The 72,089-nt window shown below is 45.7% G+C and overlaps 1 long non-coding RNA gene across 2 annotated transcripts; it reads right to left on the bottom strand.

The window, feature by feature from the left end:
- Window positions 1-16,988: 16,988 nt before the first annotated feature.
- LOC116498206 lies at window positions 16,989-43,447 on the bottom strand. 2 transcript variants are annotated; one of them, XR_004254158.1, is made up of 6 exons: window positions 43,324-43,447; window positions 39,655-39,766; window positions 38,231-38,325; window positions 22,781-22,911; window positions 17,120-17,189; window positions 16,989-17,051 (listed from the first exon to the last, which is right to left on the bottom strand). It is a non-coding gene; the product is annotated as an uncharacterized LOC116498206 (long non-coding RNA). The 2 variants fall into 2 exon arrangements; XR_004254159.1 differs by lacking the exon at window positions 38,231-38,325.
- Window positions 43,448-72,089: the final 28,642 nt, after the last annotated feature.

Raw genomic sequence — 72,089 nt, 5'->3', positions numbered from 1 at the left:
AAGGGGCATGCATTCAGAGAACCACCTCCAAATATCCCACTCATTGCAGCTCTCCTGCCAAGCGGTTACTTTTATGTATTTACTTTGCTCATGAAACCTCATCGAGCCTTGTTCTTCTCTCTATCCATCATTCACACCAGACAGCCCATTGCTAGGCATTTGCTCAGCTGTGACCATTTCTCTCACAAAAAATGGAGGGCTTATTTATTATTTTGCTAACTGCCGTGATTGCTGTTTTCTCTCAGCCTCTCGAGACTGAACCCTTCCTCTCAAATTTGGTTTGCTTCGCTGACCTTCTGCTGCTACTGGCTCTCCATCATCCCTGCTGCCCAGGACCCTCTCAGCATGGCATGCACTCTCCCTAGCACTTCTGAGTCATGGCTGGATTTTTGGCAAGCACATCAAGCCAACAGCTCCCTAGGGCTGAGTGCCAGCTGTAGGCACTGTCGGCACCGGGCTGGAGACCACTTCAGGACCCACTTATGGGCTGTGCAATGTTCCAGCACACAAAGAAGAGGATAGCACCCTTGTTGTTGCTTCTGTTTTTTGTTTTGTTTTGTTTTGTTTGTTTGTTTGTTTGCACAAACAATTTGCTTTTAGATAGCTCTCAACAGGCATTCATTCCTCCCCCCTCATAACCTTTTTTAAAAAGGAATTTTAAAACCTTGAGCAGTTCCATCATGTTTTGGTGTGTGGGCAAATGCAGCAGCTCGCAGCACTGCCAGGCCGTTTATCTTTTTGGCAGACTGGCCTCTGGAGAGAAGAGACAGTAGTGGGACTTGGCTATTTGATAAATAAAATGTTAGAGGCAGTGGTGGGAAGGGATGTCTGGAGATCTCCTGTCCAGCTTATGGGACTCTTGCCAACTTGAGAAGGTCTTAGAAACCTCCAAGGACTCCTAAGCCCCTTCCTTCCTTGGATTTAAGCCTGGCTGTTCCATATCATTACAGAGGACAGAGAGGCTCCAACAGATACAGCCCGTACAATGGCCATGCAAACTGGGATTTCTTTTTGGCTTACAGCTCAGTGGAAGCTGCGTGGATGGTAAAGCCAAATCTTTAGTACAAAGGAGACTTTGCCTCCAAATTACAGGTTCCTTATCCAAATAGCAAGAGCTATTCAATGAATCATGGTAGGTATTTCTATAAAGCAGCAAGCCAATTTATTTTCCTCCAAATCCTTTCTCAGAGGTAGCCAATGTTACTTTGTACTTTTACTCCAATTTGTTTCCTGGTGCAAACAAATATCAAGCAAAATGTGAGCCCAAATGTTTCAGATTTTCTGGTGCTCTAACAAGTTATGCAAAGTGGGATCTCTTAATGAGAAGCATTCAGCAACCAAAGGGAAAGGCAGTGTTACCAGCTTCCACTGCCTTGCATGCTCACACAGAAGCTGAATGTGAGAAATGGAGCTGCTAATGACTGGAAGTGAGCAACAGATTCCTGTTGTTTTAGGAAATATTTCCATAATGGCCACAGTGCTGTCCCTGTGGGCAAAACCTAGAGGGAAAACATGGCTGCTGGTGAAGGAAAAAGTTGCTAATAATTCTTGCTGCTTGCAGGTGGTCTCTCTGTCTCTGTCTCTTCCGTTTGCCTCTCTTTAAAGCTCCATCTTTCTCCTTGTCTTGCATTTTCTGCCGGTGCCTTTAAATGTCTGTGTATTTGTGAAACTGTTTCTCCGGCCAACTCCCCTTGCCTGCTTTAATTAGCTCCCTAGTATTTCTGAAGGTATCTCCCAGGGCTCTCTAATCCCCTCAATGTGCTGACTAACCGAACCCCAGGAGATCCTTACAAGAGAAAAACTGCAGGATAAAAGCAAGTGATTTCAGGCCTCTAGTTTCTTAATTAGAAGCCTGTACACCAGAAGTCCACAGGAGTGGCTGTCTGACAGGGAGACTTTGCACTTGTACTCAGAAATGAGCTCTCTGTGCCTTTTTGCATCCCTTGGAAACTTTCCTTGTCCTTTTCTTGGTGTTAATTACCCACTGAGCGACCTGTTCAGCATCAGCAGGATGTGAGGAGGAGGTGATGGGTACCCTGGTGCCACCCATGCTTCCTGATCCCACCCAGGCCTTAAGGATGCTCTCCCACTCCTTTGAAACACAAACAAATAAACTAGAGCTGTTAGGGCTCTTAAAACTCTCACCATGTCCTCCCCATCCATAAATAAATACATAATGTGATGGATGAACAATTGGCTGACGGGTCGGGTCAAAGGGTTATAGTGAATGGGGTTACTTCAGACTGGTGGCAGTCACCTGTGGGGTTCCCCAGGGCTCCATTTTAGGACCAGTTTTCTTTCATGTTTTCATAAGTGACCTGGATGCAGGACTCAAACGTATACTAAGTCTGCAGATGACACTAAATTGGGAGGAGCTGTGGACTCCCTCAAGGGTGGAAAAGCCTTGCAGAGAGCTCTAGGCAAATAAGAGGGCTTGGATGTCACCAACCACATGAATTTTAACAAGAGCAAGTGCTGGACTTGGCACCTGGGAGAGGGCAACCCTGGCTGTATGTACAGACTGGGGAATGAGAGGCTGGAGAGCAGCCCCACAGAAAGGGAGCTGGGGTTGTGGTTGATGGCAAGTTGAATATGGGTTGGCAGTGTGCCCTGGCAGCCAAAAGGTGGTAGAGAGAGTCCAAAGGAGGGCAATAAAGATGGTGGGGGGTCTGGAGAGCAAAATGTGTGAGGAACAGCTGAGGCCCCTTGGTTTGTTCAGCCCTGAGCAGGGCAGGCTGAGGGGAGGCGTCATGGCGGCCTGCAGCTCCCTCATGAGGGGAGTGGAGGGGCAGGCACTGAGCTCTGCTCCCTGGGGACAGCGACAGGACCCAAGGGAATGGCATGGAGCTGGGATGGTCAGGCTGGGTGTTGGGGAAAGGTTCTTCACCGAGAGGGTGAAGAACTGCTGGAGACAGGAGCAGGGCCTGCAGGCTTTAATGCTAGCTGCTGCATCCAGCTATGAAATGTCCAGCACAGCTAGTAGCCAAGGTGCAATTCAGTTGTAGTGTCAGAAGCCATCCAACAGCATTTCATCTAGACATCCATACTGAGGCAACCATTTTCCCAATAGTTTAGCCATTCCCTCCCAGCAGCCTTCTCTTATGCAAATCATCTCTAAAAGCCTCCTTAGCCCCACTTTGCCTTATCTGCCACGTGCCTTCGGTGTGCTGTAAATGACACAGCCCGCCTGCTCATGAAAGCTGACATTTTCAAACCTGATTTTTAAATTGTAAAATACATGGCACGTGTCTTGCCAAAATCAGATGAAATCAAGTTAGTATCTAAAATGTTAAAATTACCATTTACATTTATATCAGGAATTAAAGCAGGAGGCTGCAGACTACATACTTTGCAAGGATGCTAGTAAAAAAGCCACAACTATTCTCACCCAAAAACACATCAGTCCTGCAAAGATATTATTTAAATGCTGTTCGCTTGGCATCTTAGCGAATTTGCAATATTAAAAGTGACATTAACATCACAGGAGTGAAAGGTTTCAAATCACTACCAACAGAACAGCAGTGAATACATATCCATGCAAGTACTTTATCTTCCTTTATTCTGTTAAGCAAGTAAGGCTATCCATAAAACAAAAAGACAATGCTAGTAACTCAGCATAAAGCTGATGTTTCAACTGGAAATTCAGCATCTTCATGCTGGGGGGGATGATAATTCTTCTTACAGTTTCATGTTAGGGCTTTGTTCTCATGTTAAGCTTTGCTTTAGTTTGGCACCCTCAGAAAATACATACATAAGGTTAGGTAACATAGATGCCTATGTCCTATTTCCAGAAGAGATGCAAACCTTTAGGGACACACATGCAAAGGTATCAAGGCACTTAACTCCTACACAGCATGGGGGATATCATATATAACTATACAGCATAATAACTATAAATCTCTTCAGTAACTGTAAAGAGTCTCTTCAGAAATAGCTACGAAAATACATTTAAATTTCAGATGATTGAAGAAATGTAAAACGAAGCCCCATACCAAGTGCCTGAATTCCCATTAAAATCATTTTGTGTTCAGGTGTCTTTGTAAGGTCAGATGCCTGCATACCCTTGCATCTGCAAGCCACATCTGGAAAGGAAATTGGATATCTAGGATGCAAATTAGTACTTCCAGACTTTGAAATGCTGACTAGTGCCTATCTGCTTCTTTTGGCATCAAAATACCTTGAAATATCTGCAGTGTATTTGGTTACTTCTAGACAGGGAATTTTAACAGGCAATTTAAGTCAATCTGTCATACTTTGCACCAAAATGGATGTCAGAGACAATGTCCCAGCTAAGGCAGCCGCAATTTGGAGCTGCGAGCAGGTAGCTTCTTAAATGGCTCAAAATATATTGCAAGCACTCATATGACAATGCCCTACTCTTACATCAAGCTTAGGTGAAGCCCACCAGATGGTTTGGAAAATTTCACGGTGTGCCCAGAACTGGGCACAGAATAACCAGTGCGGTTGCAAACAGCTTTATTTTACTTTAAAGAGGTGTTACACTGAAGTAGGCATCCAGATTGCCACTTTCATTAATATGGGTTAAAAACTGAGTAGTGCTTATTGGCCTGAGTGCAGATGCATGTGGTCCTGACAATCGGTATGTTTTATTTCAGAGCTGACTCTCATCTGCTATAAGCATGGGCAGAACTTTTCTGTATTTTTTTTTTCTTTTCAGAAGTCACTTAGACTTACTGTAAAGCTGAAGAAAAAGAAGCAGTTTAAAGTGATGGAAAGAAGCAGGTGCCCTCTCTGCTCTCTGTAGAGTTACCTCCAGTCAGAGCTAAGACAGCTTCTGCAGATGGCTGAGGATGGTCCTACGAGTTCATGAAGCAAGAGAATGAACTGAGCATCATCTGAGCCCTGCTGGTATAACAGACTGGATGAAATGAAACCTCTGTGATCCATCAAATACTCTGGAAAGCTCATAAAACTGGATTTTCCAAATGATTTGTACTTTTATCCAGAGCGAACATGCCATAAGAAGAACTTCTCTCAGCAGTCCCAAGCCAAAAAGAAAAACAAAAATATGCAGAAGAATGCGAATTACTAAGGCAGAAAGCCAGACAAGCTATTTCATACTACTAAAAGTTTCTGGGATGATACTTAGTTTGAATTTGGGGCCAAAAGGTTCAGATTACTGTGTACTTTGTCCCTTTTCAATACAAGGAGCTCTAGAAGTATTATAATGACTTGAAAGAACTCAAAAGCTGTTGACCCTCTTTGATAACCTAACATATCAGCTTTCCATTTGAGAATTGCTCTTTGATTGAGGTTTTCACTTTTTTATTATTATTATTTTTTTACAGATGTCAGATCAGCTACTCTGCTTAGTGACTATAGAAAATAAAAGATGATGGCAGATCCTGCACTTCCCAGCTAAGTGCTTTTGATCAGTGGTCAACATGGTGATGAATGTTTTTCCATCGCATCCTTCATCCCATGCATTTTCAGGGCTGGTTAGAGGTTGGAAGGCAAGACGAAAGAATGCTGCTATCCGACAGAATTCAATTTCCTGAAAAAAATAAATCATATTTTTTTTCCTTGTGACCTAAATGGAAAACATATTGTTCTGAAAGTGCTGTTCAAACAGAATTACCAAAACCTTTTATCAACAAAGAGACTGTCATATATCAGACATCTGGTGTGGATGTCAATTATAATAATTAATTAGACATCTCCCCAGATGCCTGACACTACATTCTGTCAGCAGATTTTTTGACTTCAATCAAAACTGCTGCTGCATTATGCATGAAACTCATGGAGTTGTTGGGAGTCGAGGAGATCAGCTACAAATCACAGCTAAACACACCAAAGGCCTCCTGGTTCTGATGGCTTTTACCACTTTTGAAGGCTGCCAAGTGAAGGTCACATACATTGATTTCTTTTCCTCCCTTAACAACATTTTCAAATGTTTTACATTTTTTCATGCAGACATTCAAACAAAAAGATGAGTGGGAAGGAATATCATGTATATATATATATATATATAAAAGGTAATGATTGCTGCTGTATCCTTGTGGTGAGAAAGAAAAAATGCATCTTAGGTTGCAATCTGAAGTGCAACCGCAGTGGAGCATTTTTATTTCTCCCATGTCTATGCCAGCAACACTCTCCAGAACTGATCCTCAAAGACCACAGAAGAAGACAGAAAAAGGTGACCTCACTTCATTATTTTTTTTTATTCTCCATTTTTTTTTCATAATTATATTGAAAATAAAGTAATTCCTGGGCCATTTAATTAATTCAAAGCACACAATATTTTTTTTTTTTTATTTTTTCAAAAACATTTTTGCATTTTCCAGGAAAAAACCAACTCAATTAATTCTACTTGATTTAGGAAATCACTCCAGTCAACCCCAATATACGTATATATACAGCTATACATATACTTAGGGAGGGAAATTTGAATAAACATATCACCAACTTTACCACTATTAGCAAGGGTAGAAAATACTTTATGTTTCAGACTAAGAGCTAATAACTGTCAAGTATATGGGCCGTTGTATTGCAATTTGGTCTTATCTCCTTGATGGGAATTTGCTTGTATTCAATGTGTGCACACTGATAGAAGCCTTAGTTTGGAAATATTTTGAAATGGACAGAATGAGATTCTGGTTTAAATCCCTGGGTTTTTCCTGTTTTCACTGGGGCAAAGATTTCTGCCTGTCTTTTATTTGTTCTATAAAGTATTTAGCACATGTTTGAACAGCATGAAATGATAAATGAATATGTAACTACCATACACTTGCCTCTCCGGAGCTGGCAAGTTTCTTTTATTTGAAGGATTTGCCAATGAAAAATAGAATTACAAACAGTATGTGCATTTTTAGAAGAAAAAATATTTGTAGTAATCCATGTGTTTCAATATTTCATAAAAGTGTCTGGGTTAGTCTCAGTTTCAATACAAACAGAAAGAAAATAGATTTAGATTGACATGGATTTGCTTTGCAATAAAGAATTGAAAGAGGAGCAAAGTCCCAACAAGCAGAGTATGAACAAATTGCAAGAGCCTGAGAGGTTGTACAGACCTCCAGGTATGCTCCCCTGCCCAACATTTGAAGTAGGTTTTGGAAGACTTCTTTTGGTTAACCTCCCCCCCCCCCACAAATTCTTGTTTTGCCTTTTGTGGAACAAACCCGACACCTCTGAAGGATTTTTATATTTAAGGCTCATCCCTGCAGGGGGTGCTCGGAAATTTAATCCACTGGTTAATAATTGCAATTAATTAAGGCTGGGGATTTAAAGTGGGTTAATGCAACTTCATTAAACCACTGTGTAAACACTTAGTTAGGAGCAGAGTCACCCAAAGTTTGCTTAATTGTCCTTGGGCTTGCTGATATGCAAAGAAGAGGAAGAGGAGAATTTACAACTTCCTTTCAATGTGGCTATTTCTGGTGTGTTTTAGAATAACTTTCTGGTGCTTACTCTACTTTGAACACACAAAACTTGGTAGTACTCTGGAGAGTCCCTACAGAGCAGGTAATGCCCTAGAAATTCATGCCATTTGCTGCAATTTCACAGTAAAAAGAAAACCTCTGGAACCAAAGTAGGCTACACTGATTTGTACCACTTCAGTTCTGAATAAAAGGGTTGAGCCAGAAGAGTTTAAAACAATTTAACTAGTGTATTTGGCAGGCAATGTAGTCATTTTCCTCCAGGTCTTTTTTACCTAAAGACCTGTAGTTTCAGATGCTGCTAGCTGTGTGGCACAAGGTGTTCACCTTGATGGGCAGTGGTACTGGTCTAATATTTCTATTTTCTTCTGAAAAACAGAGCCCATAGCATAGTGTAGAGCAGGATTTCTTGTTCAAGGATCAAAAGGATCATCTCTATTTGGGCAAATGATGCAGATCTCAAAGAAATACATCATGAAAGAAGAGAAGAGAACTCTGAAGAAACTCTGAAGAGTTTCTAGGATGCACATTTCTGCGGCTAAGAAAATAATAAGTAAATAAGCAAAGCTTTGTAAAGTCCTATGACTTTGGCCTGCATTTCTTTAGCAAAATAGGGTCAGTGTGATTCACAGCATTGCATGAATGGAGAGATTCCTCAAGCAGCAGTGCTGCTGTGACTCCTGAGCAGTTCCCAAGCCCGTAGGTGCACTTAAAAAAACAAATCAAATGAACCAACCAACCAAACAACAACAAAAAGAACAACAACAACAACAAGAAAAACAAACATCAATAATGAGTTTTTCACTAGCTTATTTCAGACCTGGTTCCCAAAGCATTTTCTAGCTTTGGCTGGATCTTGTCTGTTTCTGTGATGTGGCCAAGTGGAGGGCTTTGCAGCGTGTTGGTAGGGCAGGGGAAGGAGGCTGCTTCCACATGGACACCTGATTCCTTCGTGCACCTCACCTGATGAGCCCATACAAGCAATTTTTGAGATTAAATATGCTGCATTTATCTCCAGAGTTCTTAATTGCTGAGCATTTTTAATCTCGCTTCATATTCAGATGGAGAGCAAGAGCGTTACAGAAATGTCAAATATGTAAATAAAATAAAGCAGAAAAAGTGCAAGAAAGAATGATTACTTTGGATCCGCTGGAGTAGTGAATTAACACCAAACCTAGAATCATTTAATAACAGCAATCACCGTACACCACCAGTGCCATTGAGAATAGAAACAGATACATTTTTTTCTTTGCTTAAAGAAGACAATTTCCCCCTAACTTGTAGCCAAAATTTCACCAGTCAATTAACGACCTTTGCCTCCAACATCCCCCTTCCTGCAAGGTTTGCATGGCTATTATTTTCAGTACTTAATCTTTTAGAGTGATTTGTGTCTTCTAATAACTGACTGCTTGTTTTGCTATCAGTCAGTTCCAGGACTGCTACAGCGTCTCTCCAGCTTAAAGCTTGCTTCGTTCACCTTGTGACTTCAAATACCATTCTGTCTCAAGCGGGGAAAAAAAAAAGCCGCCCAAATCCCATATTGCTCCTTATAGTCTTATTACTCAGGAAACTAAAGAGAGAAAATAAAGGTCAGAAGAACTTTAAAACAACAGTAAAGTCAAGAGGACAGGAGAGTTTTAAAGGAAGTTACAAGCTTGAAATTACAGACATTTTTTTAGGATGTTCCAAGACATTTCCAAAAAAGCAGAAGCCCCTATGATTCCCTACTCGACCCTTACTTCTCATGGGAAATTACTCAGAATTATCTCTCTTAGCCTGTCAAGAGAAAGCAGCTTATGAAATGTCAGACATTTATATGGTGAGAAGGAGACTGTAACTGAGAACCCCACAAGTGTCTTGACTGGACATGGAAGGAGCTTTATAAGCCCTCGCTGTCCTGGGACCACCTTCCTAATCTCCCCATTTCTACACAGCAGCAAACTCTGCTGAGCATCTTTAGAGGAACCAAAACCCCTAAGTCTGTACACCTAAGCTCTGCAAAAACAAATGAACCACATCCTCCCAGTGCTGATGTACAGCCCTGCAGTGCCTTGCTGCTCCCAGTGCTCTGCACCCAGGTCCCCTGGGACATCCTCTCACCAGGTGTGGGATTTCTTTTGCTCCCACAGTCGATAGCAGAAGGAATCTCTGTATGAGGTGCTTTCTCCTGGGCACTGTCCCCATGCATAGGGGGAGGGACATCACCAACCCTGATTTAACAGGCTGTCTTCAGAGGAGAGCAAGAATAACTGGGATGAGTCCAAAGGAATGAGACATGCTTTTGGAACCTCTTTTGTTTTGTTTTGTTGTATTTATTTATTTATTTTCACAAGGGAGCTCTACTGAGATGCAAGGGATGTGTTATGCCTCTGCAAGGAATATAAAGCCCATCCATTGTGTTTGCCACACAAAGAGCACTGGGACAGCTTGGGGCCTGGCTGCCCACTGAGCTCCTGGGACAGCTAATTGTTGTGCTAGCGAGGGATGCCTCCTCTGGAAGCTTCTCTGTGGAGAAGCTCTCTGTGTTGGTAGAGCTGAAAGAGCTGAAGGGAATGGCAGGGAGTGTTTTCAAAAGCACCCCAGGGTCTTTGAGATAAGCACAACTGCAGAAATGCAATGCTTTGTCCTTAGCCTACCTAATGATTGATGTAGGACAGCCTTGAATGGCTCCTGTGCACATCCAGCGTTTATTGCTCTGCAAACAGACCTGGGCATCTTGATTTTGCAAAGCTACATTGTCAGGGTGCTTCTGGGCAAGATGCAGGCAGGCACCTTGAGGGAACTTCAAAGGTATCTAAGCAATCCAGGTGTCCAACACAGAGAGAAAGCAGAGCCCTGCACTCGGCCTTGTTTGAAAATCCCAGGCCTTGGGGCTGTGTAATTTTTGTAAGACCATTCATCAACAGGCAGAACAGGTAAGGGGAAGACTTTAAACAATTTTCTTGGAGCTCCTCCCATTGCTGCCTTAGTGCAGGTGGCCCATCCATCATGTCTCTACAGGTTCCTTCTCCTTCCCATCTGCCTTTCCACAGGGGGTCCTAGCACCAATGGTGATGAGATCTTTTGATCTCACTGCTCTCCAAATCCAATACAGCTACCTGAATAACTCCTCTGTGCTACTGCTAATACCATCAGCCAGCCTTCAGCATGAAACTGCTGACAGAATGCCAGCCCCAGCCAGTGAAATGTTTCATTAATTATCATAATTGATATCAATAGCAGATGTCAGCCTTAATGAATGAGAAAAGTCATTGCCAATAAGACACGCAAAGGAGGAGTCCTCCAGCCCCTGAGTTTTGACTTCCCGGAGGCATTTTTCTGTGGATGTGAATCTCTGCCCAACCTTCATCACCTGGGGAAGGCTGGTGGCTTGGAGGAAGGTGGCAGGGGAAGGGACAGAAGTGCCCATCCTGCAGGAGCAGGGAAAGGCTCTGCATTGTGCAGGACATAGTAACATCTGGGGAGTTTTACTTGTTGAACTTTTCATTCCTGGGGGAAGAGTACTGCTTTTAGGCATGAGCGAGCAGCACCATTGAGACCTCTGAGTTCTGACAACATTGTGCTCAAGCTCGTGAACCCCTCTGCAGTAAAAAATTAGCAGCTGAACCCCCTGCTCATCAGCAATACAGATCTGCTCACACCCACTGCCAAGAAGAAACCTGTTCCTAAACCCGGGAGAAAAAAAAAGCTTTGGTACAAAGTTTTCAACCTCTTGAGTTATACACAGTAGAGGGGAAAAAAAGATGTCTTGGTAGACTTCATTTCAACTTTCCTGAGAAAAAAAAATCATGTGATAAAAATAGCACTAGAAATGTTTTGGGTAAGTTTTGCACAACCCTGTGTTTTTCTTTGGGACAAATCTTTTGATACCAAATACTTCCTTGCTTTGTTTAGTTATTCTGTTTTTACTCATGGGATAAAAGTCTCTCCTGCACATCCCTCAAGGTTCTGACTTCTGCAGGAAGCACACACAATAACCCTTGAATGAGAAGGAGACGTATGTGCTGAAAATGTCATTAACAAAATTAATTCTAATCTAAAATCTTATCAGAGCTAGAACAACCGGGGCACTTGATCTTACGTTGCGGGCAGCTCTAAAGTCTTTCATTACTGGGCTCACTGGACCAGAGAGGCTACAAGCCTGTACATCTGAATATAGATGATGTACAATTTACGGGTCTGTGGCCTTCTCACTTAACCCAAGCTATTGGCCCATGGTGGGGTTTGCCAACCTTGCTGTTTCAGGCAGGAACAAACATTTTATATACCGACAATTTAGCAAATCTATTCCCCCGATTCCTTCCTCCCCCCTTCTACTGGTTGTGTTCATTAATCATCCCTTACTGTCTCCCTGGCACAATGTGTTAATTTTCATAGGGCTTGCTCAGCAAGTCTTAAACAGCAGTGTGTTCCCCAGGCAGTGGAGTGAGGCTACCTCGCTGAACTGCTAGGCCAAGGGAGGATTTGTCCAGGGGCAGGATCCTTCAGGGGTTAGGCATTGCTCTTGCTTCTAGAGGACTGAACAAGTACAGAAGACATTTGCTGACTGGGAGCCAATGGAGGCATCACATGGGTGGAAGCACTCTGGGACTCTCTTAGCTCATGGTCATGCTGGTAGAGCTTGCAGGTCTCTGGTACGGAAAGCGTTGCCGTAGCTCAATGAAATTTGGTGGCTTGTGGGTTTGCCTGTTGTCAGTGTGAAAAGAAATTCACACTGAATTCAAAGAAATTTTTCCTAATATTCAAACGAAACCTCACTGGGGCAGTCTGCTACATCTCTCTCTACTCCTGCTCCCATGACTTTATTTCAGAGATATTTCCTGAGGGTAACATGCCTTCAGGATATTTGTATGCTGATCCCATGGGAATAACACGTGATTATAGCAGGGTGAAAATGCTGCATAAGTGGGACTTCTTGCCCAGAATGACCCCAGGCCGGGAGCAGTGATGGTGGTGCAGGTACCTGGGTGCTGCTGTGCTTGGACAGGGCAGAGCTGCCTTCTCTAAAAATCACAGATCCTAGCAAAGCTGCAACATTCAGGATGGTGGAAAAGAACCTATAACTTTGCAGTTACTTGAGTAATCCTTACATTCATGTCATCTAAATGAAGGAAACTAAGAAAGGATGGGAGAAAGGGAGAGTCGATCGTGCTGTGTTATGGAAGGGTCTGGAGACGCAGAGGAGAGGAAGGCGATGGAAGACATAGCAAGGGAAGCCGTGGTTTCTGGGACAGCCAATGCAGTAGCCCCAAAACATTTCAATTTCCTGCAGCCACACTGAAATGCAAAGAACTGGCAAAAGAAATTTTCTTGAATGAAGACTACTGATAGGATTTGGAAAACAAGATCAACTGTTGTAATGCCAACCCATGTCAAAGCTGGCCAGCTAGGCTCTCTAGAGGAACCCAGATGTATCGGGGGCAGTTCAGCCACAACATCTTCAACACCTTTGTTAGGAAAGCATTGGTCACCTCCTGGTAAACTCATCTCTTGCTGCACTGACCACAAAGGGAACATGAAAACTTGATCTTGGCATAGCATGAACAGAAAGGTTTGGTGGGATTTTCTGGGGCTGAAGCACTTGTTTGATCTAGCTGGTGGGATGCACTGACAGCCCTTTACTTAGAAATGATCGAGTAGCCGGATTATGAGTCAGTGGAAGACTGAAGCCAAACTGGCAAAGCAATTGCAGGTCTCTGTGGGTGTGTGTGAGTGAGAGTGTGTGCAAGACAGTTAACTCTCCTTCCCTTGGTGACTTGGATTGATAGCCCTCTGCTATTCCCATCTTTGAAGAATCCACCGGTCGATACTTCACTCCTATGTGCCCAGCCATCCCATCATCTGCGTGTCTGGCACAGTTTCTTGTAGGTGTAAATAAGAGTCATTTCTCAGGCTGCCAGCCTTTCTGCCCGGAAGACACGAGGTTCATTTCAGCCCTTGACATTAAGCTGGATCCCTTCTCCCTTCTCTTGCAGCCCTTTGGTACTTACTCCTTTGCTGACCTTTTCCCTGCCACATTTGCATGTAACAGCAGGTCGCCGACCTGCAGAATAGATGCAGGATGGATGCAGTCTGCCCTTCAAATGCCTGGCTGGCAGCAGAGAAGTCAGCCTTCTTGTTAACATTTGAGTATGGTCTTTCCACGGGTCAGCAGGATGCTCCAACTCCCTTTTCACTATGAAGCCCTGTGTGCTTTTTCTGTCTGGTGAAGAGTTGTGTGGTTTTGCAGCTTACCTCTGTGAGACATATTCATACGCATTATTCCTCTATGTTCCCTTCAAAGACGTCAGCCCTTTTAGTGTGATATCCAAACCAAGGAATATCATTTTCTTCCTTGGCATCCTCTCAAGTGAATTGTGAGTTTGCTGGGTGGGGAAGTGTTGTGCACTGAACACAGGCCAGCTCCCCAAACCCAGCCCATGCTTCCGCTCCAGCTCCCAGCACCAGCAATGCAAAGACGCCTCTGCAGCTGCTCATGCAAGATTCAACCCTTCCTTTTGTGTACCTCCTCCAGCTGGGGAAGACAGAAGAGTCAGATCTCCTGCCTGTGTGGTCTGACAGACAGGGACCACAGGATGGGCCACGTTTATGCCATTTCTCCCAGACCAGGACATGGCAGGACTGCTACAGTTTCTGCACCTTCTGCAAATCACATTTCTATTTGCATTTTGTTGCTTTTCTTGTTTCTTTAGCTCTACCTCCGTGCTTTTCCAGAACACCTGGAAACTGCTGGGAATGTCAAACCAGCCACCTTTTGTGGCCCACACCCCATGCATTTTTCACAGCCTGCTGTGTGGCTTTTCTCTTCTACCCTACACCAGGCATGGACTGAGCTGGGCTACAGTGAGAAAGCACCAGCTGTGGGATGTTTGGTGGGGGCAAAGGAGGAGGAGGAGTGATGCACCGTGGTCACAGACATCCTGTTTCAGTGAACTTAAGAGAGTTGTGGAGGGTGCAGAAGGGGTGGGCTACTTTACCCAGAGCTAGGGGGAACCATCTCCATAGGGCAGGGAGAACGTTCGCGGAAATAGAGAAATAAACTCCCTGAGAAGCTGGTGGTGGCAGGGGAGCAGAGCTGAGGCTAGAGAAGTCAGGTTAATTGGGCTGGATGGTGATAGGCAACAAACACAATGATAGTTAGCACTTCCTGAGCACTGTCCACGCCACCCTGAGGGCCATGCACAGTACATCACCATTAATGTCTCAAGGGAAGGCATTCAACAAGCAGCAGGGCAAGCTTCTCAAGCACGTGTGCTCTGTGAGTGCAGTGTCTTAATGTAGCCACTTAACTCCATAATAATATTACTGTTATTATTACACTACTACTGTGCCTGTTACAGCACTGTAGCATTTGATTCCAATTGCTGCTGACATTTTGAAATGTGCTGATACAATGAAACCGCATCTCCCACAGCTCCATAGGAGAGCTGCTAAGGACTGCATCTCTCCCACAAAGCCTGGAGACTTGCCAAGAAGCTTCTTGTGCCCCCGCTCGGACTGCGGGGCAGCCTCCAGTGCTCATGCTTGTTTATTCCAGGCATGGATGGTGTTTTCTGAAGAACTGATCAAATCGTTCATTCTTGTGGTTTCTACCCTGCTCCCCTGCGTCTCACAAAATCACTGACCCTGATGCTGCTGCTTGCTGTAGCTCCGATCCTGACTTTCAGCTTCTGCAGAAGCTTCTAAAGTTTAATCCAGGCATGATGTACTGATGGAAAACCTGGCCTAAGCCACAGCCTACAGAGTCTGGGCAATGTGCTGAACAGGAAGGGCGTCTTGCTGCCCATGTTTAGGTTCTTGGAGCAGCCAGCTGTGGGAATGATCAGCACTGAAACCTCTACTGCCTTGAGCTGTGATTTCACACCGTAATGCCTGGCAGGCAGAGATCCTGGGAGCCAGGTGCACCGCATTGTCAAACAGATACTGGCAAAGCCAGGTGCAAAAACAAAGCCATCATCACGAATTTCAGTGACAGGGAAGGAGGGTTCGCATGGATAGGGTTGGTTCACTCCTCCAGAAACCCATTATAGACTCATGAGCTCACCGTGCAGCACGAGCAGCTGGAGAGAGGCAGCCCAGGCTGCACCTAGGGGTGCTGCCCTGTGCCTGTTCCCTTGCTGTCTGTGCCCTGAGATCTGGGGCTTGCCAGAGATGTCCTAGCATACAGGTGTCCTTACTAGGCTGGTCTGCCTTCCCTTCTGGCAGAAACAACTTGCCATGCAAGAAACCACAATCAGTGACAAGTGAATTTTCCATTTTGAGTCTCCAGATAACTCCTGGACTCCAGTGTGCTTGTGCTGTACAGATGCATGGTTAAGAACTATTGATATGAACAAGCTGGCAAAGCCTCTTGCTCAAGGCTATCCAGAACAGAATTGTTTTGTTCAAGAATAGGAGCCAAGTTTGACAATACGTTGTCTCCTAGACAACGTCAGATAATTCTGGAGCTTTGACTTGAAGAAAGCTCCCAGGAGACCCCAGGCAACAAACCCTTCTCATCCTTGCTCAGACAATGAGTCTCCAAAGATAGGGTTTGTTTGCCTTGTTGTCTTACTGTAGCCCTTCTTATCCTAGCCAGACCTCTACATGGACATCTCCTCTCCTGTTGGCAACATCACAACAAAGTACAGAGAACCAAAGCACCAAAAACAGGGCTGTGGTCAACATCCAGTGAAAAAATATAATGCCCTCCACAATCCAAACCTTCCCATTGGAAACAGGCAGTGAGATTGTTTCTTTGACAGCTCACACGACAAAGAAAACTTTAAACTATGCAGCATGCTATTTTGTGTCTGCCTACCTATGAGCTCCTCGTGGAACATCTCTGTTTTTTCTCACACTGTCATTACTTTGCCTAACCACTCGTCTAATGAAACAGCTCAGTGTATTTTTGTGCACTGCTCTGAATTTCGCTTTCTTTGTTATTCCTTTAGCAACCTTTTATCTTCCTTACATGCAATGTGCATGTTCTCCTTACCTATGATCCATATATCCACCCATTTTTATTAATCTAGTCTCTCTCTTCCTTAAGACGAATGCCATACTCTTCTATTTTGTCTCCAGAAAAAGGACCTTCAACAAATCAATCCCCAACAAACGCCCAGTCTAAAACACAGCTCCCTACAAACTGCTTCTTTGCAGATTTTTTATGCCTTTTACTTGATTATTTTACCAATCTCAAATATCACTGTTTTCTTCCCTTAAACATCCCAAAGCGTGTTGTGTGGGGGCGAGGGCTGCGTGAATATCTTTTGAAAATGAAAGCCACAAGCCATATTGTGGTAATAGCCTATTATATTTCTCCTCATATTTACTTCATTCAGCAATTTTTGACTTGATTTGACAATCAAAGTTAATGCTCTGATATATATATATGTATGCATCTATATGCTTTTTCTCTTTTATTTCTTGATTAGAACTGTGAAAATTTTCAAAGATTTAAATTGAGAAAAGTGACTAACCCGGATCTTTCTGCTGGCTGCAACATTAGCTTTAATTGTCTGCTAATAGCTCCAAGCATTTAGCTCAGTCTTCCAATGTGTAGACAAAAATGTCTTCCTAGGAGATTTTTGAACAATAATGGGCTCCTTACCGCCTGGTGCAGGACGCAGATGTGGTGGTGACAACCACTGTGCATCACTCCAAGATCCTCTCCTGCAAGATGATGGAGATCAGGGATCTTTGCCCAGCCTGGTCCCTTCGTGATGTTTGGCAACACTCACCTTTCCTTTCTTGTCCTCCAGCTCTGCCACTGGTTTCTGCTGGCCCACGTTGTCTCCTGTACTTGGGTCCCTGTGGCATAAAATGAAAACAGGGTGCGTCATTCCCCCAGTTACTCTGGACTCAGGTCAGCCCTCAAGTGCCAGTTTGTTGATGCAGCTCAGCGTTTAGTGTTGGTAGAGACACTTGAGGTGAACAGTTTTAACCAGAAAACACAGTTTTGCCACAATCTAAACACTTCATGGGGACACTTCACTCACGGTTATGTTTCTGATGTGCAAAATTTTGAAAGCGTTTGTTTCCATTTTCTCATTTAGTTTCAAAGATGTCAAAGGACTTCAATAAGAGAAGAATGGCTCATTGCAACTTCTGGTTTTGTTTCAGTTTCCGTTATAACTTTTATTCTCTAGAATCCCTTTATTGTTGGAAACTTAGAATTTCAGATGTGAAGTCTTCTGTTATAGTCTCAACACGAAGAGGTCTGACTTCATCAAAACAAAATGACTCAACAGGAGTAGAGAGCAGCTTCAATAACTTTGGAAGAATAGGGTCAGAATTTTCATTACTTTTGAAATCTTCTAGTTTGAGCTTTTTATTATTTTTGTAATCATATTTCTATAGTATTTGTATTATTTTTAGGTTATTTGGATGGCCAGGAAATAAATTAATACAGAATGTCAGAGTTTCCCATGGATCTCAAATCTTAAATCCCAAGTATTTCTACAGAGCTTACCCAGTCCTCTTGGGATGAATTTTATTGACATTTTTTAACATAAAACTGGCAGCTGCACGACCTAGGTTAAAAGTAGGCATACATATAATTTACTGTAGAAGTTGAGGGTCTAATAACCAAGACTAATAACCAAGATCTAGAGCTGATTCACATCTTCTCCAGGTCATCTGAACAGCTCTCAGCTCTCTGTTCTTTGCATTTCTATAGGGGGTTGGACTTCTGGGAGAGAGCCTTATCTCACATGCAGTTTCATAAGCCTTCCAGGTCAAACTGGGAATATATTTTTTTAGCTGAGAAAGCTCCTATCTTTGGTCACATTTTATTTATTTTTTCAATAGTTTGTGCCTGAGTTAGGAATGGGAAACAGAGAAAGAAGTTGTATGTTGAATAGTGATGCAAAATAACCTCAAAACCCAAACAAAAATCCTTCTCATGTCTGCAAAATGCTGAGAAGCTCAGTAGCAAGGTACAGCTACACTCCGCGCCCAGAGCAAGGGTGGGTAACCTCTATTTCTGTGTGTTTAACCTGCACTGCATTTTGTAGTGCGAACCGTACCCCAGAGCACACGAATTAAACAAAGCCTGTTACTCTCTGCTGGGCATTTTACAACACGCAGACATCTGCATTTATGGCAATTTTGAGAACCAAAATGACTATGTTTGAATCCATATTTAAGCCTCGGATATTTCAGGTGCTGACCGTTCAGTAAAATTACATTTGAAATTCTGATGCAATGGTTTCTCGCTCAGTCCGATAAACAGCAGGGAAGAGCTTATTTTCCAATAGCAGGGTTTGTCCAGAAGTCCTACTGAGCTGGGAAACATCAGCAACTTGAAGCCATGGGCAAAAACAGGGGCAGAAAGGGTCTTGGGAGGGTGCTGGGTCCTTTCCCTGCCCAAGGCAAGCAGTGCAGCCACAGCACTCCTGGCAGACGTCTGTGCAGCCTCCTGCAGCCTCGCAGCGGTGGCTGCTCTGCACCTTCCCCAGGCAATCGACGCTAGCACGTGTCACCACCAGATTCCAAGACAGACCTTCTAGTGCCTGACCTGAACCTTTCCTGCTTCAGTTTAAGCCTGTTTCCTCTTCATTTCCTCACCAGGGACATGAAGAGTGAAATTCTTATCTTATTCTTTGTCTTTTTCATGTTTGAAGACTTATCTTGCCATCTCTTCTTTAAACTGAACATTTTCACTGTAATCTGGGCCGTGTTTTGAGGGTTGCTGATTGGCCCTATTGCCATCCTCTGAATCTCCTCCCGCTGGTCCACAGTCTTCTTAAAATATGGAATTAAAAAACAGAAACACAACGAACTTTCTTGGTGAAAGGATCACCCATGCGCCTTGCAATTGATGTTGTTATTTAAACTTCCTCATGCATTTGCCTGTTTTTTTTTTTCTTCCCTTTTTTTTTTTTCCTTTTTTTTTTTTTTTTTTTTAAATTCCTATGCCTGGCATTGCTGAATTGTACATGGTTTGAAAACAACTACAAGTTCCCCATCCTTTCCTGTGCAACATCTGCCACGCCAGCTGTTCTCCATCCCACAGTTATGGATCACCCTGCCTAGGTGCAGATTTGACACTCATCCTTATTCAATCACATCTTCATTTTTTCAGCTTTGTTCTCCAATTTGTCATGTTTGCCTTGCACACAGACCATGTCCTCCAGCAGATTTGGATCTCTTCCCCTCATTATATAGCTCACAAGCTCCATAACCCTGATCTCCGTGCTGCTATCCATGCCACTAATGAACACATCAGATGGCATCAGATATGAAAGGGGTCCCAAGGCAGATGTGACTCACTCACCCTTTCGGTTTTGACATCTCTCTCTTTAGCCAAGAAGGCAAATGCCAGTGACTGGCACCCCTCTGCTTCTCTGCAAGTACATCACCTTGGTCAAAATTGCCTATTTTTGTGGAGTTGTGAGCCTACATCTTCGATCCCTCCTCGTTTCTATGCCTCCTGCTGCTCTCAGGACTCCTGCTGGGCAATGAGTTGATTTTTGCTACTTTATCCCATCTCTGTGGGTCCAGCAAAGGCTGCAAAGCTCCTCAGAAACATGTTGTGAGCAGCAAAGGGGCTTAGAAGTTTTGCACCATCTCTTTATCCATCCCTGCTCGCTAATAGCTGGCCACGAAGCAATGATTTGTTTCAGGCATCTGGTTTGTGAGATACCAAAATGCTGCTTTTTCTCCCCCGTCCACTTTCCATTTAAATGCTAACTACTATAAAGGGAAAGACTCTCTGAAAACAAGCAAGCAAGAAACAGCCTGCAAAGCAGCAAGTTAAAATCCTTCCAAATGTCAGCTGTGGCTGAAGAAGCCACTGTAGGACAGGATTAAGTGCAAAACTGGGTTGTAAAGCCTGAAATTGGGTGAACTATTCAAAAACATAAAAAACTCCTACATCCTTTGGAGTCCCCAGCACATTAGGTTTCAGAGCTCAAACTGGGACTCTGGAAGAACTTTCAAGACATGCTGGGTCCCAGTCCCTAATTACTTACCAGCTGAGTGACTTAAGCTTTATTAGGTGCAACTGTCAAGCAAATCTAGACTTTGCCCCTGACCAATGAGCCTTACAGCACCGACATCAGACCCCAGCCCTCATCCAGACCGTGATTCTGGTGCAGGCTTATCCCTCATTCCAAAGGAAACCCAGGCCTTCATTTATTTCTTTTTGGTTTTACTTCATGGAGTTTATATAATCCAGCTATCTCTTCCCCTTCCCCTAGGTGGTAAGGGTAAAGCTAAGGTCAGACTATTTTGCAAACAATGAAGATCTTGAATTTGTCAAAGAACAGTGGGAGCTTTACCCCAGTGCTTAGCTAAATTTTCTTTGGAAATGTCAGTAGCCCATCCAGGCACAGAACCAGAAGGTCTCTTTAAATTATGTATGCAACTTCTTGATAATTATGTACCCTAAGGAATATCATATTCAAAAACACAAAGGCTTGGAGGATTTAGGGAGGGAGGGTGCTAAGAAGAAGTTTGGAAAGATAACAGCTTGATTTACTGAAAAGAAAACACTCACATCACATCCAATTCAAGGGGGTTAGTTTTTTTTCTTCTTATTACAACAGAATCAGCTGCTATTATGTTCCCTGCCACACAGAGCATCTGATATAAAACTCTGCCATAAGTCGGGTATTAGGTGAATTACCCAGCTACGGAGGCATCTGCTGGGAAACCAAGTACTGCTATGGGGGAGTGCAGCAGGTAGGGTGGAAAGGAGAGCAGGGTGAGAGGGAGGATTTGGGCAAACACCTTTCAGTGAGTATGTTGGAGAAAGACATTGTCATGTGAAAATCAGCACTGTTCATCCTTCCAGCGGCACAAATGAGTGACAGGAGCTAGGGCTGCAGCCAAGCCAGCCCAGCTGCTCTGGGCTCACTGCAGAACATCGCTTCAGGGTGAGGGACATACACCATGGCCTCAGAGGCTCCACAAGGAGACAGAGCCCCTCGAGACATAGGCTGGGCAGGATTTGCAGAAAGCTTGAGCATTTCCTCGGAGAGCAAGAAAATCTATTCTTATAACTGCTGCCTAAAATGCTAAAAATGTGCCAGTGCTGGAAAACCACAAGGCTTAAGCCAGTCTTGGAGGAGATCAGCTCGCTCCCTGGGGCTCCTTGGGATTTAATCCCTTGTGCTCCTTGTGATTGGGCTGCAGGTGGATCGAGGCACCAGCATTACAGGGAGCAAGAAAACGCAGTCCAGCCTGTCAGCTCCCCAGGCCAGCTCTGGGTGGCAAAGGGGTTTTGCTTTTGGCTGGCCAGGTATTGCATACATATACAGAAAGCAGACTCATAACAACTAAGCATTTTCTCTACTTTTTTATCATACTAAATTCTGAATTAAATACGTTTTATGGTGAGCTAGGAAAGAGATATTCTGTTTTGCTTCCCAGTCTTTTGATGACAGATTAGGTAAATGTAAACCAATTTCTAAAAGGAAACTTGAAAAAGCGAAGTTCTGCTAAATGTTGAATCTGAGCTTTCTAAATGTTTCAGAATATTCTAAAATGGGAGATTCGGCAACATCCATATGGATTCAGCAAAAAAATTTGCTGTGACTAAATCTGCTTGTTTTGCAGAAAAAATAAAAATAAAAATCAGTGTTAAAGAATTCCCTGATGACTAGTCTGGCATCTGGTCCGGTTATTTCCACTGTGAGATGTTCCCAAACACAAGCACCTCCCTGAGCCTCCAGTAACCAGAAGGAAGAGGGCTGTCCTCAACCTCCTGCTCTGCGAGGCCATGCCGTGTCCCCAGCACTGCTGCTAAATGTTTGCCAGCACAAAATAATGTGGTCCCACCAAGGACAGGAGAGCTGATCCTCAGGTGTGATGAATCAACCCTTTATTTTGGAGTGTGACTCATACAACTCCCATCTCTACAACATGGTATTCCTCACCCCTCTCAACAGCAGACAAAAAACTTTCAGTCAAAGCTTGTGTTGCTCTACTTCAGAACTGTAGATTGGGATTGATCAAATAGACATTGAAATGTCCCTGAAAATTGGATGAAAAAGAAATTGAACAGAAAATAAAAAAGCTTTAAAAAAAAGTGCTCTGCTATTAATTTTTTCAACTTTTTGCTTCACTGGAAAAATTGAAATTTTTTTTCAATTCAGGTTAACTCAAAATGTATTTTTTTTTTTCCATTTGGCCATTGAACCAAAAATACGTAGTCTTTTAGCTCTTATTGGCACCCATTTTTGTTCAATTGTTTTGGTTCATTGCCCCTATTTTCAAGAGAGAGCTACAGCTTTCTAATTGTATCTGCTGTGCTCGTGAAGATATTGAGCAGAAGTCTCTGGCTATTCTGGCTGATTATAGGTTATTTTGTTTTACTGTAGGAAAAAAAGAATAATCATTGGTCCATGTTAGCTATAATTTGTGTCTCCTCTCTACGTTTGGATCCACGTACTCACATTTAATGCCATTATACAGGAATCCCAAGCTGAGTGCTCATTTTCTGAAAAAATGTTGTTCTGACAGAAAATGCCACTTTATGATGAGTGAGATGTTGCTCAGGAACATGTCAACTTCAATCACACTTTATCTGAAAAAAAAATAAAAACAGAGTGGAATTGTTTTGATTTTCCATTTTGAAGTGATTTTTCATTTTAGATTTTTTTTTTTTTTTTTTTTTTTTTTACCTATTGATATTATAATGACATTCAGTTTTAAAAAGTGAAAGAGGAAGGAGACATTTCTGTCATTAAAACCAAAATATAGGAGTGATCCCCAAAGCAATTGCATTTCCTTAGTATTTTATGTGAAATTTTTGGGGAAAACAGTCCCTTTCAGAATGAAAAAATAAAAAAGGAGAAATTAAACTATACAGGTTTAAAAACCCCCACTAGGAGAAAAGCCACCTGAGTCTGAAGTCAACATGAGGTTGGGTTTTTCAGCTTCCAGAAAGCACCGGGGAAGCTGCTTGCAGACAGCAGAGAGTGGGAGCTCGGTGCCACCCTTGCAACATGGGATGCTTCCAGCAACCCTCCCTGCCACCATGGGACCCCCATCCCTGTGCCATGGCACTGCATCGCTTCATATGCCAGCACCCAACCACTCCTCTTTCAGCCCCCAAATCGGGCTGGGCTTAGGAGTCCCCCAAGCACGAGGGAGAAAACCGCAGCTGGAGGTGAGCGGTGTGCAGCAGCTCCAGCTGCAAGGGTGCAACCCTCTGCAGGTCCCCACACTGAGCTGGCAAAGCAATGGCTTCAAGGGGAATGCAATGGGGGATTTTCCTTGGAGTCCTGCTTAGATCTCCTTGCTTTGCTGTAGACTGAAGCCCACCACCTTGGCTGCACCTCCTCAAAGAGCAAGAACAAGCCACCTGCAAAACTCACAGCTCCGATCTCACTGTGACTCCCTGCTCATTGCATCTCCTGCACAAGGATGCATCATTTTGTGATAATAAATACCCCGTTCCTCCCCTCCATGTCTTAGATCTCTGCCTTTCTCTCTCGCCTTCGGAGCTTTGACAGCCACTCTTCCCTCCGCCTTTTGTCAAAACACCAGCTCTGATTTGAGCCAAGGCAAATAAAAATTGACATGTGATTGACAGCAGCCCAAACAGATACACGGCTTGGCAGGCTGAGGTTACAGAGAATGAGCAAATAAATAGAGACACCAGAGCGGTCAAACGTGTTGCTGACATGTCTAGAATAACTAGCTGGAAGAGCTGCTTTGTATGGGCTGGGAATTTGAGGCTCCCCATTTGTACCCTCTGCTCATCAGCCAAGCGACTTGAGTAATTGTGCCTTGCAGGGCAAATTTTAAGTTCCTCATTTAAAAATGGTTTACAAGGCTTCCCTGCCCGCTAGCATTTCTTGTGGTTGATCTTAAAATTTGTCAAGCGCTTGGAGAACCTGTAGAAGAAAGATAGAGCAGAGCAGCTGCATGTTTGCTGCTCGGCACCAGCCCATGTTTGCCTCCTCTCATTAGGTAGGCTCAGTTTTCAAAGGCACTCTGCGCCTGCTAACGAAGACACAAATGAGTGTGTGCAAACATTTGTGGGTACAAATAAGGACTACTTCTGCAACGAAATGAATAAAAGCATTTGAAAGCTCCGTCTCCTCCTTCCTTCTTTAGAAAGTGAACTTCCAGACAGAGAAAAATAATTAGCCATTCCATCTTAATTACTGAGACTAGAATTCCTTCTTTTGATTCACAACATATTAAACCACTCAAACAATTCTCTGCAAATTACATGGTTGAACTCAACCTGAGCAACTCATCAAACAGAGACCACCAGCTAAACCTGGGGAGAAAAAAAGTCTTCTGACATGTCACTGTCTGGTGACCAGTTCCAGACGGGTCCGTTTTGAGGAAGAAGTGACATTTTTCATTCCAAGCATAGCTACCATTTAGTGATGCGCTAGGGTACGACTTCATTCAATCAAAGGATAACCTTTTCAAAAGCTCTTACTTAAAGCCCTCCTGTGTCAGGAAGTTGTGGTAGTTAATTCTAGCAGCACAGCTCGATGGTTATGAGCCCTGGTGTGCATGTGCTGCTCTGTCAGTCTATGCCTGGGAGAAACCTAGCTGGGATTTACACAGTTACACTGATTTACCTGCCTTTACACTGAGCTTGTGCCTGTGCCATTAACTGCAAATTAACTTCCAACTGATGCACTAACCTGCAGTTTGTGTGTTCTCAAGTATAAGGGGTAAGTCCTCAGGTTGGACCTTGCCTCTGCAATGGACAGAGGGTGGCCATGCTCAGCAGCCATACCATTCTGCAGCCCCCCAGCATCCCCAACCCCATTCTAGGACCTCAGCCATTGCCCTGATACCAGGAGAAAAATGATTTTTCAGTTGCATTTTCAGCATTGAGGCTTTCTCCTGTCAGAAACCTGCTCCTGGTGTGATGGTGGTTGGTGGTGGTGGCCCTAGGGTTCCCAGGGGTGCAGCAACACAGGGGCCACTGGCTTTTCATCATATCAGCTGCAGAGGTGAGAGCTTGGAAGTCCTGGGAAGCCCTATCTGTGCCAGACCCTGGGGATGCCCTGACTCTGTGCTGAATTTTTGGGGCACAAAGAGCCCCAGCAGGCTGCAGGACTCCTGCAGTCAGGGGACAGATGCACAGTGGGGGGCCTTATTCTCTAACCCAAATTTAGGATCTTACTTGGCTGCCTGTCACAAATGAGACCTGCAAGCTGCAGGAGCAATCTTGATCCATCACTTGTCCAATGTGACCCCAATCCTCTGTGCTGCAGAAAGGGAGGGTGCTCCCAGGCGAGGAGGAGCAGCCGGTGGGCACGTTCAGCTCGCTGCAAGCTCCTGACGATCGTCCTCACACATGCTTCTTTCTGGCTTGAAATAATTCATCAGATCACTTTCGCAAATAATTGTATGTGAATTGATTTACCACCTCCAGACACAAGTGGTTTTTTTTGTTGTTGTTGTCATTGCAGTTTTTTTAACAAGTCTAAGAAAGAAATTCAAGCTGTGCTGCTTAGTTCCAGAGACATGTAGGGCAAGCCAGTCCTCTGATTTCAGTAACTCCAACCCCACTTACTGTGAGTGCAATTTGCAGAGATGCTTTAAAGCCAGAAATCAATGTGTAGTTACTGTTTACCATGAAAATGAACATTTCAGCCTCTTACACTAAAAGGGAAAGAAATTTTCTAGTCACCTGCCATTTAAATAGCATCTCGCACGCAGTCACTAATTTAATGCAAATCTCATATGGCTTCCTTGTATTTGTCATTTCAGTGCATTTTTGTGCTTGTAGTTTTTATGCTAATGAGCCGGCTCCATTGCTAACTAGGTCTTTATACCTATCATTTCAACGATACTAGTAATTACACAGTTATGTGTGTATATAGGGGTGCCTGTTCCATGCACTCAGCTCTCTGTCACCTCTTCTTTATTGCTGCCTAAGAGAAGTGAGTTCTCACTGTCAGTGTGACAGTGGGGCTTTGTTTGCAGTGGCTTGCTGTAACTCAGAGGCTGATTAATATAAAAAAAAAAAATCAGCAAATGTTCCAGGCGACAATAAACAGAACCTGGTGAATTTGGGTAAAAACTGGAAAATGTGAAGATGGAAAATAAGGACACAAAGCCTCCCTCTGCTTTCAAAAGAAATGACTCTTCTGTAACCCATCAGTGCCAGGCACCTCTTCTACCAGCAGACCCCAACCAGGCCATGCCCAAGGATAAAGCCACTGAGACCTTCAGGGATTTGTTGCTCAGGATCCATTTAGCCAAGGAGAGAAATGGATGGATTTGTATGGATGGAAGGGGAAAAGAGGAGCAGAGTGGGGTCCTAATCCCCACTTACAAGTGGAGAAAGTAAGAGAAGAACAAGGGAACCACAGGAGGCAACTGAGATAATGCTTTACAGAGAGAGTGAATCCCAGTTCCAGTCCCAGTTTACACCGGTGTAGATGGAGACCAACCCAATTGCCTCGGCAAAGCACCTGGCCCTGTGATCACACACCGCAGCTATCGGATTGCCGCAGGAGGACTCTTTGCAAGGGGACTGAGTAAACTCACTGACAGCCTGAAATGAAACATGACACGCAATCATTTCCAAGCACGTTGAGAAGAGATTAACGTGCAGCCCTGAAAAAAAGAAAGTTTCATTTTGTCCTCAGTGCTCTTGACAGAAGAATCGTCTGCAACTTACTCAAACTCCGGTGAAAGCCGAGATGAGCAGCTGATGGCTTCAGCCTCCTTATGGATCAGGTCGCTGAAGAGCAGCTGGAATGAGGATGCCTCCCCTACCCTTCTGCTTTGATAGAGATAAGGCTGAAATATACTTCAGATTAGAAGGCATTCAGGCTCTGGAAGGTGACTGGAAATGCTGCAAAGGATGCGAGCACAAAATGTAAACAGCAACATGGGGAGAAAATAATTGAAAAGAGTCTGCCAGGCACTATGAGCGAGCCAGGAGAGGTCAGCCCTGTGCACTGGCTTCTGCTAGGGGTATGCAGAGAAACCTCAGGGATCCTGGCAATTAAAACACTGCCACTGAAGAGTTACTGTCTGCCTTATGGAAGCATTTCAGAACTCAAAGCAAAATCAGGCACCTTCTGTACTTGGCACTGTACAAACATGCAAAGAGAGAGACTAAACAAAGAGCTTAAACAGGCAAAAACTGGGAAAACTGAGGCACGGAGCAGCAGGTGATTTGCTGAATGAATTAGGAGCAGCACAACTTTTTTTCCTGCCAATGCTTTATGCATTCATTTGTGCTGTGCTTTGGAGCAGCTGAAACATGTACCGTCTCCTTGTGAACACGCCAAGGCTTGGGGAGGACATGGGACCCCCACAGGACGAGGTGCATCCATGGGGTCTCGCAGCAACACAGGTCAGGGCTGGGAGCAGAGAGCTATTGAGACATAGAATTGAAGACAAACGGCTCATCCAGGCCCAACTAGCCCCCCCAAAAAACACTTTCTGGTCCTTTGGGGGGGGAGGGGGGGTCAGCTTAGGCCCAGGACACAACAACGAAGTTCAGTACAGTCTTGTTTTGAACCTTGCCTCCCGAGCCAAGGTTCAGAAGTCATTTGTGCTAAGACGTGTGTGTTTAACCGATTCTGAAGTCCACCAGAGGGGTGGTGTGGGCATGCAAGAGACAAAGAGACTTTTAACCTCAACTGGAAAGCAGCCAGAATCCAGTCCTTGGGTTGATTTGCATGAAATGTAGATAAGGACCATCAGCTGCTGAATTCAGATGAGGCACTTGAGCTACTGAATGGCAATTCAGGGGCCAAAGAGAAAATAAAAAGCAAAATGTCCCCATTGGCTGATGTCAGTGACCCCATCCTTCCTATTCTTCTACCTTTCAGGCTGTTCCAGGCCAGCTGACCCATGGAAAAGCCACGGGTCTCTCCCTGTCTTGTCATTTCCAGCCCATCAAGAGGGTACTGATCACAACCAGCACATTTCCCTGCAGACAGACCCACTGTGCCTGGTGGGGGAAAGTGTGCAGCAGTTGAGAACCTCATTGTGAGGTGGGAAGAAGGTGTAGGGGAGGCAGAGCCACATCCAGCTGCAGCATCGCCACTTGGCTGGGCCTGCAGGTGTCTGGAGCAGTGTGTGCAGGCCACTCTGGAAAGAGCAGAGCTAAAACATGATTTCCCGTAGATTCATTCCTGGACTGGATTATTTGCCTTTATCAAACTTATTTGGAGATAGATGTGCACACCACACCAGCACAGGCACAAGCACAAGCACAGGCACACTCACACAGCATGATGCCAGTCTCTTTCTCCACAGTTCAATCAATTTGCACTAATGATCAAGAAGTTTGCTGGGGAAAAACAAAAACTTAAATCCAACAGTTTGGCAAGTTAATCTGTACTGCACATATATGGAATTCCCTCAGCAAAAAGCTGGGTAATATATCAAGCAGTGTCTTTTCCTCATTTACTTGACAAGTATAATTTATTTTTACTATTTAGTCTAATGTTTTACAGCATTCTTGCAAATGTGCTCCACTATGCACTTTGCAAAAGTTAATGGAAGTTTAGTAACAAGAGACATTGTCACAGTTCTGTGCCATCACATCTATGCGGTAAAAGAAGGAAAGAGAAAAGGTAGAAAGAAAGGCTAGATCACTGTTTTTGTGACTGTTAAGAAAGGCAGATTCTTAAAGCTTCATTGAATTATTATATTCAATGATGCTTTAAAAGAGCATCTTTAGAACATCTCCAAACCTTTCTTTTTTATGTCTTAGAGGAGACAGAGAAAGAAACTAAATAAAAATGAAATTAAATCAAATGAGTTCCTGGACTGCTTAATGTGGTATTTTACCCTCATTTAAAGTATCCCTCAGGAGACCAGGTTGATTTAATAAGCTTAAGAGATGTTGCGGTGAAGACTGAACTACCTTGATGAAAGCACAGCTTGGTTGGGGCTGCATTAGCCTAGGAAACATGCTCCAGCTTCTTAAAAGGACTCTTTTAATCCATTCTTGAAATGGAAAAAAAGGATCAGGCAGCAGACATTCATAAATGGGAAAAAAGATACATGCACTTACACAGCCATGTGATGGAAACTGTTCCACTCAGCATCTAAGTGAAGAGAAAAGCAAACTGCAATAGTTTAACGGGATAATTTAACTTGGAGACAGGCACTCTCAGAAGCAAGGATCCTGTCCTACATCTCTGTGTTGTAGTTTGCAGTGTCTGGCAGTCCAGAACTTCCCTGAGTACTGCAGCATCCCAGGCAAATTTCATTTCAATTTTGGAGTGGGGCCTGGGGCTCCTGCTGGCTTTCTGGATTTTATTGCTGCCCGGTGAGTTGCATTCTGAGCTTCACAAGGAAATCACTGATGTCTGAAGATGTCCAAGCTTGCAGAACTATAAACTACTGTGCACCTGATGCAGGGCCACTGACAGTGGCAGTCATGGGTCTCCTCTGGTGAAAGCTGCTGGAGTCATGATTCCAGCACCTGGTGGGGAAGGGATAGACTTTCCTTCATCCTTGCAGAAAAGGGGAATAACTTCTTCTTATTCTGTAGTAAACACTGTTGATACATATTAAACCCTCTTCATGGTCAGCATCAGTGGTGAAGAGACAAGAATTCCCCCATTGCTGAGCATCAAGGCTCAAGGTTCTGCCCTGAGCTGTGAAGACCTCGCTAGACCATCTGTATCTGTTAGCCCAGACTCTTGCTCCAGCCACCCCAGTGCCTAGCCAAAACTGACTTCATCCTGGTCTGTGCACAGCCTGGGCATGGTTTGAACCCCTTGAAGATCAGCAGAAGAGAGGCCAGATGCTTCACAGCCCTTCTTCCAGCCCTGGTAATTATGGCCCCCAAATGATTTCAACTGCAGTTGTCTGGGTACAAACTGCTCTCCCTCCTACATTATTGCAGCTCTGCCTGTTTTGCACAGCACCCGGTTTTGGAACATGAGTTATGTGAATGCATCTAGGAGCGCACACGATCACATGCATCGTGGTTCACTGTCAGAAGATGCCTGGTGCATGGCAGCTCAGAGAAACTGTTCTTTGGGGAAATCTGCCTGCATAAGACTCAGGGGATGCTTCTGAAATTGTTCACATCCAGTCTTTCCTCACTGAAGATGAACACAAGCTTATCTGCACACACTGGTAAATTCTTGACCTTGGAATAAAAATATAAGGGCTGTTTTCTGCAGCCGGATGGGAAAGCATATGTTTTGCATATGTTGGACCATTACTGTCACCTCATTGCTGTGAACAATATGAATTGTGCTTTTTTTTCATCCAAATAAATAACAAACAAGCTCCTACACTCCAGAATCCAGCCACTTCAAATAACTGATTTTCTTCTTCTTCTTCTTCTTTTTTTTTTTTTTTTCTTTTTTCATAACATTTTCAAGAAAATGTTTCCCTGCAGTTCTCCTGTCACAGGCATGGATACAAAGGAAGAGGATTGTTGGTAGCAACAGAAAGCCAGGGGGGCAGAAAATGAGTGTTTGAGAGGTTCAGTCTTTGCTTTAAGGTTTGGGAGAGTCCAGAATGGTCTTCTGGGACACAAGCAGCTGTGATGAAGATGAGACATAGCTCAACAGCTTAGCCTCACCCATGCCTAGTTTCTCTCGGGCAATATCTCACAACGCAGGACATATTTCCTCCAGAAGCCACCATAATGTCCTGTGCAGAAACCATCCTCCTGTCCCAGCCACTGGACCAAGGATGGGGAGAAGGCTGCTATACCTCTGCCCTTACCTCCAAAAGCATGGGAATGGGGGTGAAGGGAATTTATGTTTACAGCTGTGTTTTTAGAAGTGCCACTCAAAACTAATGAAAAGCCCAGTGCAGCATGGAGCTTTCCTATGCACTGCTTCTCTGAAGTGAGAAGCTGCTGGCTGGGAAACCTCCATTTATCTTCTTGAGAGCTTACTCACAGAAGGCATCTGAAGAGAGCCCCTGCATGGCTGGCACTTCAGAGATCAGGTTGTTTATCTTGGTGGATGAATGTAGGGGCAAAGGCCTCCTTTCCCTACTAACTTTGGAAAGTTTTAGTGAAAACTTGTGACGCTCCAGACAGATCCACTCCATTAAGCCCTTTTCGATTACTGCTGGTCAGACATTTTCATCTTAAAATTTGGATAGAAAAAATAGAAAAACTGTGTCGTGATTAAACTTTCTATGGAAAAAGTCAATTTCTGTTTAAATATCTTATTTTAAAAACTAAAATCATCACTATGCCCACTAGCAATAACAACAGCAAAGTGCCCAGAGGTTTGGATTTATAAATATGAGAGATGTTTCAACTTCTAGTTCAACTTTTGCAAGACGTATCCCGATAACAAAAAGCAAACCCAGACACACTCTGAAAAATCAATGTTCGTTTCAGGCTGCAGACTTTCATGAGCTCCACTGAAGTGAAATGTAAACCTGCCAATGGTGAATTGTGACAACCCCTCTTGTCCAGTAAATGCAAAATCCTTCATCAGCTGGACAAGAGGGAGCTTATTTGAATTGCATGGAGATAGATTCAGATAGTAATACCATGTAGCAGTAATATCGGTAAGGATGGTGAAGCACAAAAGATGCCTGTGGAGAACATACCACCTCCATCACTGAAGGTCTGTAGGCGCAGTTTAGGAAAAATATCTGTTGTGGATATTAAAATTGATCCTTCTGTGGGTAGAGAGGTGGACTACATGACTTCTTAATGGTGTTTCCAGAGTTATTCTCCTAGCATTTTATGAGCTCTTGAATATCAATAAATAAATATTGGATTGCAGGTAGCAGCAAAGGAGGTGGAGTTATGGGGCAAATCCCACAGAGCCTTCGGGACAGAAATTCATGTGCTGCTTCGCTTCTTGTCAGGACTGTGCAGTGCGAATGGCAAAACATTTCCAAGTCTGCGCTAGGACTCGTTTATAATCAAAATGTCTTTGACTTGACAATGGTTAATGATGCTTTGATATAGGCTGATTGCTGGTGAGGGGCGGAGGAGGCTCCCCGGGGCACTGCGCTGACGCAGGAGCGAAACCAGGGGATTAATTGATGTTTTCATTCTTGAGGTGCTCCGTGCTTGGTACCTCCCCTCTCCCCCCAGCTTAGATTGAACACCACATTGCACTGCAGGGACCCGATGGAGATTTCTGGCCGTGATAGCTCTATTGCACCAAGCCGCTGCCTCGCTCCCCACCTGGCCAGGCACTGCTGCTGCTCTTTTCGTCACACCGCCGGCTGAGTCACCGGGTGACGAATGGCACTGAGGAACATTTCCTGGAGACACGGCGGAGCCCCCGCCGAGCAGGCTCCTGTCACCGCTGTCTGTCCCCACGCTGAATTAAAGATGGGAAGAAAGGAAGGGCTGTGCTCCCCCGCGTCTCTGCGGCTTAATCTTGTAAGTCCCATTTAAAGTAATTTAGACCCATGAAGCTTAAATCTTATTTAACTTCATTAGGAGCTGAGAGCTTTGGGCATCTTTGACATGGCCTAACACTCCGGGACCTGTCTGCCATTTTACGTGGTAAAATGCAAGATTTAGATGCTACTGAGATCCTTGAAACATCACGCAGCTGCCATCTCCCCGTCTGCGGGGCTCTCAGAGGTGAGGGCCTTTGGTCTGCAGCGCTGCTGCCCCAGACCTGCCTCGCCTTGAGCTATATTTATGATTTCTTCTTAATCTGGGGGGCAGTGGGAAGGAAACAGAGCAGCACTTCCCCATCAGAAAAATTCAGGATAAAAAACCTCACACGCAAAAATATCCCCATCTACCTAGAGGCTAAATTATCTCCAGTAGAAACAAACTCGGCTCTGCGTACATAAATGATCAGAGCTCCATAAAGGCTGAGTCTAATTGTACAAAACGGTGATTAGACACTTCCCTCTGGGGATGTGCAGCTTCCTTCCGAAAAAGTGACACTGGGGCAACCTCTAGTGGAGGCAAGGAGCTGCCTTGTGCCTGCTGCTGACTGGCCCTGAGGAGCGAGTGGCTTTTTGCCCCGTGGCCTACCCCAGCGGGCCCCAAAGCCTCCACTCCCCTGGATTTAGGGAGCACCCCAAGGGCTCAGATCCTCCTCGGGTGCTGCCCAGCTGTCCTCTGAGTGCCAATGTGGCAGCACCCGAGGTATTGGCCAGATAAGAACTTCCTCCTCCCGGCTAGCCAGGCCTCAGAGCTATTTCAAGGCTTGCTTCTATTTTTCCAATTCAGTTTCATCACTTCAGGCCGGATTCATAGAGAAACTCGCTTTGTCTTTAAACAAAAATCCAGAAAATTCCCCCCCAGCCACTCTGCCATGCCTGTTAGGGAAGAAGCTCCAGGACCAATTAAAGCCGTAACACAGGGCTCTGTGAGCACAGGACATGGACCAGAAGCCGGGGAAGAAATTATTACTTCTGCTTCCATTCCATTATGCCTGTTTCTTTATGCTAAAAGACTTAAATGATCAACGCTGTGTTAATAAATTTCATTTGGCTCATTTAATAGATGACTTAGTAGAGGAGTGAGTTTGGCCATGACCAATAATGAATTAATAACTATGCAAGTAGCACATTCCCTTACAGAAATACTTTATACTGGCATAATTCTTTATTCCAGGGGAAACAGAGATGCTCTGCAAGACTCTGCTGCTTCGTCTCTGCTAGTATAGGTGTAGCTTTGATTTGGAGACAAGCATAAAATGTCCCTTTAGGCCATGGGTTGAATGAAGCTCTGCCCCCGGACACTGCCAGAGAGCTGAACCTCAGAGCCAGGAGTTTATGTCTCAACTGGCCCGAGTCCTCCTGCTGTGTTTCTTCACTAATGATGCTAATTTCCCTGTGCTTTGCAGCGTGTGGTCCTGAGATGAGAGCTAAAAATGAAGTTTGTCAGCTTTGTTCAGTTGGATCGTGGGAACTGCTGGCTGGCTGGCTGGCTTTTGTATTGCAGCTTTTTCAGCTGCTGGCCAGAAAATCCTCCAAAAAAGACTCATGGCTGATGCTGCACATGCAGCTTGGTTAGGGCAGACATGTCAAACAGCTGGATCTTAGTCCCAGTTATTCCACTGATGCCAAAAGGCTTATGCATGGAAAGGAAAGTGCTCTCGACCGGGGAAGGGGTTATGCTGACTACCCGTAGTGCTTTCTCCTTCTAGCATCTTGTGTCAGCACTCCAGCAGCAGGATTTTCTTCTAAATGAGGTTTGCTCTGTAGCAAAAATAGCAGGCACCATGCCACAAGCAGCGAAGCAACGCGGATGAAATATGGCAGAAGGATGTCAGCTGCAAAGCCCGAGTGAGGAGACCCTTTGCCTCGGAGCAGGACCAGCTGTGGTGGCCCCCCTTCCTCACGTGAGCTGTGCTGGTGGCAGCAGCTCAGGACAGGTGCTGGTGCCTCATTGCTGGCCACTGTGTGCAGGGAAGGGGGACATTGCTCCTGCTTCATCAGTGTCTTCTGCACCTGAGAGAGGAGCTTTGCTTGGCATTTTCTTCTCTCCAAGAGAGAGGTCTGCCCAGTGCTGGCAATCTCTGGGAGCAGGGATGCTGTGGACTCTCTCCACCCACTTGAAATGCACCGGTTTTGCTCAGAGCTATAATGTTTCTCCTAGAACTTAACCGGCAGTTTTCCTGTTGCAGCCCAGCCCATTAGTTCTCATGCTGTTGTCAGTGACTAATGATGATAATTTCTCCCCACTTGCCCCACAACAGCTTCTTCTCTGGTTGCAAACAGCACTCCTGCCTCAAAACAGTCATCTTTCCTCCAGCCTGAGCCTGCCTGTCTCTCACAGGCACAATTCTCAAAACCTTTTAATCATTTTTGTGGCTCCCCTACCAATATGTGCTGCTCTAGGCTCATGATATGCATCAAACTGTTGTAGCTCACAGAGGACAGGAGAGGACCAGCTTGGCCAGCAGCTCACCTTGTGCTCTGAGCAACTCTGCTCCAGAAAGCTGCTCACACTGGAAGGGTTACGTGGGTGTTGCACGAAGTTACATTGTTCAAATAAGATGAGCCCTACTCATGCGGTGAATGTTCAGACCACGCTCTTTGTCCAGAAAGGAGGAAAGAAGAGAGGCAACAAGCCATGGTCTGCTGAGTGGATGTCCCTGTGCAAGCCCATTAGAGAAGCCTCAGAAGGGTTGGTTTGGGCTGCGCTAGCCACGAGTTAGAGCACCACTAACCATGGCATAGGTGATGGAGATGCTCCTACTGCCACCCAACTGGAGCGTGCAGGAGAGCAGAAGCGACCATAGCTGAAACAGCCACCAGCAACAGGCAGGGAGTCTTTGCAGAGGCAGCTGAGAGGGCAAGAACAGGAGTAGAGGCCATGTCACTGCAGTCTTAGGAGATGTCCGTCCAGAACTACTGCTGGCAGCATGCTGGAGCAATGGTCCCATGTTAGCATCCCATACCAGCATTGCCGTTTTGGTGTTTGTTGTTTCTTTCCTTTTACTTTAACAATGGGTGAATTAGTCTCTATAATGAGACTAATTAGACTGCCTGTCTAGTGAACTCTGTAGACCCTATAGGTAAACTGAGAGATCCCAGGAGGAAACATTTCTGAAAATGGGAGATTATAGTTATTTCCATGGTGGAACTTGCACTCCCTGAGTATCAATCTGTGCCTCCATCTAGTGGTTAGAGCTATATAAAGAGGGTAAGAGCTGGCTACAACACCCAGCAAAAGACGTCCTGCTCTCTGGAGACAGCAGCTCCTACCACTTGCCCAGGTCCCAGCTGCTGATCCCACTGTTGGCCAACCAGACACAAGAACCAAGCCCCATCCAACACTCAGTCCAGAGACAGCTGGAAATGTCGGGGAGCTGGAGAAACATGCATTGCCTGCCATGAAGATCTGTGCTTGTTCCTTGCCAGTCTTTAGTCACCTGGGACACCAGCAATGCTGAGAAGTTTGTGATACTGAGAGCCAAAAACCATTCCAGACCCAGTAACATCCAGCCACAGCCTGCCTGGACATCCTGTGAATACACTGCTAATAGCACCAGTGTGAATACACTGTTATTATACAAAATGAGGTCATTTGCTTAAAACAGGACTAAAATTGCTCCTAATTAACAATGGAGCTCCCTATACCTTAAAACACAGGGGCTGAACCTCCAGCAGAGATTCAACAAAGCTATGATATGGCAATTTGAAGCAACTGGGGTCCCTCCCCAAAGCCCTTTTTGTACCCAACTCCCCTCTCCCCTATTAGTGGAAACAAAACAAGGGGCAGGTTTCTGATTAAGATGCACAAACAGCTCTATTTAACAACTGATGCAATAAATGTGCTGAGTAAAATCACTGCCAAAGCTCGTTGCAGTGCTTTATGGGGCTGCTCTAAGAGTGTGAAAAACCGTTTGCTGCATATTATTAAATGATGAAAAATGCCAAGCTCACAAACAAACTGTGCAATGAATGTGGCTCGACTGCCTCTAGTGAGAACATGATTGAGCCTATATAAGTGAGGTGGCAGGGAGAGAAGGGGGAGTCGTTCTCTGTGCTGCTGCCATGCTGTGCTGCTGTGATTACAGGGCAAAACGACCCAAAATAACAGCAGAGTTCCTGCCCAGCCCCACTCCCAACCTCGATATTGATCTAGAGTAGGACAGGTACAAAAAGTACTCTGCCAGCCACAACTGCAACCAGAAGGACCAGGACCTAAATGATCACAGAATCATAGAAACATTAAGGTTGGAAAAGCCCTTTGAGATCATCTTGGCCTGTTCAGCCTGGAAAAGAGGAGGCTGAGGGGCGGCCTCATTGTGGCCTACAGCTTCCTCAGGAGGGGGAGTGGAGGGGCAGGCGCTGACCTATTCTCTTTAGTGACCAGCGATGGGACCCGAGGGAATGGTGTCAAGCTGCGGCAGGGGAGGTTCAGGATGGATATCAGGAAGAGGTTCTTCACTGAGAGGGTTGTCGTGCACCGCAACAGGCTCCCCAGGGACATAGTCATGACACCAAGACTGTCAGAATTCAGGAAGCGTTTGGACTGTGCACTTAGTCATATGGTATGAATTTTTGGCTAGACCTCTGTGGAGCCACAGCTGCCTTTGGCCACGCATGGGCCACTCCATCACAGAGGCTTGCTGAGGTCACAGTGGCCACCACTGCCCTGCCTTTGTTCTGGGCCGTGTAAAAGGGGACCCCTGCAGCTGGCCCACCACTTGCTCAGTGATTAGCGCCTCTGACAGCCAGCGTACGCGGCAGGAAGAAGGCTAGAAGGAGCAAGGCGAGAAGCGGCCCTCTTTGGTGTGCGAGGACGGCGATGCCGTCCAAGGAAGCACCGAGAAGGAAGGCAGCTACTGAGAAGTGTCATGGGCAGAGGGATAGCACCTGTGGCACAAGAGACACCAGTGCTCAGGGGACCTCTGGTGCCAAGCCCATGGACATGTATAAGCGTTATCATTGGCACCGCAACGATGTGGGGAACAGGCCGGCCCCTCAGCTGTACAGCGACAGGGGGCCTGGGCCTTACCAGTGGCACAATGGCGGCATGGGGAGAAGGCAGGAACATCAGTGGGACAGCTGCAGGGAGCAAAGGCGTGCCCATAGTCCAGAACACAGTGTGGGACCCAACCATGGCCATAAACCAGATGGCAGCGTGGGACCCACTCATGGAAATGAACTGGACAGTGGCACGGGGCCTAGGGGTGGAACTGGACGACGTCCTGGTTCGGCACCCTGGCCAGAAAACATTCAGGATGGAAGGCATCCCATTTGGGCAGTCCTGGGAAAGGACTGGCTTAGCCTCCTGCCAAACACTGTGGGGCCCATGGAGGTGGATCCACCAGATGTGGAGGAATTAATGGAAGTGGATCCACCTCGGCCAGAAAAGACCTGTGGCTACCCCAGCGTGTCTTCTCTCTGTGCCATCCGAGCTCACCAACAGCATCGGAGGAGTGCCCGGCGAGCTCCCTACTTGTCGCTCAGGCTCCATCCCAGGCATTAGCTTGGAGCCACCAAACACCGTGGACATCTCGCAGGCTTACCTCCAAGATGTCCCAGCAATAAAGAAATCTGTTGCTGATTCTCAGGGGTTGTGTGAGTGCTTCTTTCCCGAGGTGGCATCTCTTCTGTGCAGAGCCTCAAGGAAGAACACAAGAGAGGACCCAGCTTCCTTCGAGCTGCTGCACTAGGGTGACAGGAGGTGTCCCCGAGGGCCACCATGCTCCTTTAACATTTGTGAAAATAGACTGAGGGGTGAAAATAGTAGTGTGTAAGCAATGAAAGATGGCTAATTTCTTATATTAGGAGTAAGTTTCTATATCTGAGTAATTGGCAATGACAGATATGGAGAAGGCTGAGGTACTCAACAACATCTTTGCCTCCGTCTGCACTGGTAGAGGGCTTCCCAAGTCTTTCATTTCCCTGAACCCATAGATGGAGGCTGGGGGATCAAAGTCCCACCCCCTGTAAGTGAAGAGCAGGTTTGAGACCACCTGATGAATGTAAACAGGTACAAGTCTATGGGACCTGATGACATGAATCCCACGTGCACAGACCACATATGCAGGCAGCATGATGCAGTCATGCTATGCGTGTGATTTCGCAGTTCAGGACAACAGCAGCTCCAGCTCTGCACCCAGGAGCATCAAAAATCTCTCAGGTGGCTTTTTGGCAGGACAGCATGTGAAAGGTGGCTGGGCATCTGTCTGCATGGTGCATAAGGCCTGGGGTGATTTAGATGGAATCTGAGGCAAGCAACCACCTTCACTTGGATGGCTTGGGGCAGAGTGTGTCCCCTTGTAGCTTAGATACAAAGGAGGGGCTGTTAGGAGGTCCTAACATCTTTCTTTACCAGGAATGTAATCAAGCCAGACCTTCAGAAAGCAGGAATTGTTACACATAGCACCAGGAGGCACCCATGGAATGATGCTGCAGGACAAGATACCACATTCTGCAAGAACCCAGCCCAGTCCAAAAGCAGACCTGGGCCAGAAGCTTGTTCCAATTCCGACCTGAAACTTAATTTTCAGAGGGAACAGTTGTCAATTCCTTCACCACAGCGGGAATGAGCATTGGTACTGTCAGCCTGATGGCTTGGGGGGCTGCAGACCTCCGGAGCCCTTCCTGGTGTGGGCAGCAGTGCTGGCACTGACATCCATCTGCTGAAGTGGCACTTTGCCCTGCTCTTAAGTCCGTGGTGCCAGCTCTGACAAGATGTAGGTGCTAATCAAACACAGATTTCAGTGGGGCAGGGAGAAGAGGAGGAAAAGGCATTTTATCATCAGACAGCCTTCTGTGCCAGACCAAACACTGTGCATCATTGCGAAGGAACTGTCACTTGGCATCTTACATGAAAAAAACATCCTATTAGCTGAAAAACACCCTTCTCTTCTTAACAGGCAGCTGGAAATTGTGTATCAATGTTATTAACAGGGCAGCATTGCTTTCAGCTCAGATCTATACTCACCCTGGCCTTGGGTCGCTTGAGATGTAACCTAAGCTGTATGAATCAGAAGGTGCAAGGGCATTCTGTTGCTTATCTTCTGCTCCGGGGCTGGGGTTTGTTTTCTCTATGCTGGCTAGAAAAACAAAACAAAACAACAAAAACAAACAAACAAAAAAGCACGAATTTTTTAAAAAATCACTGTGTGCACTGACCAAAATCTGCCTGAAGTTTTATATGAAACAAACAGTGCATGGGTCTTTCAATGGCCTTTCAGATAAGAAAGAAATTTCACCCACAGTGCCCTGAGATAAGCTGCCATGTACAGGAGATCAATGATTTTCCCCTCTCTGTGATCTAGGCAGGACTCAGAGAAATGATGTTCTTCTGGAAACGGCTGCTGGGTCCTGGCAATGTTCTGCACGCTGCTCCTGTTCGGCATGAGCAGTGAAACCCCTCCGCGTGCAGAGGTGAAGATAACAGAATTGGTCCCTCAAGCTCCAGAAGCCAGCCAGACCCCACTCCCTGCACCTCCTACAAGGACCCAGGGACCCACACAGTCGATGGATGACAGCAGGAGAGAGGCTGTTGGAATAATGAAGGGGAGAAACCCTGAGCCCCAGGGAAGAAGCCAGATCATAAGACGCCAGAAGCAGCCGTGTGCAGCTCCTGTTGCCCCTTGCAGCTGTACATCCCAGCACTGGGATGAGACTGTGCTGGTCTTTGGTCCTTTCTGACCGGAATGGTGGTCTTTCACTTCTGCACATTGGCTTTCTAAGTTAGTGCCTTGTGCTGGGAACAGATCTACATCTTTGGAAAACAGCACCAAGATGTACTCAGCATCACCCCGGGGGCTGGCCATGCTAAGGGGCACCTGCCCTGGGCGTGGGTGAAAGCTGGGACTCTTCTCAGACAGCATCTGTTAATTGGAAAATGCAGCTCTGATTCACCTCCTTGTACTCTCAGCCTTCCCAAAACCAAGTGCCATACATGTTTCAGAGATCAAAATATTTCTCCTTTCAAAACACTGAGCTTTGAAATTCCCTTCATTTTAACAAAAAGGCAGAAAGCCCTGTGACATCGTCCTTCCCCAAGTATACAGTTTTCTTGACTGGGACTGCAGTGATTTTAGTTTCCATTGCAGTCACCAAGCCAAAAAAGCCAGCTACTCTCTGTGCTACAGCTAATCTAGAAATGCTGCATAAATTGTCACTTACCTCAGTGCCTAATATCATGTCGCAGCTAAGCACATATTAAAAATTAGACAGGTGCTAAATGCAGCTTGAACGTTTGCACTTAAATTCTGATCCTCCTCCCACTTCTCTGATCCCTTCCCTTTCCTGGGCCGGAGGGAGGAAAGAAAAATTGCTGAAGGGGCCTGGTTCAGTGCTGCAGGTGCCAAAAATCCATCCTTTACCTTCCAGCTCCAGTCTAGATGCAGGACCAGGAGGGATAGATGGTGAGGAATCACATTGGGGAGCCCCCATAGCCCAGGCTGAAGCCACCGGGCAGGAGACATGAAGGTGCCCTGAAGACAAGGGCGATGCAGTTTGCCAAGCACTGCCCTCTGAGTTGTCATCCTGCACAAACTACATTTTCTGCCAAGAAACTGATTCAGACCAACTGCAGTTGGATATCTCAGGTGGGACCAGTTGCTAGAAGCTCTTTCTGCGCAGAAGAGACATGGGTGGGCTGTGAACTCAGTGTGAATTCAGGATTGTGGGCTCAGCTACTGCTGGGGGTGACAGAGCCAAAAGAGCTCTCAGGGCTGCTTGGGACAGAGTGTTCTTGGCTCAACCCACTGCAACAAGAGGATCATGAGAGTGAACACCTTCCTCTTCAATGATGTCCCTGTGTCCTGCTCTGCACCTCCTAAGAGAGGATTTATCCTTGTATCCTCATCTCCACAAGCCCAGCTTGCAATCAAATCAATCCCAAACGGCCTCTGAATATCTGCTCGAGTGACTGCCACCTCCCCACTCGTCCCACTCGCACATGGAGTAGGACCAGTCCTTCTAAAGGGCAGCCATGAGTTTTATATCAAATTAAATTCACACACAAAAAATCCCCCCCCCCCCCTCAGATTGATTTCCAAAAGCCAGATGAAGTAGTTGCCGCAGATAATCACTATAAAGATTAATGCCTTAGAAAGTGTTTATTCTTGGAGCTCAGCCCAACACCCCGAGCCAGCTGCCAGGATTCAAGATAGTGGTCGCAGGGACGTGGGGCTCTGCGCACTGCGGAGGAGGAATGAATCTGGCAACTGTCTCACAGCCAGAGCGGATTCCTGCTATTGTGGACCCGTATGAGGAGCAAAACCAGGGAGAAAATAAGCCTTGTGTTGCTGGAAAAGAAACGAAAAGAGCACAGTCTAGACTGTTTTTACATTTGTAGGGGCTTCATTCAGTTCACTTAGTGTCCTAAGGCTTTTAGAGAAATGGATTATTCCAGGTATTTTGGGAATGGTAATACACCAGCCTATGGAGTCCTGCAGTAAAGACTTAATTTGCCATTAAAAGCTGTAGTTGGCTTTACAAATTCAGCAGAAAGGCTCTCACTCAATTCTATTGCTCTCCAGAGAACAACAATTTTATAAAGCATTTTTCATCCAGAGATCTCAGGGCACTTTTGCAGAAAAGAGAGGGGCTTGAGATGCTGGCCTGCGTTACATGGAAGGTGTGTGTTCAGGAGCAGGGGTGGCGTGGAGAGACCTTGGAGGTCAAACGATGGATCAGTGGAGGAGCTGGAGCACAGACTTCCCGCAGACAAGAGATCTTCGAGTGACACGAGACAGAGGTTCAGCAAGGTGCTAAAACCAAGAGCTGCTTCCAAGCACAGCAAGCTATTGTGTTCTCATGTACCTCTGACCAAGCAGACGATACCAGCAGAGCAAAGAAGCAGGAAACGTAAAAGCGAAATTGTCTCAAGAACCCAAATTGGATGGATCTACCTGAAAAGCTTTGGATTCAAAAAGCATTAGAAAAGAAAATGGCATGGCCCCGTGCACTGAGCCATCTTCCCTGGGGCTGGATGCAAAGTGCAGCCAGCTTTGGTTGTGCTTATGGCAGTCTGGGATGCAATCTCTGGAGATGTGGAACATAACCCTAATTTAGCAAGGACTTGGATTTGAAAGCTTCCAAAAAGGAATTGTAGCAAGATGATGGCTTGATGTGGAAGTGAATGGCTATTTATAGTTCCCCAACCAAAAGAATGGACTCTCTCCTTCTTCCACACCTTAGAATTAAGAACGCTTTCCTGAATGAATAGCTACATAATTAGTTAGAAGGTTTTCCCCAAGAAAAACAATGAGGGTAAAGGTTCTGCAGGGAAACCTGTGGTTTTGAGGGGAAAAACCCTAAAATGTTCAAATTAGTGCTATCAAAACTGTTTACACATCATCTCTAAAAAATCTCACTTATACAGAATTTAACACAATTGATATTAAGAGTTAAAACTGAAGTACTTCTAAAAAAAGCAGAACTTGCTGGATTCTTTGCAACTTCTACTTTGTTTTAGTTTAAAAATAAGGGTCTTTTTCTTTCTCTGCATAAGCAGTTTTTAAAATGTGAAATTTCCCTAAGAAGCAGAGACTGCTCCAGAGTGCCTGGGGAATTGCTGATGATAGAAGTAGCGAGATTAAGACGCTTTGGATAGCACGAACATGCCTAATAAATCTGCCTATTTAGTTCGTACCTGTTTGTCTGCTGTTCCCAACTTTCCAGCTCTAAATGCTCCAGCTCCTCCAGTGTGTAGCCTTCTCTTTGGTACAGAAACAAGACAAGCTTCAAGAGTTTCCGGAGCAGAAAGTTAGGTATTCCTCCTCTCCTCCCCTAGTCTGAATCTATGGTTGAAGTGAGCCTTTGTTAAATAAAGTTTAAGTGCTTAACCCCCAGCTACAGCACACAGCAGTATGTGGGAGTCGCAGACAAGAGGCATTAGCTTTTAAGTCTTGCTGAGAAGTGCACTGAATTGCTGTCCACCGACAATAGCAGCAACAATCTCACTTTTAAGCTCAGTTCATTGGCTTCTGAACACCTTTAAGATAATCCCAACACAACTGACAATATTTTATTTTTAGTTATCCTTTCAGATGGACGTCCAGAGTAATTCTGGGGAAGAAGGGTTTAGAAAGAGAAGTTACCGTGAGTCTGAAAATTATTCTTCCATTTAAGACTGCTGAAAGTGCTTGCAACTTTCTGCAAAAGGAAGAGAGAAACCATTTATTTTCCAACCATAACACCAGCATGAGAAACCCAGCAGTAAGTGACTCTAAAATACAATGGACTTGTTTCACTCAGGCCTTCTCAAAAGGGTACTTAAAGCATGAGCTTGTGGGTGGCTGAAAGCTTATAGAATAATTGAAACATAAGGCACAGCTTAACTTCCACGGCCTCTGCATCCAGTACAGAATGTGTTGCCAATATCCTAATCCCATCCAGCCCCATCTACTTCTCCCCTTTTCCCCCAAATCCCTAGAACTTCTTCCCCCAGCCCTGGCATGGCTTCACAGATCCCAAATATCCACCACCGGGCAGTCTTGCCTTGAATTTTGCATGTCTGCCTCCATCAAGGGGGAGCAAGTACCAGGAGCAAAAGCAAGCAGGCTGTCTGCCTCCAGATCGCCAAGTCTGTGAATCTTCTGAAGCCCAGTCAAATGTTATGAAAGCCCAGGCCTATCTTTCCCTTTTGATTGACATATTTCACACTCCCCTCTCTCCCTCACATTGTCCCTGCAGAAGCAGCGATGACAGGCTGCTGTCACAATGAGATTCATAAAGGGAGTTGCATTAAATCATTCCTCAGATTCTCTCTGGCACAAAAGAAAAATAAAGTTTATGCATGAAATGGCCCCAACAAAATTTGATATAGGAGAAATACAAATGATGCAGAGAGAAAACAAAACCCAAGCTACGATTTTTTATTTTTATTTATTTATTTATTTATTTATTTTACTGCTGCTTTGTCTTCAAGAGTTAAGATAAAGAACAGATCAGCCAGTGAGATGCTGGCAGTGCTAGCAGGCAGGAAGAAACAGGTCTTGGTACATTGCTCATGACATTTCGAGACCAGAGTCTCAGTTTCATGCCAGAAATACAGAGCTCTCGGGTTCTGTAAGAGCAGGAGTGGTCAGCCACATGACAAACTTTTACATTTAATTTTGTGTGCTCACAAACAGATAGGGGCAGAGTGCCAGCACTTCTGAAAATTTGCAGAAAATTTCCTGGGAGGTACCTGTGTACTTTCTACCCATCATTTGCCATGGACTCACGGTGTTGTTTTCCGTCTCACATAATTTTGGGGGAGCTAATGGACAGATGGAGGCTGGGCAATAATGGCAGCCTTTGCTACTGGACAATGAAATATTTTTCTCTTGAGCACTATCACAGCGTGACAGGTAGAAGAAGAAAGGATATGAACTTACTGCTTCCATATGCTCCATCAGAGTGACCAGCTGCACTGCCGGCAGGAGGTCGCACAAGCCAGTGTTTCTGAGTTATAAAAGCAATGCAAGCTTCCATCATTTGCTTTCGTGCTGCATGGAGTTTCCAGAGCTATTCTGGAAATAAAAACCTGAATTTTAGGACTGGGAAAGGTTGAGAACACAGTTCTTGTTCAATGCAAATTGATCCCATGGTGGTCCTGGGACAGACAGTCCCATGCAGAGCACGAGTGGCAGCTCGTTGCACCTACGGGGCTGCTCAGCCTCTGCTCTTAAGCAATTACAGCCTGGCCACATACACTGCAGGACCAATTAGTAACATTTTTTTTTTTTTTGTAGCTTTCTGTCTCAGAATCACATTAATGTTACTTCTTAAAGCAAGCTTTTAAAATGCTGTGCTGGTATACATCTCAGACAGTGCTGTTCAAGTTTCCAGATTCTCTGCATTCAGAGGAGTAACGGAGAGCAGCGTTTAGTCCTCTCGTCATTGCTCCTTTTGTTACTCAGGAAGAGCTGCCTTCCCCTCATTTTGATGGCAATTAGACTTTTATTTCGGCATGCACCTGAAATACCATGCAGTTTTGTGCTCCAGTTTGGGATTATGATTATAGAGACTGCAAAGGGAAGGGACATGGGACACAAAAGATGTTTGCTCACACTGAAGGGTGACTGCGAATGGCTGTCAGGTAGGCTGCAATGTAACATTTTCCTATGACATTTACGGGGAAGAGGAGGAAGCGTCCATGCTGGTGTAGCTTTCATTGTAGGGCCAATGCCACATCTTTTAAAAAAGAGAATTACCGGCCTTCAGGTGCAATTACTTGGTTAGCTTATGTCTCGTGGAGATCTCAAAGCACCACAAACATTGGACAGTTTAGTTTCATGCACTCCTTTTGCAGTAGGGATCAGTGTCCTTGCGTGTCCTGACACGCAAGTCTGAATTGGAGCAAAAGTCACCCAAAGAGCTTGTGGCAGAGGTGGAAACAGGACAGGTGAGTCTTGGAAATCAGCACAAAACTCATCTCCTCCCAGCCCTAACCTTTTGCAAATACATGTACCTCTGGGAGCAGTAGTATGCAGGACAGTCCCTTCTCCCTCCATGTGCGGTCATCTGTATGGAAGTTCTGGAAGTTTATGTTTTTTATCTCACTTTGCTCAAGCAAGCTGTGACTGAAGTCAATCCAAGTTTTCCTCAGGACAAAACCAAAAACTTTGGTAAGGCCTGAAGTATGGGAGCTCACCTGCCCTGCAAGCTCTTTAATCACCACACAGCGAGTGCACAGCCTCTGTTCTTGCACTGAAGCATTTTGAAACTTGCTTTGCACAAGAGAGAGCAATGACACAAAGTGCACGGCCCAGGAGAATCATGCAGGATTGGAGCATCATCTATTTATACAAGTGCCCCTCCAGAAAGCGGGGTGTATTCGTAAGAACACAAATGTTTCTTTGTATTTTTCTCAAGTATTTTCTTCTCCTGAAAGGCACTTACTCTGGGACGGTTAACAAGGCAGATTAATTCATGTGGATCCTTGCAGCAATGCAGGGCTGTCACTGGTGGGGAGAGAGGTTTGATTATATTATTCCCTATTGTCAACACAGGCACTTTATAATAGATTTATGGCTAATAAAATCTTTTAGTAGTATGGGATCCTTGAGTTGCAATTTTCAACCTTTGGCCCTTGCTCAAATCACCAGCAGATGCAAGCATTAATGAAACCAAATAGCACGTGGATACTAAAAAGGCATATGGCTGGATACTCAATAAAGGCAGTAAAACACAGGAGAGGGATCTTTACAATCTGCTTTGACCTAATGGAATAATTCTTTCAATAATAAAATTACTCTTTACATGATACAGCACACCTCAGATCAGTGAATTCAGGATTTAGAAGTTTAGGGGTGGTGCTGTTCAATAGTACATTTTCTTTCATTTGAAAAATCTTATGTGAATTTACAAGTAGAAACCAATGAGGAAAAGACTGACTTATGAGTAAGAAAATAAGCAGGCACAAAATAACCAAAAGAGAGGGCTTTGTGGAAAGCTTCTTTCCTGAAACGATTTGTGTTCAGCTGGTGGCTCTGCCTGAAATGCAGACACCGTGATCTTACCAGAATGCACTTGGGATCTATCAAACCTTGCCTTCATTTCAAGCCAGAGATGCTTCAAACCCTAGACTGGTTACAACTTAACCTCCTTTTGGGTTCTCTACTGAAATATCCTCATCTACGGTGCCACCAATAATCTGTGACAGGGACCAGCAGAGTGAGGAAACTGCTCCTTAACCGAGCACATTCAGGAACGCAGCAGCCCCTTCCCTCCTGTCCCTGTCACACGTCAGGAAGCCCAGGCATAGGAGCCAGCAGTTCTGCTCAGCAGGGCTTTGAGATGCTCTGCAGAGCTCACTCAGTCCCTCCTTGCCCATAGCGTGGAAGCCAGTGGTTCTGCTCACCAGGGCTCTGATGCTCTGCAGAGCTCACTCAGTCCCTGCCTGCCCACAGCCTGGCACTGCTCTCAGCAGCATCAGCACGGAGAGCTGCAGGACAGCTGTCATGCAGCGCAGTGCTGGGGAGCAAAACGCTCCCAAATCACAATTTAGGGCATGTCTTTATGGACATCGGCTGAGCCCACGCCAGCGACTGCCAGCAGAAGTCAGAGCACGTGAGGTGGTTTCAGACTGGAGGCTGCCATCCGCATCCAGTGTACTGCAAGTGAATTTTGCTGCTAATTAAATCCTCTCTCCTGATTATTTATAGCCCTCTATTTACTGGCTCATTGATTTTAGAGGCCATGTTAGTTTTCTTTTTTACATGTCTGTCTGAATGGCTAGATTATAACGTATTACACAAAGAACAAGTGAATTGGTGTCAGAGTGATCTATTACACAGATGGTCTGTGAGCAAAGGGCCTCTGTCTTTGACTTTGGCATACTGAGAAGACAGGGAAAGATGCTGAGCCCAGTTAATTCGGTGCAAAATAAGACTGTCAACCCTATCAGTGGCTGTCTTGGGAAGTTTCGGACATTGGCTCCATGCAGTTTCTTCTGGTGCTGGCAGAAGTTTATAGAGAGGAGACAAGTGGGGAGGTGGAAACAGAAGTCATCTGTGAAAACCCAACAGTCATGGACTGTAAAGACAAGAAGTTATTTGCTGCCTGTAAGAAGAGAATTACGGGACATTAATTGAAATTAACAGGCAGCAGGCTTGAAAGCAAGTGGAAGCTGTTCTCATGAAACTACGACATGGAGCTCTGCCATGGGTTGCTATAGGATCTGGAGATTTGTACAGCTGCAGGCCTAGAGAAACTAATGGGAGAGGCCAGCCCCTGGAGAGGGCCTTAGCAGAGGGTCATGGTGGTTTAGGAAACCCCACAAGTAGCCATGGGAATGTTCATGGCAGGCAGCACTGCATGCTTTCCATCTCACACTTGGCTCTTGGCAGCTGCTGGTGGCCATTGGCAGGTGGAGGAGAGCCGGAGCCAGCCCAAACTGACCTTAGCTGAGTTAAAGCAAAAAATCCAATCAGAGGCTGAAAGCACATTTAACCTGGCCATCGGAGGTAGTTCATCGAGCAGCAATGCCCATGCTGCCACCACATGAGTGATGCTGAAACCCTCCCCGTGGGAGCAGAGATCAGGCAGTCGGCCCACAAACACATCATCTCCACTGTGCAAGAGGAAGAAAGTTGGCTTTGTAACTACCAAGACCTTGGGTGTAAAGGATTCAGATCCATTTCTCACGGTGTATTTGTGTGGCCCTCCAGCACCAGATCAAGCATTTCCAGCCGTCGCACCACCACGTAGCCAGGTACAACAGTTATCCTTGTTCGGGACCCAGCACACCGCTCTGCTGCAGTGCTGCTTCATGCAGGGAGCAGGGGATGCTTTGAAGGCAGGGACATAGCAGGACTGGGACTACACAAGAAATCAGGACCGGGACCATGAGCCCTTTACAGCCCCAGATACAGACAGGTAAAATCTTGTGCTGCTGCATGACTGGGAAGCCAAGTCCTATAATAATAACAATTAGTATACATTATATTAATATTATATTAATATTATATTACTATACATTATCATATATTTAGATATATATATTTAGATATATATTATATATATTTATACATATTTTATTATTAATATTATATTAATATTAATTATATAATATATATTTTAAATCATTTATAGCTTTATTTCTTTATTTTGTTCTGGGGAATTCAGAGTGCTGCGATGCCCACTGCTGTGTCAGCTTGGTCCTGACCTTTACACTTACAGTATACACAGGAAAAGAAAACAGGTTCTTTCCCTTTATTCCCTAGTTGTTCTGTGCTTAAAGGAAATAAACTTTTGTTTCAATAATCATAAACACAAAAGGTTCCCCAGAGGGCTGTTTAAGACTCCAAGCTAGTTAAAAAGAACATTTGCATGAATTAAAGAGCAACAACAAGTCACCACTGATCTAAGCCTAATGCTTAACTAGAGGCTGTAGGTGGGGAAAAGCAAGATCGGCATGAGGTAAGAAAGAAAACCAGGATGTTTCTTCTCCTTTACAGTGTGCCTCCCAGGCAGCAGCCAGGGGAGCAATACCTGTCCTTCACCGACTACATGGTCACTTTATGCCTGCCTGTATCAAGGCACAGAGGACAAGCAGCTTTGGTCTGCTGCAGGGTAGCGCAGGGATTAAGCAGGGAATACAGGCAACTTTCAATTTCCCATTGCAGGCTCCTCCATTGCAGAACCCGGATGAAACTCCTGACCCTGCATGAATTACACAGAAGGTATAAAAGCCTCCAAGTGTGCAAATCTGTGGCTCTTAAATACATAGACATATGCAATGATGCACACAAAATGCACTGGTTGCTCACGCCTAGGTTTCCTAGTGTTTCTTTGGTTTACATTAGACCTTATTTATAGATATCTGACCTCAACAATTACATGCATCTACATACGTGACCCATCTATACCTCATGGCTCAGACTGCACAAGGAGCCACTTTGGGCACCCGCTGCCACCCTGTCCCCTTCCCCACGGCCCCTGCCACGGACATGGCCATGTGTGTGAACACACCGGTACGCTACTGCATGCACCCCACGCAGCACAGCTGGGTGAATGAGGATACATTCCTGAAATCCTTCGTGAGCTCTTTATAAAGCCTGCCATGCAAAACAGACTTGAAATTGTGTCCTCTGCAGCTGGTGCTGGAGCCAGAGACCTTTGTTCTCCACTGCAGCTAGAGATCCAGGTTTTGTTTTCTTTAAATGATCACGTTCAGAGAAGTCAACATCCTCCAAATAACCCAAAAGAACCCATTTGAAAAGGGACTAAAGAACGCAGTCCTTTTTTTTTTTTTTTTTTATAAGGGAAAACTACTTGTTGAATGCATTCATACCATTACAACATGCCCAGCGTAACAAGATTTGACAAAATGATGCACAGCTTAAGGACTCCAGAAGATCAGACAGCAAACGCCTGCGTGCAGCACAGCTCTTGACTTTGAAGTGCTGTGTGGGAACGAAACTTCGTAAAATGTTGTGTTCAAGTCTGCAAAGCCTGGATGGGTTTGATCAATTATTCAACCACAGCCCAAAGTCCCCATTAATCTACATGAAAACAAGCCACATGCAGGGGAAGGCAGGGGGCTCGGGGAGCAGCACTGCAGGGTGAGTGCAGCACGAGGGGAGCAGGCTCAGCACCGGGCAGGTAAGTGTCTGCTCAGGCCGCAGGGCTCAGACACTGAGACCTTTGCTTGCTGCCTGCAGCATGGCTTGATTGATTTAATTGTGGTTGTGAGATGGCACCTACCTGTTTCTGTGACCAGCAAGTCCTTGCCTACTGGCTGTTACAGCAGGGACAAAATCCGCGCAATTAGAGGCTGAAGGGCTGGGCTGGCTTTAGGCTTTGCAATGCTGTGATTGTTACAGAAACCATTCCAAGAGCTAAAGATTTATTTTTGTAAATCCCTGCATCTCAAGGGTTTGAGATTATGCAGTGCAAGTGCCTGTCGTTCTGAGTAGCTGTTGGGCAATCACCCAGCCAGGGAATGAACCGTGCCATGCGATTAGGTGACCAGTCACACAGGGAGCCCATTCCACAAGCCTGAGCATTACTCAGCAGCTCCGCAGGAGACAGCTGAGAGCTGGGAACCCTTCACCACCTCCAGGAAGCAGCACAAGCCCAGAGGACAGCTCAGGCTGGCCACCCCAAAACCAGAGGCTCAGGCAGGGTGGTTGCAGGGGAGGCCAATGGCTTGGTGCTTGCTTAGCCCCATAGCACAAGAGCACTGGGGACTGTCCTCTAAGTACCTGACCCTCCAAGTCACACCAGGGTCTTGCAGAAGGGGATGAAGCTCCTTATTTATCAGGGGACATTTATAAGTCACCACTGGGGGGGTGGGATCTCCCCCAGTGTGAACTGAGGGGTCTCTAATAACCGGCTCCAGCAGCAGAAATGATGCTGCCAGCATCCTGGGATGAGCTTGCTGTGACCCAGCCATCCATCCCGTGTCCCCATACTGCTTAGTCCCCGTGCCCATCACTGCCACAGTGCTGCAGCTCGGAGCTTGTGGTTTGTGAGAGCATTTGTCCATGGCTGGTGGAAGCAGCTGCACAGCAGGAAAGCAGCCCAGGAGACGATGGCAGTGGCGAGAGAGTCCTTCGCTGCACAGCTGATGTCCTCCTCTGTGCCTTGCTGGCAACGCTCATCCAGCGAGAGACGGAGGCAGCAGTTTAATTTCATATCCCCTGGGGGGACTCCCACAATGAAAAGTCTGCAGAAGGAGGTAAACTCTCTGCTGCTGCCTTTCGCAAGTAAATATATATATTTTTTCCAAGCCCACAGTGCTGTATTTATCTGTGACTTTGGCAGCATTTTCTTAGAGACAGACCAGACCACTGTGGCTTGCAAGCTGAGACTCTGACCCAGGGAGCATCAACCCCCAGGGCACAGCTAATAGGAGCCATCCGCCCAGCATCTCCAAAACAAATCAAGCCAGCCCTGCACCAGATACATCTTCCTGCTTTTAGGAGGATTGAAGCTTGTCAGTCCTTGTACTCGCCTTTCTCACACCTTCCTGAAAAAAGCACATTAATGAGTAGCAGCCATCCCAGTTTTGACCAGCATTGTTTCTGCATGACATTGAGAGCTTCTCAGGTGTACCTCTCTCCCAGAACATCCTCTGGTAGCTGTTGATTAGGAGTCATGACAAGTTCTCCATCCCCTCTTTCACTCTGCATTGCTGGCACCATTTGCCACTCACCCAGCATCACTGCAGCATCCCTGCAGTTGTATTTTCTGCTTTATACCCAGAAAACTTCTTCTTGTACACCATAACACAGGCATGGCCTTTTGACTCATTGCCAAGCAGGAGAGAAAGCAGCTTTCAGATTCATGTTATTTTCCAGGATTTTAAACAATTACCTCTGCTATTCTCTCCATGCGTGTGCTCCAAGCGACTCTGATAACACAGCTCACGACAGATCTCCTGCTCCGGGGAGAGGTGCTGAGCCCCCCGATGCTGCCCTGCCATGCTCTGCTTCTGCACAGGAATTTATTACAGCCATGAGGAGCTTGGCAGAAAGGAAAAAGACTTTGTCATTTCACTATGGGAGGAAAATAGTCACACCGGTTCAGTCAAACAGTTTCTTGCTTGGCTAAAATCCACCTGAGCAGGACTTGAATGCTTTGTCTGACTTTTCCTGCAGTCCTCACGCTGCCAGACACCCGTGGTTGCTGTTTGAGCATGCAGCAAAGAGAAAGTAGCACACTGCAAAGCAAGGCTTGAGCATGCACTGGTGGCTGTTTTAAGCCCAGGGGCTGAAGCCTGGGTGCCATTGGCTTACCAGTGCAAAATAGCAGCACTCCATTAAACGTGCATTATTGCTTACCACAACAGAAGGGAATGCAAGGTTGTTTGCTGGCCTCTTCCAGCACTGCTGGCTAAGGCAGAAAGCTGCCTGCTGTTGATGGCCATGCAGGTGTTGTAACCTGACATCCATCAGTATCACCCTGCCAAGCTTTCAGGCCAGAAAATCAGCAGTCTGATATGTACCAGAGGAGCCCCAACCTTTCTCCTCTGTATCAGCACAGTGGATGAAGCACAGGATGAAAGCACACTTTCAAAACTGGCTGCCCACATACTGCTGGACAGATTCCTCCCTTGCAGGTCACTTGGAGAGGCTTCATTTTAGTGCAATCCCACTGGGCCACCAGTCTCATACCCATCCAAATTTTGATGGCTGGCCTCTTGTGGCTAGGGAAGGATACTGGCTTGAGCTCCAGCTATGCCTAAGAGCAGTGCTGGTATAAAATGTGAGCTCAGAGCAAAAGAATTCCACCAATGAACCAGATTTGGTTGCCAGGACTGGTAGATGACCAGCATTTCAACAAGGAGGCTTGGGCAGGAAGAGATGAGGACCCTGTCAGGTGTAGTTGCTAATTAACCTGGGAAGTAGCTCAATTATTTCTCTTTGAGGTAAGCACTGAAACACCTGGGATTACAACCTTTTCCTACCTACAAAAGAAAACTCATGCTGACAGTTCTTATATTTCCAAACTCTTGTTTGATCCTTTACAAGGTACAGGAAGGCAGAAAGCCCCAGCATCCTGGGCATCTGATCAATACACCTAAACCCCACTTCCACTTTGATCTCACACCAGGTCCTGATCAGTTTTTGAAATGTAAATAGTGCTTTTGAACACTTAAATCTCCCCTTAAAGCCAAATCACAGGGGGAGACTCAGCTGTTCAAAGAGCAAAAAGCAACTAAGCTTATCCTAAACCTGGTGGTAACAAGCCAGTAACAGGGTGTTAACCTGCCCACCTCTCCCCATCACCCAACCCCTTCCAGAGAGCCTAACTAGTGGTATGGGCAGGCCAGAAAGGCCAGACCTTGATAAGCTTTGTCTAACTCCAAAAATACACTAATTTACTCTTTGGGCAATCACCAGTGCCTGAGATTTTTTATTTTTATTTTTCCCTTTTCTTAAAAGCAGCAGCATCACCTTTGGAGAGTGCTCGGTATTCAACAGAGCTCCTAGAAAAACAGGGACCTTTCATTCTTCCAACATTTGCTGAAAAGCTATTTAACCTCAGAGCTAAGCTACTAACACCCTTAACTAATCAGAGAAAGGAGAGGACATGTCTCTTGTCTCTAGTGGCCAGACAGCACTAAGGAGCCTGAACTTGGCTAAAGCTACTTAGCTAAAAGCCTGCAGCTTGTTCAGACTCCTGCTGGCCCCAAGGCATGGAGTGAGATGCACATCAGAGCAAAAAATCCCACCTGTGCTTTGGGGGTTTTCATCTGGCACCAATTTATCCCAGTCTCAGTTTGTACATCTGACACAGCCATCTAGATAGCTTTAGAGGTCAATATAGAGGAACACACAATACGTGAAAGCTGATCTCATCTTGATGCCATCAACCTCAGGAAAAAAAACACAACACCAACTTAATTATGGCTGAGAAGACCTATTCCTCATCATACAGAGTACCTAAATCAGCTCACATTTTGACAACGGGCAATGATGCATGGCCTGAGTGGAGAACAGTGCCTGTGTTTGCACATTAGTCTTGCTAGATTCCCAAGCTCTGCCGCAGACTTCCAGGTTTCCCTCACTTAGCTGTCTCCTTAGACAGAGCTCCATCCATCTCCATCTCCAGACACCCCTGCTCAGTGCAATGAAATATCAGCATTCCCTCCACTACCAGGCGGAAAAATTCATTAAGAAATGGGAGGCTCCCAGACACGTTTGCAAGAGCCTATAGTGAATGAGCTGCTCCAATAAGATAGGCAAGTTATAATGAGCATCACAAATCTTCTCTGAAGTCTGAGTTATACAGATTAGCAGGCTCTAGAAATCACTGTGAGATTCCCTTATGCATATTCCTGAAGCAATCTGCAAAAAGACCTTCCCAACCTCTGGTCCCCATGCACAGCCAGCCCAGCAGCAGCCAGCCCAGCAGCAAATAGGCAACAGGGCTGGCAAAGGGTTTATAAACCTTGCAAGGGAGAGGGTGGCTAAAACATTGGCCAGGGCTTCAGGGAGAAGGTTGGTGAGTCCTGGTAATGCAGGGGTGCATGGCATGGAGCAGGGATGCAGAGAGCAGCAAGAAGGTTTTCAGGGCTGAAGCTGAAAGCTTGGTGGTGTGCTCCCTGCTCTGAGCCTGTGGGTGTCCCCTTGGCTGTGGGATGGCCAAGGGATGTGCAAGGAAATGTGCCCACCTGGTTCATGGGAAATGCAGCAGCCAGGGGGAGTTCAGGCAGCTTCAGGCACGGTATCTGCTTGCGGACAAATTCCAAAATTTCTTCTGTTCCTGTAAGGTAAAGACAGAAAGAACAATAAATGCAGATCAGATAAAGGGAGAAAAGAGTCTCACCAAAGATCATAACAGTTTCTGGTGACATTTTAAGATATGTTTTCTATTGGATCTGTGGATTCTGCCCTTTTATGAGCATTCAGCGTGTCTGGGCTGTATTCTCAAACTGTGAGGTTTTGTTTGTTTTCCTTACTGGAAACTAGGGACATGTCAGGTCGTGATGAAATCATCACTGTTCACTTAAAGGACTGAAGTCCTTTATCCAAGTACAATCAAAGGGCAAGGTACACGCTGCCCTGACCTCTGGTTTCACGGATCTCCAAAAGCACCAGCGTTTCAGGCTGTCTGTAGTGTTTATCATATCAGGAAGGAATGCAGTCCTAGCAACAATATCTATTTATCAGTCCACCTGTCAGACAAATAAAGCACTCATATTAATCATAACTCTTATCTGAAGCACCATCTTGGACTGAGCAATCTCCCCAGCACAATGCATGGCTGGTCTTGGCTGACCTGGGGTCAGAAAGCAGAAGGAAATGAAAACTTTGTTAATTCGGAGGCTTGGGCCATCTCTTGGGATGGGTGCTAACAACGTACAGCCCAGAGGTATTGCTCAGGAAAAGGGAACAAAGTCTCTGGGATTTATTCACATGAGATTGGAGAAGAAGGCTGCAGTGTCCCCATAATCTCCATCACTAGTAATTGCACAGCATTGCCTGGGGTTTATATCTTTGTGATACAAGCCAGCTAGGAGCAACAGTGAGGTGGCCATTTGCTGCTGATCATAACACCGGGTGGCATCTCGTAGCCTACTCTTTCACTACTGCCTGCTCCCATGGGGATGGCAGCATCAAAGGATGCTCCCTTCGGGGGCACCACAGCCAGGGACAGAGCTAAAGAGCAGAGGGTTTGGTGGTACTGTGGCTCTGAGGTCACCTCACACCACTGGTGAGCTGCTGTTCCCCAGAGAGCCAGGTCTCCCCTCTGAAATTCAAGTGACTGACAGCACTGGGATGGTTTTTAATGTGTTTACAGTCAATGTTGCAGGAGATGCTACAGCTCATTTCTGTTCAGGCACCTTGTGTGGATGATGAATGTTCTTTAATAGCTGCAATATTTAGTGTTTAATGTAAAATCACTTACTCCTAATGCTTTGCACTTGCAAAGTTATGGAGCTCCATTTATGCCTGACTGCAGAGCTGACAAATCCACTCCAGGCCTCAGCTCAGGTAGCTGCATGCTGAAGACAGAGGTGGGGAAAGTCTTATCCACCTCCTCCCACCTTTTATACATTCCCAATAAGATGCTGCCTCTAAACAGCCCCCCAAACAACTGGGGTTAGGTTAGCAACAGACTTTCTACACCTTCCTATCCATGTTTCAGCATCAGCTGAAGAAAAACCTCCCACCCAGCAAAACCAGCCTGTGCTGCCAGAATTTCGCTGCTTCTGACTTTCCATCCTCGCCATAACTGTGCTTTGTGCTTTGCTATCAAGACCTCAAAGGATCCAACAGAGGGACAGGCACATGAAGGGACAAAGGGAGCACCTGCCCAAATCTCAAAATACAGCCTGAATTTGGGGAGACTAAAGAGGGAAGGACCACTGGGGCTCCATGTGGCCAGCCTGGTGCCCCATGTGCTGGCCTAGGTCCCGTGCCAGTATGTGGAGCTCTGTAGTTGCAACAAGTGTGCCGTAAAGCAGCTCATCTCTTGGAACAAGAACAAATATGATTTCTTGGAGGGATGCTTGCTTAAAATCCAGGGACTAGCGTCAAGAGCACAGCAATCCACTCCCGTTACTGTCATTTATTTTGTGCTGCTGGTGGTTGCCTAGAGGGAAAAATAGACAGAGATTTGAAAGACAGTGCTAATTTAATTTGCCAGTATGAATAAAGATAAGACTGTAAAGCATGTTAATGAAGCTACAGTATCACATAATTCACATGCAAGGGAAACACTGCCATTCTCAGATCATGATTGTCTTTTCCACATTCAAAACTGATTAAAACAGGATGAGGGCATTTCATTACACGCCCTCCCATGAAAAGCAATGTTCTTCCTGGGACACTGGGGCACATTTAGAAAAAGCTGTAGGGGGAAAGATAGATGCCTATTGCCATGGTCTGTTAAATGTACAGATTCGAGTGCATTCACCATATCAGCATACATTACCTGTTCACACCTGTTTATCTTAGTTTTATGCCTCTGCGGGATTCTTTTTCTCTGCCTGTCTCCTTAGTTTGTCGATTGACAATAGAAAATAGCCCACATTATGTTCGAAAAAGTACTACCAACCCCAGGGAGCGAATTATGGCCCTAGAAGAAGGTGAAAGACTTTCTTCTTAGTTAAGCAAATTAGAATTTAGAAAAATCAAAATTCGCAGCAGCAGATGAAAGCCCTTGCTGGCTCCCTGCAGCACCCACGAGGGTTCCCAGGCATGTGTTTTCCCCAGGTCCTGGCTTCATAAAGCAGGTATGGTTCAAGCTGTATCTGTAAAGAGAAGACGATTCTGTTCCCTACAGACACGAAGGCTTGTGCTCCTCACTGAGATCAGCAGGAAATCAGTTCCCAACCCTGTGTGAGAATAGCAAGCCAATGTCTGTAACTCAGAAAGAAAAAAAAAAAAAGCACATTATAATTAAAAATAATTACCTATCAAGCCCCCTTAATCTTGATTTAGCTCCATGAGAAAGATGGATTTGCTGGTTTAGCCAACAGGGTGGAGGAGAATTTAAGGGAACGTTAGAAAGGAGTAAAAGCACTTCCATTGATATGTAGCACACAGTATGCTCAGTTTTAAGACAGTTTGCTGCTCTTGTGCAGTATTGCCAACACAATGACTCAACTCCAGCGGGATGGTACGACATGAATCACACACCCTGCGCTTCCTTGGGCATGGAGATGTCTGTTTTGTCCTTCTCTGAGGTTTCCCCTAATTGCTGAAATTTTCCTGGTTGAAAATGCTTTTTGGGATAGGAAATTACAGCATGAACAATACATATCGGTGCCCTTTCACTTTAAAAATGCAGAAATAATAGCCAGCTTTCATCATCCATCTGGTCTGAAAGGAAGAAGTCTTGGCCTTCTGCTCAGCAGCACCGTGCTCTGCTGCCACCAGGTCATGGGGACATGAGGACGTGGTAGGTGGCACAGACTGAGAGTGGGTCTAGAAGGAGGGAAGCAGAAAATTACCCATGCTTTAATTTAGCCATCACTTCTACAGTCCCCCAAACTCTTAAAAATAATGTAAGGACTGTGGTGCTTGTCTCAGCTCATCAGTAGCCTCTGTGGGGTGGAGAGTCCATGAAACGCTTCAGGTCAGTATGCAGGTGCTCAGCATCTGCTTTATTTCAGGGTCAAGACAGAGTGTGGCCAACACACGTAGGTGTGGGCACAGCCTGGGAACTGCAAACCCAGCTACTCACATCCCCAACAAGGACTCCAGCACTGGTAGAGGACACAGTTGCATGCTCTTGGCCATTAAAGGCTTCATATTTCAGATTAGGCTCCCAAAATCTTTGGGCAGGGCTAGGACAGAGGAGGGGTGATAAAGCAAAGTGGTATTTATAGGGTATGTCATACATTATCCAGCTTTTTTTCAAGCAGCTTTTCGAAATCTCATCTCTGAGGATTTATTTTTTTCTCTGCTTCAGCTCCCTTTGCCGCTCTCCTTCCTTTTTCTTTCTGCACTGCAGTTTCTCTTGTGCCTTCCTCCATCTAGTAGAGCGCTATGAATCCAGGAAATTCATGAACTCCCAGAAAGTTATAGCTCTTAAAAAGCATTCATTTGCAATGTGAAAAATGGTTTGATGTATATCTAAACCTAGGTGACTTTATGGAGCCATTACAGTGCAGGTTTGAATTGTAATGCTATATATCTGTCTGTAATTACTTGGTCTTAACAGTTGCTCAAAGCTTCTGTTTTATACAGAAAAGGTAAAGCAACAAAACCACTTTTGCTTTGCCTTGAGTCTCCAGGGATGGACTTGTGCTGGGCAGTCAGGCCAAATGCAAGAGGTATGTTGGGGTTAATTGGCTGAAATCAAGCAAAATGGACTCGGTTTTGCAGAACAGAGAATTGCACAAAAGAGAGAATCAAACTTCAGAAAATCACGAAGTTTTTGAAACAATATATATTGTCTGCTCTCTGCGTTTCCTTTGGTTTCTAAACCCTTATAAGTCTACTTGAATGAAGTAGCCAAGCTTTTTTTCTACACCCATACATGAAAGCTTTGAGTTTTCTGCTTTTTTTCCGTGTAATGAGAGAAGAAATTCTCTTGTAATCAGACGCTTTCAGGAACAAGAGCTTTATGCTATGAGACTTAAAAACCAATTGTGATATTTAGCAGAAAGCCACAGCCAGCAGCTGGGTTCTCCACGCCCTACAGCTTGTGCTTTCACATCTCTCTCCTAAAGAGGTGTGGGCCTGGCAGAGATCATCACCAGAACCAGTTGATATTTTAATTTCCTTTTCTCTGGGATAAAATACCAATTCTAGAGCAAAGAGGATCTTTCAGGCATGATCATTGCTTCCTTCGGAACTTGGCTGAATTGCTCCTTGTTTTCTCTGCCTCCCCTACACTCTTCCAAGAGAGTTTATTTATTTATTTTTTTTCTTTCTGACTTTGATGACCTTCACCTAATACAAGATATTATGGCGTTCCTCCACCACAAGGCAGCCATGGACCAGCTGGGGAAACTGAGACATTTGCTGTGACCATGGGGTAATGCAGAATACGCTGAGGAGCATTTCGCTCAGTGTCCCGCAGATGTGGAGGTACAAACAGATCCCCAGCACCTCTGACTTCAGACCAAATATCTGATAAAACAGAAAATACATCAGTCACTATTTTGGTAGATTTCCTGTTTCCTGTCAGAAAATTTGTCTTGAGCTTGTCTTTTCTATTTTTAAAGAAAAAAAAAAAAAAGCCCCCAGCCCACACAGCCCCAGCAGAAGATGCTTTTCATTTTTTCAGGTCAGCAAATGCCTACAGGCACAGGTGAGCTGGGAAAAGAGAGAAGTTCTCAATAAATAGAGGGATTTAGTAGACCAGCTGACCTCTGTTACATCCATCTCTTGGTGAACACTTGCTCTTGATGTGCACCTTAGCACCTTATTTATATATATATATATATATATATATATATATATATGTATATGTATATATATATGTATATGTATATGTATACGTATATGCATATGTATATGTATATGTTTTTTTTATGCATGTCCTGGAGTTTCAGGCAGCTCTTGTGTCTGCACTGCTGGGGGATGGAGAGTTTGGCCACTGTTTTTGCTGTAATGCCAAGCAAACCTTTTCTCTGATTTTTTGCCAGTGTAAAGAAAAGCATTAGGCTTGAGAAAACAGACCGCTGCACCAGGTACTTCAAAAGCATGCATTTTCTTTTCCCTTTCCTTCCGTTTTGATCATTCAGTTTGTGGCACAGTCTGTTTGTCCAAGTCAAAACTCGCCTTGAATCCTGGCCACAAAAAACACCACCGAATGAAACAAGTGGTTCAGTGGAGTGTTCGCAGTCTCTGGGTAGCAACTTTCCCAGGGAAAGGAGGAGAGCTGTAAGAATCAGCTCTGGCTGACATTTGCAATGCCGTGTGATGCTCCTCTGCTGAATAACTACAGCAGGCGGAAGCTTGAAACAAGATAGCTTCAGGATAAGTGACTCGCTTCATGCTGTAATGGAAAGAGGCTGAAGCTTCATATTCATAACTTACGACATGTAAAAGGAGAAAATATATTTATTACTCTTTTTCCAGCTGCTCTCTCCGATTGATGCTGGAGTTTATCGGAGAAATCTCTCTTCCCAGCCCCAGCCTTCATCAGCCGCCCAATCTCAACCTGTCAGGCCAACATTATCTTTGTTCATTTGCAGAACAATTCTGCAGAGTTATTAAGAAGGAGTCTTGCCGTGTTAATGCTTTTGTGCTTTGAGGCGGTAATCTGGAGTCAGTGGAAAGTACGGCAGAGAGACAAAGCCCTCAGCGCATGAACACAAACAAGAGCTGCAAAGGAACCAATACTAATTCTTCAGCTCCTTCTTTTTGTTTTAAATGTTCAAATTCTCTTGCTCTAGGAAATAATTTATAAGGCATGTTTCACCGAGAAGGTTCATAAAAAACACCATCCAGCCGTTCATCTATCTATAGAGAAACCCAACTATTTTCCTGTTGTAAAATTAAACTTAGGATAAATGAACCAAGTTAATTATGTAAGGAATGAGAAATACAGGGATGCCACAAACTTCCCTCCACCTTGGGAAGGTTCTTGTGAGTTTTACCCAAGTGTGGTTGGGCAGTCTCTGTTCCTGCCCCTAAGACCGATCAGGACAAAATCAGCTGTGCCCAGCTCCTCGCACCAAATCAACCACACGAGGTGACCAAATCCACTTCTCTCCCCCACCTCAGGGGAGATAGATGCTGAATCCCTGAAGTGTGGCACTGGGATTAGTGGCTGTTTCTTGGGACAGCTTGCACCATACCAGGGTGGCTCAGCAGCCCAGCTAGCACTCAATCCAGCACAGCAGTGTGAAGGCCAGGTAGGTGCTCAAGGGGGTGACTGTGACCAGTGTTGTGGGACATGGCTTGGGTGAGAAGCCAGGAGGCAGGAGCAGTTTGGGGTCAGCTCTGCCAGTGGGACTAAGTGTCCAAAGGCACAAGGGACTGAGACCTGAGCAGGGAACAACACCCTGCTCCCATCAGGACAACAGCCCTGAACCTGAGCCTCTTCCTGTGCAATGAGAGGGGTAATGCTCCTGTTTTCTCAGCTCTCTCTGTTGATTAGTTGCATGATAAGCTTTGAGCTTAAATGAGAGGAAGGAGTGAGCATTTCTCCCTTGGGTATGTCCCTGCTGGCTGTGGGCGATGTGACTGAGCTGAGGCCCAAGCTGTACCAAGCAAATGAAGGTCTCTGGAGTCGCTGGTGACCCTGACCAGCTCCCACCACGAGCACTGACTCCAGACCTCCGCTCTCCCCAAGGCAGCTCTGATGATCCTTTCCTGCTCAGCTTCAGATATATCACTTCAACAGGGTTCATGCCAAGGGTTGGGGGTGAAGGGGGAATGTCTGTGGACTTTCAAACCCCCTTTAAATTAAACACTCATCTGTAACCAATGAAAAACAGCAGCCTGATCTGTATTATACCTGAAAAATCCCATCCTGACTGCGCTGAAAAGCTTTTCAGGTCAGCACACAATGGGCTCTGAGATGCTGAGATTCCACTTCCTCTCAGCGTTAGTGCCAGCACCGTGCTTGCTTGGAAATGTTGATTTTCTTGCAGAGATCACTGCATCTATCTCAGGATAAGCACTCACTTACGAGACATGTATAGGAAAGCTGTCCCCATATCTCAGTCTTTCTGTAGATTTCACAGGGTATAAAAGCCTCTTATTCCTTGTATTCATCACCAAGAACAGAAGCTTTGAATTCTTTGATTCCGGTAAACTACCATTTATTAGACGCATTAAATGAAAGACAGTCAAAAGGAGAATGCAACAGAAAACTCCAGCACTGGAAAGCCTGCTTCTACCTTGCTTTTCTCATCACTAGCACAAACAGCTTTTCAGAACATCAAAGGAAGCACTGCTATATAATAAGGCACATTGCAGTCAGTGAGATACGGGCGGATGTAAACGCAGCTAAATAGGAAGATATGTATTTAGAGATAAGTTACATCTTGGAATTCAAATCCCCATTTATCACCTCTGATAAGTTACTCATGCATTTAAAGTCAGGACATGGTGTGTGTGTCTGCCTCTCTCCCCCTAGAGATGCACACACTCCGTGGTACTGAATCAACATTTTCAGTCCTAGGGAAAGGCTGCTACCGAGGCAGGGTTGGCTGGCCCCGTGGGGGCTGACAGGGGACCTCCAGAGCTACAGCATCCCATGTGGATGGAGGCAAAGAGGCAAAATTTTGTTAATGTTGCCTGGCAAAACTCAGAGCAGCTGCTGGTGGAGACAGCAGGGGTGGATCACAGCTCACCAGGAGGCTGCTGGAGTCAAAAGGCCTCATCTCGATGTTGTCTGTCACAGGGCTTGGCTTTCACATCCTGAGGTGCCACATCTCATGCTCGGTGAGATGTATTCTCCAGGCCCTAAAGCAACACTGGCGAGAAGATGGAGGAACTGCCAGAAGTCCCACAGTGGTTGAAGCACAAATACAGTGAAATAAGAGTGTCAGTTCCCCTGTGCTGGAGGATGAAAAGCAGGCTGGAAAGAAGTCCCTCTCCTGAGGGGAAGGAGGTTACCTCTGCACCTTGTGGAGAACAAGGCAGCACCACAGAACTCCTTGGAAAAGGAAGCATTGACCAATCTGTTATAGTGAAGCATGGATGGCCACAACAACCATGAAGGTTCAGGGGCCTAAGAGTTAGTCTGAGGATCAGGATCAAGGGACTCGGAGCTGGGCTTGTTGTTTTGACAGGAGAAAAACCTGTGAAGTTCCTAAAAGCTGAATTTGGAAACCAATGGTGGTTTGGTGGTGGGTTTTGATCACAGAGCTGCACTCTGTGGCTTCTTTTGATGCTGGAGATTAATTTGGTCATTTCTGGCTTTTGGAGTTCAGATCACACTTATGTCTTTCCCTTTTACCCCATTTTATAGGGGAAGGATTTTAAGCAGCTGCAACGCAAGGGGTGGAACTCACTGCCATGGTCCTTCACTGAGAGAGGCGTTGGAGAGCAGCCTCCCCATTGTCTAGGTAAGGAAATCCACACTGCCCCAGAAAGGATTAAGGCACCTTAAGGATTAAGGAGCTATTGATTGTTCCTTATCAGAGCAAAGAGAGCCCTAAACCTAGCAGGGCTGAACAGAGAGCCCCACAAATGGAGCCTGCTCAAGGGATTCTGCACTCTCTAATGAGACCCATGGCCCTGGCTGCATCTGATAGCACAGTGGCTTAGGTGGAGTGGTGATTCCTGTGGTGATGCCCACGATCACGCTTTTATTGCAAGCCCATCAGTCCTGGCTGATTAACAAGAGCCATCTGACAAAGCCCTATCTCCAGAGAGGCATTCTCTAATCCTCCCTAGCTCCAAAGGCAACAGATAAGCAAGAGGTGGGCAGTGCCTCTCTCTTGAATGGGCTGTTGTGATAAGAGGACCCAGCCTTCCTCAGATCCCTGACATTAGAGACCTGCTCACCTACCTTGCTACAGTTATCTGCTAATTCAGCATGTGGTAATTCACACCTAAAGGCCATAATTACAGTCTGCTCTGATCCCCAAGGCTTCAGGCCTAATAGGGCAGAGTTTACAGAATGAATTTCCATTTAATATTGTCCATGTGACTCAATGAGAAAGAGTGAGGCTGCGAAGAGGGACCAATAAATACTGCCAGGGTCCAGTCACAAATGCTAAGCACAAAGTTAAAACTCTAAAGATTCTGGTTTACTTTCCAATAGATTATTTCTCTTTACAAATTTAGGGTGTTGAAAGTTCAAAATGACTGAAGAGACAAAGTCCCAGTTTCAAAGGGAGTCCAAAGGCTGGATTCCCAAGGTCTTGACATCACAATTATCTCAGTGACCACAGAAGCAGGCAACTGGTGGCATGTGCAGCTTTTCCTTGCCATTGATCTTCCCAACTCCCCTGAAAATGGGCAGAAAAGGGGCTTCTAAGTCACTTCAGAAAAACATGATTTTAAGGAAAATAGGAACAAAGGAAAATCAGAAAATTACAAACTGAGGTCTGATTTATATTCACGTTATTTCCTTCCTGAGGAAAACACGGACAAGCTGGCAGGGTACTGCACTGACCACCAGCCTGCTCAGACTGCAGGCCATCTCAGACAGACCTGTGCTCTGCAACCACCACTGGGATGTGTTTGAAGGACCTTTGTCATTCCATGCTATTCCATTTATCTTTTTTCCTGGTGTCACTGCAGTTACCTCCTCTGTCTTGGCAACTTGTTGCTCTGCAATGAATCATCAGCACCTTGCTGGCATTCAGCAAGAGGGCTGCTGGGTCTGACCTGCGCTTGTCTGTGCAGGAAATGAGAGGGGAATGCACTCTGTGCCTAGCACAGTGTGGTCTGCACTCTGCTATCTAGGGACTGGGTCCAGCCTTCATTTTCAAGACAAATCTCAGTCTAGACATCCCTGAGTCCTCTCCCATCTGTTTTTACTGATGTCTATCAAGCTGGAAGACATTAGTCATGTCATTAGATTCGCACATCCAGAAGCAGTAGAACAAAACAGCCAAAGAAAAACCCCTTCTTCCCCAATAAAGGTTTCTGACCTGGAGAGTTCTCCAGTAATAAGGCAAGAGCAAAAGCTTCCTGAGCAATTCGGGCTTTGAAGTTGGCTAATAAATCTTTCCAGCTGATCTCTGCTGTGTGCAGTGAAAGCTGTCAGAGGTTCAGAGGCAGGATTCTTTGTGCGTCCCTGCAAAACTGCTTCTGAACGGTGCACGCTGCTCTTTGCCGCTCAGCGACGGATGCTCCTTTGAAGGTGAAACCTCGTTAAAATTAGAAGCAGCCCCAGCTGCCACAGCTTCTTTGTTTTGTTTTGTTTGTTTCATCTGTGGAGAGCAGGGAAGGAAGGGCAACGGGCACGTGAGAGCTTTGGGATTTTCCCACTCCTTCCCATGAAAGCCCCATCTGTGCAAAGCAGCAACAGCTCACATTCAAAGGGGCAAAGGCCGAGGAGGTAGCAGCAACAGTCGTTTAAAAGTGAAGCATCACAGAATTCCTTTGTCAAACACTACCCATCTGTCTGTCCTCTCTCACAAGCACCAGGTTTCCTTGGAAACTACAGAAATGCCAACAGGCAGTGGGACTGGTCTATCAGGCACGTGTTTGACCATCCCAGAGCTTTTGGTGGTCAGTTGGATCTAACAGACAGCTACATTGCAACCTCAAGGGTCATGTTGGTTTGTAGGGGTGTCAGGACATGCCGAGAGCCTTAGGATGTCCCTCTGTTGCTGGGACCCCAATACCAACTCTCTAACAATCTGAATGCTGGAGGATGTGTAAGGCATAGGCTGGTGAAGAGCACCTCGGAGTGTGGCTCATGTGGCTGAGCTGTGGTGTTGGTGACATGGGTGTTGGGGTGGGACCAAGGGTGTTGGCATCTGGTGTTGGGGTGGGACCAAGGACTGGGAGGGTTCATCAAAGATCTTCTAGAGCCCAAGGCTGACAAACCAGCCTGACACGTGAAGCTTAGGGTTTGCTTTCTGCCACTGATATGTCTGATGCTGGTAAAGGTTTCAGGGGCTGCTGTTTTAACCCTGTTTTAACCCTGGGGGCTAAACTTGAAAGCACTTGAGAGCTGCTATAGTGACTTCTGCAGGCCTCTTAGGCCAATTTTCCAACCCATCAGCAACTTGGATGGTCTGAGCCCAGATCCTTTGCACTGCCGCCCAGGAGTACAGAGGTGACCGTGCTTTGAAGTGACCCAATGTGCTTAGGACGTCAGCCAGAGAGACTTTTAGCCTGAATGCAGAGAAAGTAAGTGAGGGCAAGCAGAGAGGCAGAGACCTGCCCGAGCCCCAGCCCCACAGGGGCACCTGGGCAGAGCAGTGGTGAGAAGCTGGGTGCTCCAGACTCCTCAGCATCCCCTCAGCATCTTTCCCTTGCAAAGACAGTGATGATAATAATAATTCTTGCTTTATTGCCATCGCTATTGTTGATGCCATTACTGTACTGGCTTAGCCTCTCTGTCACTTATACCTACTTAAGTTGCAGAAAATGGAGACCAGAGCCCCTTGCTGGGTGCTAAGCTCCTGGCAGGACTGCAGCAGCTCTCGTAGTGCCCACTTCCAGCGGTGCCACACAGCAGCCGATGCATGCAGCCCCCCCTCGAACGCATGCACAATGGGAAACTCATCTTGACTGAGGCCTCTGGGCACAGCAGCACTGAGAATAATAACAATAACTTCTAGTCAGGTTTTTAATGGTGAAGCAAGCCTCTCTCCCTCTGAAGAATCCTTTAAATGTTCCCTAGCTCTTTATCTTTTGCTTCCTTTAAACTGTGATTGAATTTAGGACTAATGAAAATGTGAGTCTGAGAGCATTTACTGGAAGCAGGCTGCTCTCGCTTTTTCATCTCTCTCTCTCTGCTGGCCTGTCTCGTGATCTGCCTTTCTGTGTCCACCCAGTGAAAGCGAACAAACACATTTCTCCAGTGGAAGCTGGTGCATAATCAGGGATTGAGGAGGTTTGGGTCATTCATCTTCGTGTGGACAACAAGGTCATAAGCTGGGCACCGCTTGCTTATTTTCCTAATATCTTTTCTCAACAGCAAATTGTATCCTAATAAAACGGACCCTTTCTGTTTCGTCTTTTTCAGAGGAAAAACAAAAGTGTTGCTGGAAAATAAAAGCCTGAATGTGTTTTGCTTTTTTTTAGCACCAGACAATCAGCAGTTGGCTTTGTTGGTCTGTGGATGGAATCCAAGACTACACAGTGCTCACACCTCTAATTCTGGTTGGGGTTGCTGTGCCCCTACAGAGCTGGTAGGATGCAAGGAAAAGATTGATGCAATTTTTCACCATGGAGTAAAAATGTCTTCCATGACATCAGAAATTCAGTGTTACAAAAGATCCTTCATGATGCTACTGTCAGGAAAACCCATGTTGGTCGATGGATCTTATTTTACTGCCCTTCTGCCTCTCTTTCCTTAGGTACCATAACAGAAAAATTCCAGGATCTCAGCCGAGGGCTCCAAGACATGCAATCCCGTCACATGTCCCATGAATACAAGTCACCCCAACTAGTGCTACCATAGGCAAGAGGAATTTCTCTCCTTCACCTCCTGGCAAGGCACAGGTGAATAGTTCTTGCAAATGTTGCTTTTTGGCACAGGAGCCGCAAGCTCAGGTCTGGCACCTTCCCCATATGTGTTTGCCTGGCACCAGCAGCCACATGGTGGCCAACGTGACCGATGTCCAACGTACCTGAACTGTGGCTAACATCATCCTTTGTGCTGGGCTGCCACTGAAGAGGCATGCTATTATTTCCTTCTTTTTTTCCTTCCATTTCTTCTGAAGACAGAAGAGCCTCTTGCAATCATAAAATAACAGAGCTGGGCACTGCTATTTTTCATCTAACCTTTCCTGCTTTCATCCTTCCTTTCATGCCTTCTACTAAAAAAATGCAGTTTAGAAAACTTCTAGACTAGAAGGTCAGATCACACTGAAGTCCTCAAGAAATTTCCTATCCAAAAGTTTTTCTTGCCCACACTGGAGCCAGCAATGGGCTTCCCTGGGAGCTGAATCAGAGTCTGGCAGGGTGCATCTTCCTGCCCTGGGTTTGTTTGTACAGCACCGAGCACAGCGGAGCAGAAATCCTCCCCTCAGGCAGGGGCTCTCTGTCTCTCTAATGCCACCATCTCCATTTGATACCAAGTAGATGGAGAAAAGAAGGAACCAAGGAGTTACCACCTAAGTGAATTTGCTGGAGGTGCAAGGAAGGGACTGCAGGTGCAGTAAAGCACCACCGCTTGGGCAGGGAGCAGGAGACAGCCTGTGTGGGACAGGGTCTATTTTGGGAAGAGGAGTGAACTACTTAAGGATATATTCGCCTGAGCAAAATTTATCACTTCTGTCTTTGTATTTTTTCTTTATTTCTTTTTTCTTTTTTGTTTCATTTTGTTTTCAAAACAGCAAGTACATTGGAGGGGGGAGCGAGGAGATCAGAGTTAAAAAAGGTAGATCTTAAAAAGGTAGAAATGCCAGATCCTGACAAGATAAACCTGAAACAGAACTAGAGCACAAGTTACAGGAAAGGGAAGTCCCTTTTTAGTACTACGAACAAGCCTTACATTGTGAGTCTACATTAAAAAGAGCCAGAGCAATTAGAATTTGAGGCTGCCACATAACAGGCTCACAGCAAAATAGCAGTGTAATGTGCCAGGTCTTTCATTAAAGACAAATTGTCAAATAGCTTCTGATGGAAACCTGCCCTGTCTGAGAGTGATCAGAGAGGAGCCGGCGAAATACCCGCTGCTGTGTGAGCACCTGACATTAAAGCAGATGGAACAGGAATAGTTTGTGGCTCTTCCAGCAGAGAACTCCGAGAGGCTGCACTTTTTCCTCCCTTCTGTGTTTTCAGTAAATGAAGAAATTATTTCAGGGCAGGCATGGAGGCTGAGGTCAGGACTCTAGACACATCTCTGTACTAGGGCTCACTGTCCCTGGGTTTTTGAGAGTGTCACCAAGTTCCAGAGATGGGCTGTGGCTTCCTCCAGCTGAGCCCCAGTCTCCTCTGTCCTGTTGGCGTGCTGCAGCATGGAGTAGGGGCAGCGAGGCCAAGGGAGTGCAGTGACAGCCTCATGCTCCTACATTTCCAAGCTGCCAGCCTCCCTGCCCCTTTCCATGGTGGCATCCATCCCCTGAACAACCCTGATTATTACCCTGTTAACTTAGTGTTTCCTCCAGTTGATTTCTGATCCTACCTAAAGGACAGATGGGGAGATGGAAAAACCATAGCATTGTTAGTAGGGAGCTCAGAGCCAAGCCCCAGGGCAGCAGGGGAGCTGTGTGCCCTGCTCGTAGACTGAACAGTGTGACAAGGCACAGAAACAGTGACCACGCTCCTTCGTGGCAGCTCCAGCACATGCAGCACAACCAGCCTCGAGCTGGCTCCGGAGGGGAGAATGTGTAAGGCTGCAAGGTCCCATCCCGCTAGGCAGTGGCCAGAGGAAATCTGCCCATCCGCCTATCTAATTATCGTGCTGTAATTAGGCAGCCCCCTCAGCACCGGTGCAATTTTCAGTTTTGCACAACATCAGCATTTGGCAGGTTTTGCTGGGGCACCTCCAGAAGAATAATCATTGCCTGGTTACTGGTGCCGTGGGGGGTGCGTGCCCCAGCTGGGTCAGCGTCCCACTGCACAAGGATGAGGCTCTAGAGTGCAGATGGATAAATGGGGTTGGGTTTTTGGATTCCCCAAGAATCCCTGTGCATACAGACTGACTGCTAAAATGAATTGCCATGAATACAGTTAAGTCATGACGGAGCCAAAATCTGAACCCTTGGCAGCTGGATTTGGAGCCAGGCTCTGCCTGTGCCTCTTCAGCCTTTAAAATAAACTTAGGATGATGCGGGGGGAGTTGCACTGTGCATGTTCCATCCCTGGCATCCCCACGGGCTGGTGCAGTGTGAGCAGCAAGGGCTCCGCGTTTCGGTCTGCGTGAGCGCCTGGGGCAAAGCCTGCCTCCGTCTGAAGCAGCCTCCGAGTTCGTCTCCACCAAGGCAAAATTAAAATAGACAGAAACAATTATTGTAGGAAAAGCAGAAAAGTTAATAGGGACCTTCAATGTGCTTGTGAGACATTTATAAGGTTTGGGGTTTTTCTCTTCAAGTCTCAGAAAAGAGCTCTGAAACTAGAAAGGTTTTTTAAAAAGACTTGTGCATGAAAGAGCCTAGGAATGCTCTTATGATCAAATAGGGATTTTGTTCTCCATAGTTTATCTCCTACCATGATGAGAAACCTGCAGTGGAGGCAAAGGAGAATCTGGATGACTTTATTTTAAAGCAGATTTTTAGGAAAGCAAATATGCCTTGGGGAAAGCAGGAAATTTGATCCCCGTCTCTATCTGGTCTAGCAGGAATGCACGCAGAGGTGACTACGGCCCCTGAAAAACCTCTCACCGGTGTGGGACCAGGTCCATACACATTAGGAACCACGCTGTGCCCTAGTGCACACGCAGGTGTTTCAGCTCCAGTAAGGAGAAGGTGGATGCATGGAACAAGAGGGTGGATGGACTGGTACCCAAAGCCCTTCTGTGCTCAGCGAAGGCAGGAGCTGCCATTACCAACAAGCTGCTGTAGGAGCTCTCCCACTTCCAGATGTCACTCTTGGCCAGCAGAGACCGGCTCCTCTGGGGACATCCAGGGCCCCGTGGGCATGTCCCTGTGTAAGGCCCTGATGCATCACTTCCCCAGGAACAGTCTGCTCTGGCAGAGCTTGCCCAAAGGGCTGTTCTCCCCTTCTGCACCTTTTCAAACCAGCCCTCAGAACTGAATGTGCCCAGCTCTATATCTTCTGCTTGCACACAAACACACTCAAGTTGGGCTCTGTAATTTGCTGTGCACACAAGTCAGAAAGATGGATGTTTAGCTGCCTACATGATGGTTTCTAGATATCCCTGTCGTGTCCCTTAATCATACACTATATCAAACAAACAGTCCACATTCTTGGTACGACCATGGCAATGTCTGACTGATTCTCCCCGTTCATAAAGCAGGGCATTATCTCTTCCCATCTGCAAACATAAAAATCCCACAGTGTTATTACACAAGTGATGCCATCATAAAATTCTCCCCACGCCTTCCTCACCTCTCCCTTTCATTTTTACGTTCCCATCAATCGGACTGAGACTTTCTACCTCTTCTTCAGCCTCTTGCCATCCCCTCTGCCCCCTCTCCGGAGGGCAGATGAGAGAGCAGGGGGGCACCTTGGGGTCTTCATTTTTTAATGTTAATACTGGGGGTCACCCCCATGGCATGTCGGCTGGGGTAAGAGCTGCCCCCCTCCCCATCTTTGCAATGCGTTTCCTCTTAGTTGCTCTGTACCCAGTATAAATCAGGGAGCTACAACATTTTTTATTTGGAGCATCTGCTGGAACAGCAATTAATCACTGTCAGGCTATCTGAAAATAACCATTAGTTTTTGTTTCATTCTTTACTACATAAGCAGAAGAGATACATCTCCATCCCAGTTATTAATCCACTTGCTCTGTGGCCAGACTACA

Source organism: Aythya fuligula, chromosome 23 (assembly GCF_009819795.1).
Source record: "Aythya fuligula isolate bAytFul2 chromosome 23, bAytFul2.pri, whole genome shotgun sequence".
Lineage (NCBI taxonomy): Eukaryota > Metazoa > Chordata > Aves > Anseriformes > Anatidae > Aythya > Aythya fuligula.
Note: the sequence above shows the minus strand (reverse complement) of the source record. Positions and strands in the feature narration are given on the sequence as shown.